Below are 72,089 nucleotides of genomic sequence, written 5' to 3'. Positions count from 1 at the left end.
ACAATCCTATCTACCTAGCTGATGTTTTAAAGGTGTCACCAGATCCCTTCATTTACATTGCCAGTGAATAAAGAGTAGTGACAGAAAACCTATTTTTGCAGACTTGAGTCTGACCCTGCTGGTCTCTGATTCTGTCTTCTGTTTTCCCTCTGTCCTGCACAATATCTCTGAGGTAAAGGATGAGCAGACTTCAGTCCACCACAATCACTACCTGATCCAGCTGTGGGTCCTTCACTCACATCCTAACGGGAGCACCAAATCATAAGATGCTTGTAGGGATGCAAAGTTCCTCACAGCTGCTTGCTGTCATGTAAAGCTCTGCACACACTGGAGGCACACAATGAACCTGCCATTATTTTACTTCAATTCTTTTTTTGCACCTCTTATTGTGATTGCTGTATTATCCTGGCAAGTTTCTCTTAAAAATTTTGGTGTTGCAACCACACTCAGTGTCTTTCAGCCCAGTCCCAAAGCCCATTGCACGCTGTTAAATACATGTTTGAGTGGGACCTGTTACTGAGGTGAGCCCATCTCTCAGTGCCATATCAATAGAGGCACAAGCTTCCTACCACCCTGGATATTGACACAGCTCCTCTCTTTTGTTTTGGTCATAGCTTGGGTTTCTCAGGCTGCTGCATCTGGGAGACCTTTCCAGCAAAATGGCTGATTCCTCACCACCTTCCCGCTGGGCTCCAGAGAAAGTGTGGCTCATTTCCCTGTAACCTGTGTCTGCCAGGGAACACCAGCTCTGGCTTCTGCTTCAGAATCTCACTGTCCATAGTTCCCACCCGAAAATCACAGCATCACCTCCACAGAGCATTTACAGCTTTAGGACCCCCTGGTCCATTCAAGGACTTTTATTTCCCTATTTTCTTATGCACCTGCAAGTCCTCAGAGGCCCTGTTATAACTTTTTTCCACAGCCTAGGGTTTTTTTCAGGGGTTACTTTAGCACTGCAGCTGCTTTCATACCTCTGCACTGTACAGAAATGAATGTAATTTCCATTCACATTCATGCTGACTTGGCCCATCTCCTGCTGCAGCTTTGTTCACTGCTCTTGTGAAGAGCACGTCTGAGCTCCCAGGCTTTTGCCTTCTCCTCTTCCCATGCCAGGTGTCCTCTCTTGGTGCTTGCAGACTCCAATTTCATGATATAAATACATGGTTGGCTGCTGCTTCTATAGTTCACTCATTGTGCCTGGCACTCCTATAGCTTCTCATGTTTTTCATGATACACACAGCTCAGCAGACTGATTTTGTGAAGCTAAAGGCAGGTTTTCTTCATGCCACTCTGCCTTAGCTTTCAGGTTTCCCATTGTTTTGATTCTTCTGTCATAGGCACCACACCAGATCACTACCCTGCCCACATCTAAGATTCTATGCTTGGTGAATGCCCTGTTAATTCTGGATTGTTCAATAGCATCCCTGAGTGATTTGTCCCAGATCTGAGTCAGGATTTAGTCTTTTAGTCCAGTTAACCAACCCCTTCTGGCTTGGATCTTAAACTCATCTGTGTATTTGCAATTTGTATATTTGCTATTTGTATATTTGCTATTTGTATAGCAATGCTAAACATATGCTATTTGTGCTCTTCACTCAAAGCCATATCCCTCATGTATTTAATAAGCAATGTAGAGGTATTCCTCCAGTCTCTTCTGTGCAGTTTCACAAAGACTTAACTCCACCAGCATTGCCTGTCACCTATTGCAAATATCAGCTGCACTAGAACCAGCTATTCTTTGTAGGGTGTGGTTGTGAAGTTGCAATTTTTTGCCAGGCAAGACTCATGGAATTTCTTTCATCTGTAAACTAAAAGTTAAATTGAGACTTATCTGTAGTGGGAGACAGAAGCATGTGTCAGCTTTGAAAGAGGGAAATATCTCCAGTAAGGATGCCTCATTTTCTTTAAATGTCTCTGGATATTCGAGGAAAAATAACAGAGATATATCCCTGCACATTAGGGAGACAAAACCTTGAGAATGCTCCAAATCAAGGGCACTGCATTGGTTTTCTTGGCAGCCAGGTGGAAAATTGTGGAAGACGTGGAGCAGAGTCAGATGCTCCTCCCCTTGAGTTAATCTCCTCAAATTGTGTCTTGTACTTCATTGTGAGCCTGAGACTCTAAATTAGTACACTTGACTGCTCCCTCTGCAAAAAAGAAATCTTTACCATCACAAAGGGCTGTAAGAATGTTCATGATGCACACACTGAGATCACTCTAGCCCAGAGCCCAGTCATTAGAGGGAATGTAAGAGCATGCTCCAAAAAGAAGGATAGGAATAACCATAGAGGGACATTCTCTCTACCTTCCCAGCATTCAGCACAACTCTCTCAGGAATAATTTGATTTCTAAACATATCACTGATGAATTAGATGTTAGCTCAACTCATACTGATGTTCTGTTAAATCAAAAAGGGCATTATGTTAATTACAAACTGTTGAAGTAGTGAAGCAATTAATTTTCTTATATATGTTATACTTTGTCCCTTCTCTTTCTGTCTGTGTAGTAGTATTTCATGCTTGCAGTTCATCTCCTGCCATCCACCAGACAGCCATGGGGAGCTGGCCCAGGCAAAATGAACTCATTTAGGTCAAGCTGATCCTAAACTGGTCAGTCACGTCATCAGTCAGTTTGGAGTTGTGTAGCTAAAAGTTAATTGTGCAGGTTTACACAGGCCTGGCCCAGAGCCTGGCTAAACTTAAAAGCTCCCCACCTGACCTGGTTGAGTTTGGGCCAAGCTCTGCACAATGGGGGAGGGACTGAACAGCAAAGATCATTGTCTAAGCCAATGGCCTAATTAGGAGCCAAGGTTGCAGCTCTGGTTTAGTTGATCAATAATTCTATGATGGATCAGATACCAGCACTAATTCCACACACAAGAGAATAATTTAAAATATCTGTATGCATTTCAATGCCCAAGATACATAAGAAGTTCTAAATTAGTCTCTTGTGGAATCGTGTGACCTTTAATGCTTCCTCAGACACATGCTGTGTAGAACACTGCATCACTGGCCTTTAAGCATCAGATCTGGTGTCACAGTGACAGATAAATGAAAGTGATAAGGCAATAGCCAGAAAGACACTTAGTATTTTATATATTTTAAAAACTGAGCTTTCTAAGAAAGAGAAAAATCAGCAGTGCTTATGTATTAGAAGAGGTTTGGCATATAAGACATCTCTCCCTCCAGCTGCTTCTACTTAATTCATCAGCCAAGCTGAGAAGTATCAGCCTTGGGTCTCTCCCCTTTCAACCTGAGAATGGCTGTGCAGCTTTGGCCACCACTGGCCTGACTGTAGCTAGCAGACACAGCCACATCCTGAGCAGCTGACACTTGCAAGGGATCTTGCTTTTCAAAGCAAAGCCATCTCTTTTGAAAGTCTCACCCTTCTGTGGTAGCTGAACAGCAATGGAGCATTTTGGGAAGACAGCCAAGGGAGTGAAGGGAGACACCCAGGTCTCGGCATAAGCGTTGTCCCAGCTCTGCTCGCATCCTCTGAGGCACAGTCCAGAGGTGCTGGGGTGCCAGTGGGAGCCAGTGCCCACTGGAGACTTCTCAGAAATGCCACGGACGCAGCGAGTGAGCAGCTCACATCAAGTGAAGACACCAATCGTCGTTTCCTTCCTCTTTTCCAGAGAGAGAAACAACCACAGCACCACACACAGCCCGTGCCCTGCTGCTCCGCCCTCTATGAATCACACCAGGCTGAGAGGAGCAACGACAGAAATGCCCCTGCCAGCCTGTGTAGGGTGGTTGTAAAAGGCCTGACACAGGCATGTCACTCATTCACTTCATAACCAGAAAGGCAGCAATAGCTGTTCTTTTGCTTGCTAATAACTCACAGCTCATGCAAGGCTGGAGGCCAGCTTCCCACACTCAGGAAGGGATATGCCACAGGGTTTAGTGCTTTGAGACATCTCAGTGCTTTGAGACATCTCAGTGCTTTGAGACATCCCCTCTCCTCCCACTTCCAAAATACAGCAGCTAGAGCCCAGCTACCAGTACAACAGCGACTGCAGAAGCCAGGCCTTGGCAATGACTTGGATACTGACACTGATTTTAGAAATGGCACACAAAATAAATGTGTCACTGCAAGGCCATCTGCAAGTGACAGAAGTCTGACTGAGGCAGGGCCAGCTCTGTTTGCAGAGTAGGGCAGTTGGGCAGTTGCCTATGATGCAGGTAAGAGGAGTCCCGAGGAGCATCTCCCTGTCCTGCTGAATACACAGGGCAGATTCATCATGATGCTCTTCTGCCCGAGTGACAGGGACCCCGCTGACACACAGAGGCTGCAGTGTCACATCTCAATGCAGCAAGAGGTCCAGGCCAGGGGAAAGGCCGCCACAGCTGTAGTTAAGCAGCTATATAATATAAACACCTAGATATACACCAAAGTTGTTTTCCCCCTGAATTTTGTTTTCAATAACTGGCTGCTCAGAACACAAGGTGAAGGGCACGCAGGTCTGCTATGAGAGGTACATGCTGATAACTGGTCAGCTCTTACCATTGTGAAGGAAATCTCTGAGAGGTAAAATACATTTCCTTATATTCAGGGACATAAATTCATTATTGTCATTTCAGAACAAGGGAATTTGGCTAACCCTGTTGTGGTCATATCTGGCTTGTTTAAGCAGAACTGACTTGTAATTAAGTTATGGTAGTTAACTTGCTCACAAAGGCAAGAGCAGACAAGCATTCTGATGTTCTGAAATGAAGCTTTTTATTCCCTTTCTATTAACCTGAGCTATGTGCAACCAAAGCACTAGGAGAAAGTGCTAAAAAGACATGGATTGCCCCATTTGTTGGAAATTATTCTATGTGGCTGCATTCACTCAAATGCTATAGTAATACAGGAAAGGCTCAGATGTAAAGAGTGCTGACATTTCTTTTTCCTTCATGTCTGATCCCTCTGGCGACTTCTTTTATAAAGGTGCCATATATAAAGTCCCTTAAACACATTTTCTTTATTAACCCAAGTATCAGCTAGTTTGTTTTCACAGACTTTAGTAAACACAGAGTACCCACAAAAACTGCACAAAAATTTGCAAACTGTTAATTGCAAATATCAGGCAAAACAGTACCAATTATATCTGACAACCTTGAATAATTTTCTGTATGAAAAATCAGGGGGGACAAGAGTGATGATTTGAAACATATTTTTACTATTTACTTGTAGAAAATATTTCTATTGTGCGCTACATATCAAGTAAGTGTAAAAGCCTGGGAAATCTGTATTCAAAATAATTATTTTTTAAATAAAACTGTTAACCTGTTTTCATAACAAGCAAAAAGAAGATAGGCAACAGAACAACAAATGGAAAGGCATCTGTTTGAGAAGACAGAAGGAGAATACTTGGGCAAGGTCTCTTCTCTCAGCTGAAAGCTTGACCCAACTGAGGCAGGGCTGCACATTTTTTCTGTTTTGCTGTTTTTCAGAGCAAAAAAAATTGAAAATCCACATGTGTCATTTTAATGTATTTTAAATACCAGAGCCAGATTTTAACCTCTAAACAGTACCCAGGGACCCTGTTACGCAAATAAACACAAGCAAAATCCCCCTGGAAGGTTTTTACAGGAGACCTCAGCAGTCCCTCGTTGTTCTCACCACAGAGAACAGGGCTGCACTTGTGCAAGCAGCAAACCCCAATATACCACTGGGCCAAATCTTCAGCTGAGTTCTGCTGTGTCCACATTTCAACCTCTGTTTGGGGCTGCCAGACTCTTTGAGCATATCAGTTCTATAACTCAGGGAAAACTGCATAATTACAGGCACTAAAATATATGTGCTTCACAGTTTGCTCCCAGTGAAAAGTGCCTTTTAGCTTTGAGAGTCCGAAAATAACCAGGCCGTGAAAATTTGAACTGGTTTTTTTTTCCACAGAGCATGAAACCAAAATCCCCATTACTTTATACTCTTTCCAAATTGATTTTAAAAATGAGCTGGCTTCCAGGGGCCTCACACTTTGCACTAGCTCTAGAATGCACAATCAAGGGTATATCAAGCCATCCCTACACTTCCTGTGTACCCTGTATCGTCAGTTCGGACATCTCAAAGAAGCCTATACACCTGGCTTCGCTGAATTGCAACAGACATCGATTTCTTAATTTTGTAACACACCATAACAAGTTTTGTGAAGCTGATACAGATGAGATTTTCAGTTACATCTTTGTCTGGCTTAGTCTGTGGTAACAACTCTGTGGAGACTTTTGGTGCCTGAATGTGGCACTTTGCGGTAGATACCACAACACAGCATTCTCACCTGGTGATTACTGCTCTTCAGCACATAAAAACTGCATGAACTGTTGTAAACAGACTTTAACCCACTGAGGGAAAAAATAAAAGACAATTGAATAGAGCATTCTGGAAGAAATATGTCTTAAAAATAGTTGAAACCTGGTATTCAATCCATTAGTGGAGTAGGGAACATAACAAAAGTGTCCCCAGTTGTAACAGATTTGAAAATTCATAACACAACATTTTTCATGCAATCTTTAATGTTCAAACTGTAACAAGGGCTACTTTTAAATTAGAGTTACAAAACCTAGACTTCCAGTGGAGAGGTGTTGCAAGAGTTGACATGTAGAAGAATATTTCTCCCAAAAGCTAAAAGATTTTTAACCGAGGACCGCAAATACTTGGCCACTTGCGTAACTCTACACAAGCACAATGCCATTCAGATTCTTTTACAAATATGTCAGTTTTAGTGTTTTAGGAACAAATCAACACTTGAGAAGAAAGAGAAGTAGGAAAGAGAGGAATTCAGGGAAGACGGGTGGTGACAGAAGTCCGTGTCTTGTGTGCTCAGACGCAGAAGTTAGTAAAGATTTAAGGCTGATATAAAAACCTCAGATGAGACAAGGATATTTTTATGATCAGAAGCCTCCCTCACAATCAGGTTGATGAGCAGTAAATATTCAACAGTCTAGAAGCTGGTGGGACAATCACAACACTAGGTGTTCTGTGTCCCACTGGTAATCAAGGTGCCCACAGTGTAAATACTTGCTCACCTACATCACAGGTGAGGTAATCCTACCTTTTATGGCACCATGCTATAAGTCCCTCAAAGGTTAGTTCCTAGCTAGCTGAAGGACAGGAAAAGGGACAAAGAAAATCTTGCTGCAGTAAGAAATTCTCTTAGGATGAGACAGATCTGCAAGACCTGAGAGGGGGTGCAGGACAGAGGGGACAGATAATATGAGGAGGGGACCACTACAGTTCACAAGGAATGTACAGCATTGTGGCTTGGGCCCACTTCATCTTCTAGCAGAGTTCTCTTACACACCTGAAGTTTCCATTTCCTTAGCCTGTCCTGCTGTGTAGGAGGGTAACTTGGCCCCACTACATCCACCAGGATTTGGCTCCTAGACTTGACAGGCTCCCCAGGATGTAAAGCCTGGTTCAGTCTAATTTGGATATAACCTAGGCAATTATACTTAGCATGCAAACTCAAAAAAAAAAAAAAAGGTCTTTTAGCCATTCTAAAGTCAACCTTGCTTTGTACTCAATCTTTTACTAATATTGGTGACTGTTCCAGTAAAACCACTGCTTTGAAACAAAGTGTACTAAAAATATATGAGAATTTAAGTGTTCATGAAAAAATATCTTCTATCTCTGGAGACTGAAATCTTTTGCCTCCAGAATTACAGCAGGGACAACAGAGGTGATGGTAGCACAGATTCATGCCTGCCAGTCCAACCATATGTCTAAACCAACCCTGTCTGCAAGCCCTGACGTTGTAAGCCAGTGAAATCTAGGAAGAACCAGATTAGTTCCCCACCTTTGACCACATTGTTGAGGAAAAATATTAAGGTAACAAAACTGCAGGAGACAGCTGTCAAATGTCACTAAGTTTTGATTATTCCTATGCTGGAAATACTGATGACTGTTATGCAATGACTCAGGCAAGTCTAAGGCTTGCCTGCAGGCCATTTATTACATGGATAGGACAGTTCATTTCTGTGGTTATCTAAAGGGAGAACCACCAAAATATTTAAACAAACTTTTGTGATTTTCAACTATATATCCAAGAGTCCTCCAAATAAAATACACATTGGTCAGGTTTTATATACTACATTCTTAAGTAAAAAAAAAAATCCACAAGGACAGAGGTGGGGGCTGATCCAGGCAGAATTTTGTCATTAAATAAATGCAGATGCAGACAAACCAACAACTGAGGAACACTGACAGAAACAAAACCAAAATCAGTACTGCTGTTATCTGCAGATCTGCAGGCTAGGCCTGCCTGCAGTTTAGGCTTGCAAAGTCCAAACACAGGCTTGTGAATAAGGGTATGCACCTTTAATTTTTCAAGATAACACACGTGTTTTGGAGGGAAGAGGCTCAGATAAAGAGCACACCTGTCTCACAAGAGACACCTGCACTGTGGTCCTGCCAGGAGCCCTCCTTCGATTCACCTCTGATTCCCTCTGCTGCAGCGTCTTTGTGAGAAAACAGAAAGAACAAACGTGAGCAAAACCACTGCTGACAGTCCTCAAAAGATCTTGCACTCATTAATGGAGAAGAGCTTCCGCCTGTTCTGCCTTTTGGCTTGATTGACCGCTGTCCTCACAGCATACTCAAACACCTGCTGCACGCCTCTGTTGCTGAGGGCAGAGCACTCCAAATAGCCCTTGGCTCGCACATCCTGGGCGAGCCGCTTTCCGTCTATAGGGCTGATGCAGGAGGAGCTGTAGGGACCCATGTCTCGCTGGTCAGTCTGAGTGGCCACCACCAAAACGGGGATGCGGGGCAAATGGCTGCGGATCTCGCTGATCCATTTGTTCCTCAGGTTCAGAAAGGAATTATGGTTTGCCACTGAGTAGCACATTAATACCACATCTGCCTGTTGGTAGGAGAGGGGGCGAATGCCTTTAAAGGCATCGCTGCCAGATGTGTCCCAAAGACCTAAGCTGATCTGTACGCCATCCATGAAGACGTCCACTCCGGTATTTTCATATACAGTTGGTCTGTAGTCATCTGGGAAAGTCTCAGAGGTGAAACGTACCAGGAGAGATGTTTTCCCAACGGCAGAGTCTCCCACCAGAACACACTTGACTGAATCCAACATTTTATTAATGTCCAAGGCCAAGAGTGCAGTTTCTGTGCAGCAGGAGCAGGATGGAGAGATGCAGTGGTCTTAGAAGCCTTCTATATAATTTCCATTTAGTGAGACACCATCCAAATCTCTTTACTTCTTATGACTCGATTCCGCCACTTGAGACTAAAATTTCATTTTCTCCCACATGACTCTGTCGGTTTTATATCTTCAATGAGTCAAATGACGTTTCTGGAAAGTAAAAATAAAATGTAACATTTATAACCCACAGAGAACAAACCATTCCTCATTAAGATGAAGATGCCTGGACACATCTTTGGACCAGCATGGCAAGCATCCCTCACTGAGGATGATGAACTTTTCCATTTCCTCCCAGCCAGCTGTGCGTGCAACAGCCATTCGCATAAATAACCTTCTTGCTGCTCCACAGGGGCTAACAGTCTTAGCACTATTACCATTTTCCACTGACACAAGCTATTTTTTCCTTCCAATTGTCTAGAGACTAATAAAACTAATTTAACTTTTATATAACTGCTACTAATATGCTGTGAGACATTCCCTGCCTCTGACTTTCACCAAGACTGACAGAATCCTGAATCCCTAAATGATCAGTTCAGATTCCCTTGAAAATGTAGCCACGCTCTCTAGAGGTAGTCAGGAGAAAAAAAAAAGCTCTTTGCTAACCAATTTGACTATTTAAACAATCCCATATGAAACAGTAACACAGAACCACTTGTGACAATGAGGAAGCAAAGACTTCAGGAGTGAATCTCAAGTCACATGAACCTGAACAATTTTTAAAAGCAAAGATTCACAGCAAAAAAAAAATCAAAAAACAAAAAGAGATTAATTTTTTTCTTACAAATCACTTTCAACAATCAAGAAGCACAAGCCAAAGGAAGCCCCATGACCGATGCTTGCCCCAGTAAAAATTTCATTTGAAGGGAATTTAACTGTCCTGGCATTTACTCTCTTGTAAAATTGAACTAAGAGTACTCCTCAGAGTATGCAATTGCTTTTGAGCTCCTGCCAGCATTCAGTCAAATTTTCCTATTTTGAAAGCATTTGTTTCTTCCCTACTAACTGTGTGCAAGATTCACTGTTCATGCAGGGTGACGTGCAAGATGCTCCGAAAATCACTAACAGCAAAACTGAAGACAAATTAGTTCTGATGAACAAGAGTAATTAAAAAGAAAGTATCACTGCATAATTTCAAAATGTCATGTGTTTGTTGTACAAATAATATATTTCTGTTTCCTTCATATATGTAACGAGAGACATCCCAGCAGAAGGCTATTTGCACAGAAATAAATGATGGCCACAAAGGGTATATACTGTATTTTACTGTAACACTCTCCACTTTCCGTACCCTAACACACCACCCCTTTCCCTTTATTTCTAGAACACTCCAAGCTTTGGCTTACTCCACAAAGGGGGGAACACAAAGGGAAAGTGCTAAATGAGCTTAGAGAGAACATTTTACAGGTACTGACAACTGCTATTGCCCTGCTTTCATTTTGTGCGGGGGCTATGCCCTACCTCCTCTGGTGCTGCTGGCACACCTGCATCTCTCCCACCTCATGGACCGGCTACAGGCAGATGTGTGGCCGGAGCCCGCTGCTTTATAGAGGTGGCCGCAGGTCCGCGGGCTGTCCCTGTGCGTGCTCGGGTTACCGTATCTCCAGGAGCCATTGCAACACACGGCGCTTCCGGGCCTGCCAGCCACCCCGCGGCTCAGGCTGCCGCTCGCTTCTAGGAACTGGGATGGAGGCTGAGGCTGCTTCACGGCATTCCTGGCTGCCGGGAAACAGGCTGCACTGTGAATTTAAGTTTTAGTGGCAGCAGATGAAAATTTGCTTTTAAAGATTCATTAGATCTAACTCCACTCTCGCGCCTTCTCTGTTCTCCAAACAAGCTCTCAAGGGAACTAAACAAGACCTGTACAAAACACATCTATGAAAAATTCAAAAAGCATATGTACGATAAACATTCAAATTGCTTATATGAATCATAATCTCTCTTTCAGAGTATTCTATTTCAAAATTGGGTCAGCAGTATAATTTGAAAACACCTCAATTTCACCACAAGACAGTAATGTCCTCTTCAGACAAAGCTGCTTATTCTCAGGAGAAAGTTTCCATGTACCAAGTATGCTTTTCAGAACAAACATTTCTTTGGTGCGAGTAGTCCTCAGTGCCTTCAGGTTCATTATTATGTGCACATTGGAATGCAGGGGAAAATAAGGATGTCCAGAGCATGACTTTTGAAATTTCATAAATGCCAAAACGGAGAAAGACAGAAAGGAGGATTGTTCTGACACTCAACTTGTTGATTACCAGGTCAAAATATGCTGGTTATTCTGAAAGTATAAAAATTATTAAAGATTGAAAGTGATATTAAGGACTAGTGAATATGGCTAGTTGACAGACAATACAAGATGCTGAAATATTCCACTGTGACAGTGCAGAATTGTTTTCAAAGCAAATTATATTGTTCTACATTCTATCAGTGAATAATTTAAAACCCTGGTATATAACAAGTCCATATTGTGATCCTCTGGACAAATTGCCTTCAATGGCCCTGATCTTGCATTTGTTCACAACAATTCATGTGCCTCCATATATAATTGGGACTACATACGTCCATATTGAAGCATTATCTGTAGTTAGGCACATAGCTGGTCTTTGTTGAAGCCTCAGAGTAAGAGCAGCATTAGTGTATTAAAATAATTACACAAGTTCACTTCACTGGATGGAAAATGCTTGATTAAGCATCAACAAAAAGCAGTGTCCTTTAAAGAGCAGTACTTCAAAGTGTTCTTTAAAGACAGTACTGGGCACTTCTGTGCCTCAGTATACAACCGGTTTCATAAATATTTGCAAAAGTTTTTGTCCCTTTCTCTCATATTCTGTCTTGGTCCGACAGCACAGAGTGCTACAACCATTACAAGATTGCAGAAAACCTTCTGATCACAAATCAGAGATGGAGTCTAAGCTGCTCCAACAATTTGATTTTCAAAAATTTATCGACTTTATTAAGATAATTTTGTATATGGAATTCAATGTATAAACCTGTATCTTCTTTTATGCTTTTTTTGGTTTATGCTTTCATCATTCATAACAATAGAAGATATTGAATAGTAAGGTAAGACTTTTATAAAATCACTAGGTGTAAGAATGCATGTCTTATTCATGTGTGGTCATGCTGAGTAGTGATCTTTAGTAAACTCCAGGCTTTGTTCCCTCTCTCTTTGGAATACAGGCACTAGTGTGTGGTTACAGAGGTCTCGGACTTCACTGGTGATGTGAGCACAAGAAGCCCTACAACAGTCGCTCTTTGGCAGTGTCTGACCTGCACCTCAGCAATCTCATGCAAGTAAAATGCCTCGCACTTCATCATGGCTGGGTACCATATGGAGAAGGTGAGTGGGGTTGCCAACCTGCAATGGGATGGGATGAAAAGCAGAGCACAGCAGCACTGAGCTCTTTGCAGGCAGAGGATTCAAGTGAATATATATCCCATGAAAAACTAATCTAGTATTTCTTGAAAGAGCTCTACCAACAAAGGCAAGCAGGACTACTATATCAAAAGGGGTAAGTTTATGTGCTGAACCAAATGGGATTTTCATTTATGCCAAGAATATCTCTGGCATCTACTATAAGATCACTGTGAGCATGACTCGCTATGGCTAAGCATCTCCAGGGGATGGACAGCATCTTATGATAGGGGAAAATTAAAACAGTCAGGAACTTCCAATTTCAAAACCTCTCTTAGATCCTGATAGTGCACACTCAGGTAGGCTGGAATTTCAATGGAATTAGCTCATACATAAACAAAGCATGCAGGCAAATAACCAGCTTTTTGGACCAGTCACAAAATGCTTCAGAGAGTTAAAGCAGTTAACATGCTAACTATTATTGCCATTATCCACTCCCTACCTCAATTACATCTCAGCAGAGTTCCTGTTTATGTCAGGATAACAGCAGATTAATTTTTCAGTTTGAACACTGTGTATGCTAATTCTTGAAGAGACTTGACATGGCAAGGAAATTAAAATATTTAGACTAATAGAAGAGGTTGAAACCACAGGAGATACTTCCACTAGCTGTGCAATACTTGAATGTACATACCGTCTTTGCCTACCTACTCTACTCTTCTAAGTCCCACCTCACACAGAGGTGGGGTCTGCAAAACAGTGCCTACAGTTCTTCTCCAATGTGCTGACTGCAACCACTGCCTTTTGCAATTGCACCACAGATATGTAAGAACTCTCCTCATATCCCTTAGCTAAATGCCCTCAAGGAGAGGGAGGAGGCACAAAGACTACCCTCACTGACCAGAAGAGTGTGCAGCTTTACACTCTCACCTCCATGGGCACAGTGGGCACTGCAGGGCAGTGAGAAAACTCCTGCAGGCCTGAGAAAACTCCTGCAAGTAGAAGGAGAAGGAGGAGGAGGAAAGCTGGCAGGAATCAACACAGGGCAGAGATGCTGCTGCCTGGTTAGTGACAGCACCCAGAAGATGCAGTCCCTTGTGACACAGAAACTGTGGCTGCTGTGACTCCAGTTTGGACACTGCTAGATCACCAGGTTGTCAAGGTCACACTACCTAGTTTTCAGCTCTGTGGATGAGGTATACTTGCTCCATTCAGATACAAACCTCCAGACGGCTTTCACAGCACAGGTCTCCTGAAAACTAATCCATCAGCTGCAGTCCATCTGGAGACTGTAAGCAAGCAGCTCCTTGCTGCACTGTCATGCATTCACTCAGCTGATTCGCTGACACCTGCATTAGCTGCCTCCTGTTTTCTTAACTCCTTTCAAGACAATTTTGATCTCTAGCCCTGTCTTGCCAATCAGCCTCCCTCCACCTCAGAGAGTGTCAGCATTTCAGTCCATAGTGGCATTCAGTGGTGGCACCACTGGCTCACAGCCTGTACCTTTGCAAGGTGCTGCATCTTTTCCCCAAACTACTCCACAAAAAAATCTGAACTTACTGAACCCATTCACTTCCTAAGGTGGCTACCACAGGGGTCATCACTATTCTTTGGCCCAAGAGCAAGGTGGCAGGTCACTCATTGGCAGAATAATTCAGCTATCTGATATATTTGTAATACTGACAGATTAATTGCCAGATTATCTTTCAAGGTGCTTTTATATTTTAAAGAATTGAAAGGATGCTTAGAAGCTTGGATGAGATCTTTTATACAGATATTTTATCCTTAAGTACAATAATTTCTTCAATGCCTTTCTAAAGTTAGAAAAGCAAGAAACATGCAATGACCCCATATTTTCGAAGCCAGGATGTCTTGCCATCTCAAAAACAATCTCTTTACAGAATTAAAAAAATTTGCAGACATAAAAACTTGGAAATTTTTCTTTCACTCCCTTGTTCACAAAACTGAAATCTGTTCCTGTTTTCAAATGTCAGTATTTTATTTGTAAAAAAAAAAAAACAAAACTAAATTTGGGGTTTAATTTCTAAATTATGAAATTTCGAGAAACTAGAGAACCACTATTTTAGAAAGCTTTGCAAAAAATCTCTTCTGGATCAAGACAATGCCTGAAAATACCTCCGTTTCTTTCTCTGGCAGTTTTAACCACTGCAGATGAAGAGAAAGATTTATGACCAAATATTCAGTAATCTTGACAACTTTATTATTAGCAAGGGAACTCAAGTTATCAGATTTAAAGCAAATTCCCTCATATTGAGAATGTGAAATCTTGATATAAAACAACAACGAACACAGACCGATGTTATTTACAGGATTAAATGAGATGTGAGTCCTAGTAAAGGGATAAAAGCTTTTTGCGTAACAAAATATATCTATTGAAATACATGCTTACACATTGCACATACATATAAAACCGCTTAATGAGCTATCTTGTATTTTATAAAATTTAATTTAATTTCTTTAGTAATAGTACCTATAAAAATATATAAACAATGGATAACAACACATCTAAAGATCTATTCAATTCACTATAGTTGCTGAGAAAAACAATTTAACTCTCATTCTAATTATAGAATTAGACAAAAGAAATATTTCTTTTATCTTCAAGAACTCTCTTTCTGTGGCTAATCACACCTTGATTCAGCAATTTACAAATTACACAGGAACACAGACTATTAGAACTACTCCAAAAATTAACAAAAAGCCTGTAGGACTCATGTACTGATCTGAGATCATAAATCTCTGAATAGAACTCAATGAGATCTGGCAGCGCTAAGTACCCACTTAAAGATTCAAGCCATTAGTCTGAAGTAGTTTATGTCCGTGTTTATGGCATGACATGGTAAATTACAAACTATGTGGCATTCATGGTATTATGAGTCATTTTCAAAAGGGATCCATTTTCAGTACAGATGTTCTCTACAAATTAAAATTGGGGTCAATCAAGTGTAGGAAAGTAATCCCTTCAGAGAGGACCAGCTCATAATCCATTCTCAGTCTGATCCAATACCCTCAAAGTCACCAAAAATGGAGCAGCATGTCATGCCTGAGGTTAGGTAAGCCTAGCCTTCTCCTTCTGCAGGATACTGGATATGTCACCTCTCTTTCCCACCCTCCTCTGTGTTAATTTTTCTCCTCTGTGCTTAAACAGAATAAATTTTTGATTTTCACTACAGATGCAGCTGTACATGGAGCAACTGGTGTGCAAATGTCACACACGTGTACATTCGAGCACAGAAGTTCATCAACCATCTGTCTGTCTGCTGTCCCTCACAGTTGCTGTTTCTGTACCTACACACACACACACACACACACATAAAAAAATATATATATTTATGTACATATATATCCACACTGACACAGAACTGCTCCTGGGTCCAGATGGAGATATGGACACACTTGTAGATGACTATGGATAAAGCGCTGCGCGCTGACTCCAGTGCTATCACACATACCTATGAATAGTTTTCTACCTGAATGACTTACAGGTCAAAAGCAAATTTTCAGCAACTCTAACTGCAGTTTGTAGTCAAACTGAAGCCTTGATAATATGAAACACATTACATCTAAGTAATTGACCTTAATCAGACTACTGTATGTGTAGAATTATTGACATGTAGGAATGTTTGCAACCTTGGGCCTCAAACCACTTCAAATTTTTCATGCCACATCCTCTTTTAACAGAGTTAAATTTCTTGAAGTTAGAGACAAATAAAAAAGGCATATTTTTGATTTGTCAATATATTTTGATAACACATCTTTGTAGGATTTTTTTTTTACAGATTTAACTCTTCAAAATCTCCCCACATTTTTATGGCTGTTGAAGTATTCTTTGGCTGTTGAAGTACTCTTTTATTTACAACTTCAACAATTATTGTGTTTTCTTTCCCTTGAGCCTGACCCTACCCCTATTTCTCCTTGTTCTTTTTTTTTTACCATCTGCAGACACAGGTATCAATTTCTCTTTCATACACAACTAACATTTTTTACTTTTAAATAATCATTCATAATTTCTCAAAGAATGATGTATTATTTGCTAGACTGGATGCATAGAAGTCTATATGCACATATATAGGTACACAAAAATATTGAAAATAAATTTGTGCATATTTAAAATCTAAGTATTTCAGTGATGAATCAATACAGTCGTGCACAAAAAATCACATCCATATGCACATGCATATGTGTATGTCCATATACATATATATATATATATATATATATATATGGACACTTTGATATTAATTCATTGCAAAAGACATTGCTACAGATTGCTGTAGGAAACAATGTGTTCTGGGCAAGATATCTTACCATCATTTGAAAATCTACGTACATATTTTGTATCAAATGGATGCATTATTGAAATGACCATGGTCTACATACAGGTACATATGTATTTGTATGCACATGAGCAGAGATTACTGCTGTGCTAAATGGGGATTTGCAATAACCTAGGTATCTAATCGACAGAGTTTTACTTATAAAATTACATAGCCACCCATTGTAAACTGTTATATTTCTGCTATGTATGCAGCCATTACATTTATTAGACACATCTTTACAATATGTTACAAAGACTTGTTGTTAAGGAGATGCATGGATTTATATTAAACCCCCGCAGATGTGTGACATGATAAATTGTTAAAACAAACTGGCATCTCCATAGACACACTTGCATTTGCAGTCAAAAGGGCTTTCCCTCTTTCAGAGCCTGTGCCAAGTCCACTGCAGTGGAGAAGGCTGACTTCTGTGTGTTTTGGCTCTAACCTGTGGTAGGACAGCACTCCTCTCCCTTGTTTGTACACTACTTGATCTTCTTGACTGGCTCCCTTAAATGCTACGAAGTAATCAACAGTAACAGTATAACTAAAAGCTAATACATGAATGCTACAAGTGATATAACATGCTCCTCAATGTTAAAACTTCTTTAAAAATTGCCCTACCATTTCTCCATTTTCCTCAATGGATCCCTTGCAAGATCTCCAACTTTACTTTCAGAAGTCTCTTCAAGTTTAACTTTGCTCTGATTTTATAAAATATCTATCACAAAAAAAGGAGATTCTCAAGCCTAGATCTTCTCCCCCTAATATCAGTGGGAGAAGAAGGAGGTTCTCCATGTTCATTAAGTTATGTATTTGCACAGGTTTGATTTCAGTGGGAGGCAAAGACGGAGAAGGAAAATGTTAGAACAGAATTAGCCAGTGTTGCATGGAAGATTATTTTTGTATATTTTGTGAGAAGAATAAAGTGTTAGATGTACAAGCGTTTTGAGTAGTAATAATGTTGATCAAACAATACACAATAATGACCTCTTGCTAAAACATAATGATATGTTTTTAATTCAGGAAGAACTCATATTTACTGCATATCACCATTCCTTTTGCTGTGATGAACATCAAACTTCGGACGTTCATGAGCAAAGCTAGTAAAAGAAGCAACAATCATTTGGTTGGGTATTTATTTTATAAAACAGAAACTCCCTGATAATTTTAGCTTTTTCCTCTTAGGATTGCAAGCAACAAAAACCTTTTTCTTGTCTCTGTATACATCAGAGTGTTTAAAATCATAGTCCAGATTTCACATAGCGGGGAAACTGCCATCTTTAATATCGTTCTTAAATTTTGTGTGCACAAACATGTACATAAAAATGTTAAAAATTTGAAGGCCTTGCTTTGAAATAATTTCAATTACTTTTCAAGTATTAGGTGTGATATAAAACATACAATTATCATAACTTGTCCTGCATTTATTGATTTATGATTTTTATATTTTTGATTTTTTCAATACACTTTTAAAAAGGAGTTGTCTTCCACAATCTATGCCATGACTTAGTATTCATGCACTATATCCAGCACACAGATAAAATAAAAAATAATACATATCCATTATACAAGCAGGATTTTTTTTCTTACCATTCAGCCTCTCTAGAATTCCTTAATTGAAGCAGATAAAATTAGATTTAAAAAATAGGCATGCATATGTGCCTTCATCAAACTGCCTACGTTCTATGCATAGTTATGATTAAAGCCCAATTTCAAAGGAACAAGCTTTCTTTTCTTTTTTAATCTTTTTTTTCTGGAATTAGCACAAGTTATACCTGGTAGCTCAGATTTTATACTGATTTATATCTTACACCAACCATATGCCAGAGCAGAATATATATTTTAGTGCCTGCTTTCCTTTACTTTCCTCTGATTCCATTATAATCTTGTTCTCTTGCCACCTTTATATAAAACATATGATACTGCAGACAGCAGCGGGTCATATGGAATAGGGTAAGAGGAGAAAAGACTCTACAACCAAATCTAATACATAAATCCTTCTCACTCATTCTTCAGCTGAGTATTTTGAGAAGTCATTTCATATATTTATAGCTGACATCCACTTGGCTTTCAGTTGGTTTAAAGATCATGCAAATCCCCATGCTATGGTAAATCTTAATGCAGAGTTCTTCAGTGGGAAGCATAGAAAGTTTTCCTTGATTTCCTTGATTTTTACATATTTTGAATAAAAATGATCACACATATGAAAAGAGAGATATTTTAGGAGAGAGATGTTTGAACATTATGAGAACATTTCCCATGCTTCATTTTTGAATTCTGATGGACTTGATTCAAACTCAGAGATACTTTACTCAACAGCTTTAAATCAATCATCCAGAACTAAACCTCCACTGAAAGAGATGGGAATTTAAAAACTCCCATTTAAATTGATGAAGAATAAGGAAATTACGTGAAGGGGTTTTACAACAGCTGTTTCATAATATATTTTTATAGTGAGAAAAACAAAAGCTCACAGATCATTAGATAGATAATTAATAGATAGGTTAATTGATAGATATTTGGGTATATCAGTAGCTCAGTGACTTCAAACTCCAAAGATTTACCGGTTTTTAAGCACAGTCTTTTGATGGCAATAAAAGAGGCAAGCTGAAGACTGTGTGTCCACTGGCATGCCTATCAATGAAAGGAAAGAAAGTTTTCTTGCAAGTTTGAAAGGTTTCATATTCTTTCAATGACCATGGCACAGGAAAAAACTAAAAGAGACCCCCAGCTACACAGGGGTCTTAGTCTCACACTTTTATATTAGGAGAGCCAATTATACCTATATTTTGACATAAATCAGTCTAATCTTCAAAAGCAACACACTGTCACTCATGAGGAGAAGTGGTATCACCAGATGGTACAACAACCTCAAGCTGGCAAGTGTCAGTTACTGGTACTCACGCTTGTGTGTGAGAAGCGGCATCATGCACAGTATGTAACCACAGCCCACTGTGCCAGCTTCTGCCAGGAGAGGTGTTTGCTCCTTTTCCAGCACATGCTGAGTTTTTCCTACATGACAGGTCACTATGGCTCCCCGTAGAGAAATCCCCAAACCATAGCAGAATCCTGGTGTGGTTTCCAGCAGGTTCGTATATTTTGTCAGGTAAAGAGAAGCATGCCAAGTTCAGCCCCACCCTCATCCCTTAGAAATTTACACTTCTTCTTGTGTGAGCCAAAGAGCAAATGCAATTGCTCATGCAAAAGCAACACAGTGCAGACACATCAGCAGGCAACTGTGCAGGGGGGAGTGATAAAGGGTCTGTGATAAACACAGGGCATGGCCACAAGCCAGGCTGGGTACAAGCCACTCCCGTACCCACTCTGCAGGAAATGCATGTGTGCACAAAGTGCTCAGACCATGCTCCCCCATCCTTCAGCCACCCTGTCAGAAGTGACAGACTGGGACTGCTGGGACTATTGCTCCCTGCCACTTTGCCAGCTGCTCACATTAGACCTGATACACCACGGTTTGTAGCCATGACTTCCAGTACTCACACTCTGCATTACAGAGGTTTCACAGGCTCCAAAAATCTCCCCTTCCACTGATCCTTCTGGTGGATTGGAATGGTTTTCCAGTTCTTCACTGACATAAAAATTGAAGGACAACTAAATCCTGCTAAGCAAATAGGAAACTCTACTTGGTTTTGTGGAGAAGAGGTAACGGTACACTACAGCCCACAAATTTTGTTGTTACATTTCTTTGTTGTCTTTGTGTGATCCTGCCCAGCATCTTAAGGCTATAATGCTTTAATAGTGGGCTTGAGACAGCAGCAGCCAACTTCCTTTCTTAATTGTTGTGCTGGGGTTATCTCAAAATATTTTTCAGCTGTAAGTTGTGTCATAGCATGGAAACATTTGAAAGATGCAGTTTTAATAAAATCACACACCACTAGCCAAAAATATGAGAACCTAATTTGGGAATGATGTTAAGCTGTGTGGTTTGATGTCTAAAATGTTACACCAAGACTTTGAAAAAGACAAGTTTTACAGTTACTTATTTTATCTCTTTCCACATAATAATCAAAAGCACTATAGAAAAATCTCAAATTTTTCATTTTATGGTCAATGTCAATCAAATTAATCTCATGAATTGTGCATTCAGTAACATTCTACTGTTTCTTAGGGAAAACTATAGAATCACAGCACCAAAATTTTACAAAGAAAATGGGGGGTTAAGAGGTAATTTTCACAGAAAATCTTTTACATTAAAGTGCCTAACTCATGCGCTGCTATAAATTTAGAACTGCACAGTGAAAGCAAGAGGAGAAACAGCAGAATTTCATCTCCCTGCCTGGGTGTCCTCCTGGCTGGTTATCAGAAAGCGTCACTGAGAAAAGCTCCTTGGGAGCTTCCGCTGGTACAGACCCACTGCTCTACAAAACAGGCCAGCCCATGAGACCGCCACCACGCTGGCTGCTCACTTCCTGTGTGCTCTGGGTGTGCTGCAGATCACCCCCTCACCTCTCTCAGGATTTATATGGCTTGCCCCTCACTGTACAAGAGATTACTTCCCCAACATCACTGGCACTAGCAGTTGTTTACCAGCAATGTGACTTCAGTACCAGTCTCTCCATTTTGAGGCCTGATGCTCTTCTGCTATGAGATGATTTCACACTGCTTTGGCACAGTAAAATCACCCAAAATTGGGATTAAATTACAGTAATTTACAGCCATGCTGCCCTGCTGATGGCCTATGAATCTTGCTATACATGAAAATCAAACCCATTTTTAAATTTAATTCTTTGCTCTGGAACTTAGTAAGTACAGATTACTTATAAAAACACCGATTCTCTGTAAGTACAAACCTACAGATTTTCCTGGTTTGCAGCACCTAATCTGGGGAATGTAAAACTTGGTATTATGCCTCACTAAGACCTAATCTCTAAACTTAGCAGGAAGCAAGTGCACATGTGGCTTTTTGACCCTGCAGTTACTGCCCAAATCTCAAACATGGTATCCACATGAAGTCTGTACCCACTTTCCATGGATAATTTGACTCCATTTGTATGATAGATCTTCAGACCAGTCTCAGAAAAACTACATCAAACCCCATTCTAAAGTCAAGTATACACATATGGTCCTTCCTACTGGAAAACCACAAACACACCATACACTGACATAAATGGTGGGGTTGAAAATGTGGAATATGAAGCAGCACAATCCCACCTTATTCCAACAGCAACAAACACCAAAATTTGCTGACAGATGTGCCTGTTAACAACTAACTTATCTCATTTACTCTACCTTTTTCTTCTGCAAGTATTTTATTCAGGATAAATCCCACGTTAAAGCTGGCTTCTGCCAGATGCCGCAGTTCAACTCCTGCCCCATCCAAAGGTGGAAACACAGCTGAAATGAGAAGTTAGAAAATCTTAAATCCGCATTCAGATTTTTTGTGGGGACTTGTGTCAGAGAGATGGTTCTAGCCTCAATGTGCTTTAACCTCATTCACCTGTCAGAGTAACTGCATCTCATTGGCAATGTGACAAGACCATTCCATCACACTAGAGCATCAGAAGATGCAGGGTTTGTGAGGAGAATCTGGAAATGGGTGTGCACAGATGTGCACATATGCACATACACACATACTGCTCTGTAAGGGGACTCCACACCCTAAGCATGCCACAGCCAGATCAGAAAGCAGAGAAGAAGCCATGGAAGTGACCTGAACACAGAGTTACAGATGTGGCCATTTAGATGGAAATCCTCCATCTCAGAAGGTGGCACAGATATTTGTTAGACCCAGCAGGGCCAAGCAGCGGCTGGAGCCAGAGCCAACCACAGATATTCTGTCAAATTAAAAATACTTTGAATCTCGCTCCGCTCCTAAGAACGTGTTTCTCAAATTCTCACAATAAAATCTTCACCCAAATTTGTTTGGGAATATTTAAGATGAAGCAGAACAGTTTCCTCACAAGCATGATGTACTTCTCAAACGGGGAAGAAGACCATCATTTGAAATGTTGCAGATTTATACACGTCTATCACTCCTGAATTCATAGTTTATACAACAGGAAAGAGCGTCAGAATCAGATCCACTATCTTGAGAGTAACTTCCATTTTTCCTTTTTTCTTATATCAGTTAACATGGAAGAAACTTTTCACACCCCTTTTTCTACTTCATATAAGGCCTTTTTATGCTGAGGTGGAAAAATACTCTGGAACAAATGAAAATACAGAAAATGCAAGATGTAGGCCAGTGTGTAATTGTATATCTCAACACCAAGCATTTAACAGATGGTATTTAGCGGGAAAATAAAACTGATTATGTGAGCCAATTTCACAAACTTATTAATAAAAGTAATTAACAAAAGTAAACCAAAATATATTGAATTTGATTCAGAATATCAATTCACATTAAGACTCCTAGGAAAAAAAAATTGCAATGAACTTACCAGAGGCAGGAAGCTGAAAGAGGCTGTTGAAAATGAACGTTAAAGAAGTCAACTATCCTAGACGAGATAAGGGAAGAAAAAAAGAAGAGTGGTGTTCTGTTTTCCTGTCTTTTTCAGACAGACTTCTTTTTTAGCAAATTAGAACAATTATATAATTGAGAAGACAAAAAATCCAAAAGCTTTAAAGGTAACCAGAGACACCTGCACATACAGGCCAAAGTAGTCCTGGCAACTGGGTCTAGTTCATCTGGAGGCAGCAGTCCCAGCAGACCCAGATGCAGTGTGACAAGAAGGAGTGGAGAGGTTTAGCGTAAGTCAGCTTTCTGGGGAGAGCTTCACAGCTCTGCCTCTGTGGGTTTGTTGTGGGTTGCTATATCTTTCTGTCTTTGGTGACTATGGGAGCAGATGTAAAAACCTTGTAGGTGGGGGAGGGAGGCAAACCCTCCAGGCTGCAGAAAGCTTTCTCTTTGTACTCTGCTGCTCCTGCAGCTGCCTCCTCCCTGCTGCAGGGGCTAATGTCACAGCACAGCCCAGCAGCTCAATACGTGTGACGAGAAAAGGAGCAGATCAACAACTGCCCAGCATGGCTATGTGCTATTCACACTCCAGTAGCAGAATGACTTTTGGGATTTTTCCACAACCTGGAATACGGCCCTGACTGGAATATGGCCCTGCCTTTCTAGAGGACAGTGTGCATGTCTAACTGACTTTGTGCAAAAACCCAAGGCAGGCACTTTGGGCTGATTCAACATTGGTGTGCATGGTTCTGTTGTAATTCAGTGAGGATCCTGCTGAAGTTCTGGTCAGAATTGATCAGTAGTATCATTTTATCAGCATATATGTCCTCTCTTCTACCTGCAAAAGGAGGCTGAGCAGGTGGAGGCACCACAGACATAGAGACTCCCACCTTTCCCAGCACAGACAAATTGAGCTGGCCAGATCTGCATCACTTCCTGACTTCCAGCTACCACCACAACTACCACAACACTGAAAGCAAAACTGTGATGGTAGTTTCAGGATTTCAAGTGTCTATGGTCTACACTTTAGGATCCATCAGCACAAGAGGTTGTCCCATTTTGTCTGATCAGGCAATCAGACTGCAGGGAGGGCACTCCTGTCCCATTCTCCTGAAGCAGCCCAAGTGCAGTGGCACAGCAGGAGAGCTGCCCCTGAGCTGAAGGCAAAGGGCTCGGATGACCAGTGCAGTGGAATGTCTGGTCCTCAGGCAGAGGCACGAGCACCCAAGCAGCCTTGAAACCCAGAGACACAGGAGTGGAAAGCAAGTCCTTTTCAGCGAGTATTTTGGGCTCAGTGAAATCATCTCTAACCATGTCTAACCATGAAACAGTAGCAACAGACTGCCTGATCCAGATCTAACACCATGCATTTTATGTTCATTGCAGGATGGAAACTTTCTGAAGACATGAATGAATTGGTCCACAATAACATTATGACAGTACAATGCATTCCAAGTCATACTGCTTCCAAAAGAGATTAAAAACCAACAGAATCATTTACAAGATAAAGCAAAAAGGAATCAAAAAGACAATTTATGTGTAGATGAAAGGCAGTTTGTGCTGAAAAAATAAAAATAATATAGCCTATGTAAACATGCTGTCAACCTGCTGATGCAAAGCTTGTAGAGCAGTGCTGCCCAGTTAGGCTGGAGAATCAATTTGTTTCTTTTCCCTACAAAATGAAATTAATTCAGTTGATTATCAACAGTGATGACGTTAAGGAAGGCTCACAGAAGGCATTTTGGGAATCCTATCTTCTTAAAATCTTCAATCTTCCTTTTAGTTTGAGACAAGATTTTGAATAAGGGGCTTCAGCGCTTCACCAGTTTATGTGAGAACTTGTATTTCCTCATTTTCACATTAAACATCTATTCATTTGTTTTTAACTAGGTTTGGGTTTCCCAATACCAGCCTAAGCAATCAGGCAGTAAGTTTCCATTGCAATTGTGATAAAGCAAATCAGACACCCAAACATTCTGAAATGTTTCCATCAGAAATATTCAGAACTGTCAGAAGTAGAGAAATAAATACTATTTGCAAATTATACTGATATAAATGTTTTTGGTGATCATCACCAATTTTAGGTCTGCTACAGACAGAGAGCAGATACTTAAAAATGCAACTACTCTTCTCTGTTTCATGCTGAGATTAATCCAGATGTGAAGCCATCTGGCTAAGTAGTTTGCATTTCGGAAAGAGTGCATCCATCTATAAAATACTTCATAAACACTTTTGAACTGAGTGAACTCAGCAAAAAAACAAAACTGTAGAGTAAGAGACACGTTCTAACATGTCTTGATTTCCACCCATTTCTCTCCACTACATTTCCTGAATTATCTTGACCCAATAACTTCCCCAAAATAGTTGAATTTTATTTATTTGAGACCTTTCTCAGTAATACACATGCTTCATGCATTTGATCCATTATTTCACTTCCAAAAGACCTAGAACTCCAGCCAAAGAGCCTCAGCTCCATGCACATGTAGGTAATTCCAAAGTTAGATGTAAAATTGATACCTGACCTGTTTCTCTTGATCCTTGGTTGTTTTTTGGATTGGCTTTTGGCAGTTTTTTTGTCTTTCTTACCACAGTTTATCAGCTCCTTTCCACCTCTTCATGCTGTGCAATGAAGGGGAACATCTGGCTGTGAGAGAATAGTGAATACATTAAAAAATACATTGCTTCTCCCTTTTAAAAAACTCATTATGAATCATTATCTGTAACTTTCAGAAACAAACACCTTGTTGCAGAAAATATTTATGAGGGCGGAGCAAAGGCTTGCAATTTATTTTCGCATTGAGAAGTAGGCTGACAGCAAAAATAAAGTCTTAAACCACAAGTTACTGAGGGTTTATAAGAAATTATGTAAAATAACATTACCCAGGGTATTGACATGGGTCAGTCTACAAGAAAAGTCACATTTCTTCTTAATCCACTGCTTTTTGTCGTTCTTGGAGAAAAAAGAAAGCTGCTGGCGGTAGGAAGGGGGTTGAGATTAAGGAAGGATGCTGTTCCTGTCCCCCCTGCCCGGGACTGATAGCTGACTTGGCTGTGGTAAGATTTTTGAAATTTATATTTTTGTCATTTTATCTAATAAATTTTTGTTAATTTTTTTATCAGTTGGCTACGGATTTGATCATTTATAACACTCACGACATGGCAGAGAGCATTGTTCAGGGAGTCTCTGAAGCAGAGCAGGCACAGTGACTTCTGCATCACGCATTGCGAGAGCACTCAATCCGAAAGAGGAAATGAAAACGCAGTCTCACAAGCACTTCCTATGCGGATTTTGGTAAAAGTCTCACACATTATTTACTACACCTTCATGAGCTTAGGCTTTGGCTCCTCAGGAACCTAACATTGTGGGTTGGTTAGATACCCCTCAGCTTTGGTAGCGAGGGGGCACAAACTGAAGCCTGATAAAGCAGAACCCAAAATCTAGCATAAGGCAGGCTCCTGACACACTGTGTGGGCAGGACTAGAGGCCTTCAGAAAGTGAGTCAAAGCCCTCCAGAGAAGCCAAAATGAAGGAACATGCTTGAAATGCCACCCCCACCCTGTGGACTCTCTTGCCTCCTTCCTGAGTTACAAAGTTCAACTTTCAACTCAGCTCAGCTCCTGAGCCCCTTCCCATGCCATTCATTGCCTCTTCCTCTTCAGTGACAGGCTTGCCCTATGCTTCAGGGGCCACAGAGCAGCCCTCCAGCTACTCCCGCTCTGCAGGATTTGGCCCTGAGCTTCCCAGTTTCTGGGTGCAGTGCTGAGATGGGTACAAGGGGCAAAACAACTCAGACCTGGGCATGCCTGAGGAGCACAGACCTCTAAGGACCAAAACAGAAAACTCTGAGTTGTGCAAACAATGATCAAACTTGGGTTTGGCACCAAGATTTGGGCACGGTCATCTCCATTCATCCAGCCTCTTTTCAAGACTGATGCAGCTCCATGGATTAAACCCATACACTTCTGAGGGAAGGCAGGCAGAGATTTCCCCGCTTTCTGAGACCACAGCTTTCTGCTCTCTCAACTACAGAACTATTCTTTATTACTTTCATGTTTCCCTACTGTGTAGAGGTTACTAATTAGTTATTTCACTGGGATAGTTCTCTTGAGATCGGGTTGTCAGCAACATGGGCTATGTGACAAAACTAACATTTACAGACTAAATGTTTTCTTGGAATACACAGAATCTGGTGTCCTAACTTCCTAGCACAATTCCTCCTGTGACACCAGCGTGGAACTGGTGGGCAATATACGGGAAGTGATTTCCTCCAGAGTGACATGAAAACCTACATCCCCTTTCTTGAAAGTGAAGCGTGCTTAGGAACTGCACTGAGGGTTACTTAACTCCCCCGTCTCTCATTATGAGAAAGCCTAGCATAAAAGCAGTCACATCATATAATCACACGATGTTTAAGGGTTGGAATGGACCTTAAAGGTCATGCAGTCCCAGCCTCCCAGGCCACGGGCAGGGACACCTCCCACTAGACCAGCTTGCCCCAGGCCTTATCCAACCTGGCTTTGAACAATGCCAGTGTTGGGGTGTCCAACAGCCTCCCTGGCAACCTGTTCCAGTGTCCAATAACTAATTCAATCTTCTTCCTCCAAATCAGGTCCTATTTCCAAAATACCCATCTGCCCTATTGAAGGAACAAGATTCTTTCTGTGTTTGCCTGGTTGTGGGTTTTTTTGCTGGCACTCTGGGAGGACATTTGCCACCTCATGGGGCAGACATGGGGCTAAGAGCAGACCTCTGTGACTGGCAGAAGCTGCTCCTGTCCCCCCTGCCTGATTTCGATTTTGTTCTCAGATTTGCTCAGCTCTGATTTTGGTCTGCCTCAGAGGGTATGGTGTGTGCAACGCTGTGGAAATAAATCTTGATACCAGCTGTATTTAACCCTACAAGCCTTTCTCTTGTTCTAGATGATCATTATTTAAAAAACCTAATTATTGCTTATGTCTAGCACCAGAGATATAAACAACACAAAAAAATGTGTGCTTGTTTTCTTTTAAAAGAGCCTAATTTTTAAATTTTTTTTCTTAAATTTTCAAAGGGAGAACGTGCAGAACGTGCAAACCCACATCTGTTTCTCTAAACTCTCTGACTTTTGCCATTTTCTCTCTCCCGGGGGGACATTCACACTTCCTTCCCCCACCTGGATCTAATGCAAAACTAACGCCAGTGGCTTTGCTGTAAGTGTGGAGGAGGCCCCGGTTTCTTCTCTGCGAAACCACCCCTCACCTGGGGCTGTCCTGAGGCCCAGGCCTCAGAGCCGCCGAGACGCTCCCGGCGCGGCTGCCCGGCCCAGCAGAGGCCGGAGCCGGGAGCCAGCGCCGAGGGAAAGGCTGGCTCCTCCTTTGGCTCCGCCCGGAAGACGCCGGGCTGCGCCGGTCACAGCACGGAGGTGGCGGCGGGAGCCTGTTCCCTCAGGAGCCCCGCTGCAGCCGCCCCGGGGCTCCCCCTTCCCTGCTCCCGCAGCCCCGGGCGGCGCCGGTGGCTCCGCACCCGGGCAGCGGCGGCTCCGGGCGGCTCCCGGCTCAGGGCCCGGCGGGATCGCCAAGCACACAGGGCACCCACGGAGGGAGCAGACACCCTGATCCCTGCTCCACAGTGCCTGCTCCAGCCCCAGCCCCACACCCGCGGCCTTGCCATGCCCCGTCGGTGCTGCTGACTACATTCGTCTCGTCAGGAAAGAAAACAAACCAGGCCTCTTGCCCCAGCTATGGGAGAGGCCACTGGGGCTCCCCTTGGGAAACAGCAATCTGAAGGCAGCAGCTGGTTTTGTCTTGAATGTGCTTTTCCCACTTGCTCCTGCCTCGAAGGACGCAGGGATAGTTACTCTGCTCAGTCTCAGGCTCTCTGCCTCACCAGCTAGTTTCTCCTTTCTAGTCCATAAACATGGAGATGTTACCCCAAAAGAAGACTCAGAACAAAAGCCTGACATAGGTGCCCTGACCTGCTCCAAAGGGAAGCCCCCTGCCAGCCAGAGTGCATCATCCCTCCAAGGTTGTTCTGCTGTCTACAGCATATCAAAGTAGCTACTTTACATGGCTACCCTGATAAATGCTCAAACCTGTCTATATGGCACTGCAAGACAGTAAAAGGAGATAATCTGGAAAAGCAAGAAGGGCACATAGGTGAAGAAGCCTACTTTTACTCTGATTTCGAGACAGGAATCCAAGGCAATGCCTTGTGAGTTAGCTGACATAGAGCAAACACTATTATGGAGAGCTCCTACACATCAACTTCACAGGGCTGCCATTTCTCCATTTACAGACCAAACTGATTAAATTTGTGGCTCTGGCAGAGGATTTCCACTGCTTGCTCTCCTGGCCAGTGTGTATGAGTAGCCACAGATGTCTATAAAGGAGAGTGCTGTTTCTCAAGATAATACAAAAATAACACTGATCCATGCTTACCAATTAGTGGCAACTAATGAGAAGCCACTGCTAGCCCAGCCAGGCCCCATGATGCAAAGTCAAGCAACATCAAGGGAGACCTTCCCTATCATGGTATTCAAGACTGTGACACCAGTAATATCCACAGTGACACAGAACTTCAAACAGCACAATGCCTTTATGTTGGTTTCCAAACAGACTGATCTGTCCAAGCATCCAACCTGCAAAACTAACCCATGGTAGGTGATGGAGAAACCCTGACAACTACCATCTTCAAACCTGTACACAAAAATGAACTTGTCTTGCCCATCTCTAGCCCAGAGCAGCAAGTATATTTTGAAAACCAACTCTACCCCACCCATCTGTAAAGAGGAAAAAAATTCACCAAAATAATACTCCAAATACAGTATTTCCCTCTAACGAAGCAATGAACAGCACGTGATGTGTAATAACATCCTTTAGCACCTGTCAGACAGAGAAACAACTCTGCTCTGGTAGGGGCCCAGCAAGAACTGCTGCCACCATCACTCTATGCCATTGGCAAGGGCACCACCTATTGTCAGGCTACCTGACACGTTCCACCACCAGACACATTTAATTATGCTTTAATAATTTAAGTTGACAAACTGTTTGTCTCAAGCAATATATTTATTTTACCACAGTACAGTTTTCAGTCCTAAAGTTCAAATCATTTTCCTAAGTAAGGACAGACTACAATACCCTATTACTCTCATTTAAATAGGGAGACAGACTCAGAAGTGCACAGGGTTGTTTTGGAAGAAGAAACTCCCATCTGGAAGCAGAGAGGTGCTCAAGACTATCCCAGCACTCAGGAAAAAAAGGGCAAAGGGCATGAACTGAAACAGAAACTGGTGAGTCAGGAAGGAATGTTTAAGCAAGAGTAGGAGTTAAGCCTGCCTCAAGATAGGCAAGTCCAGCAGCAGTACCTCCACTTTAAAACATCAATTTGAGAGACTAGTGCCCAAGCTGGACCTTCAGCCACACGGCCAGAGCAGGGAGTCCTGTAAGTAAAGAGCACACAACCAACAAGACCTTTACCAATGCTGTGGTCTAATAACCATGGCTCAGGATCAGCCACGTCACATTTAAACCAGCATCTGCCAAGCTTCCACATCTTCCCAAAACCTGTTTTCCCTGCTCTCTTGAACAGCTTATGAGTTAGGGCTTTGCTGTGGAAATGCACAAGCCTGACTTGTTCCTGCAGTCAACCAAGATGCAAGGCAGTGAAGCCATAGGAATGATTCTGCAGGAGTCATCTTGGGTCACAGCAAGTTGTCCTCAAACTGAGCTAATAAAATAGGTTAGACTCCAGTCAGCACTTTGGTGTCATTCCACACTTCCAGGACAATACACAGGGCAATACCTGCACCTGACCAGAACGGGGCAGCCTTGGGAAAAGCCAGGCTTACTAGCTCCGTATCCAGCACGGTACAGCGCTGGGCTCCCTCGGGATCTGGCCTCTCACTGCCCCTGACCCACGGGCTCCTGCTAAATGAAGTCTCAGCAGAGCACTTCCCTCCCCCAAAGCCCCGCTGCTGCATTGGTCAGATTGCCCCTCCCCTTGGTGTACACTGCTACTCTCACTCTCCCATGAGTAAGTCAGCCTGGAATAGCATCTCTTCAGCTACTTCAGGTCAAAAAAAATCTGAAACCATGACCCTCGTTTTCAGTAATTTGAGCATTCAGCTCGCACTCACAGCACTGAAATTCAGGCCACAAATCTGTTCCTTTTTATGCCTGCAGATGGTTGCTTCATCTCCCTACAGATGGTATCCTGAAGCCAAGCAAGTGGCTTTCATGCAGAACTCCAAGACTACTATTTGAAAAAATTTTATACAAGCTGCAACATAGTTTTCCAAGGAAAGACAGAAGGCTATACTTGTGACAAAAATCCTTTATTAAACTATATTCTGTAAATTCCATTTCATATTAGAAATTTTAAATGCAAATTACAAAACCATTTCAGTAAAAAACAAAATTATAGTTAACAGCAAAAGTACAACTTTATACAAATAAAAAAATCATTTGTTGTTTTAATTTAAAAATAGAAATTTGTATCTTCCAATGTACTGGTCCTAACAGCTTTTACAATTGGCAGCTGCAATACTAGGTGTTTTCACATGCATATTCACATCTACTCATTTAATCCTCTGCAAAGTTTATTTAGCTGAAACAGCATGAACAGTTGGGCTTTGGTTGGGTTTTGAGGGGGGATGTACCACATGATATTAAAAGCAAAAGCCAAAGTCATTAAGTATTGTCAAGGTATCCTGAAATATTTTTGCCCTACTACTTTCACAATCAACTGAAATGGTTTTCAGCAGTCACACTACTTCAGACAACTTTCTTCATTGCATCTCTGGCCTTTTTTTTTTTACTTTAAGATCATTCATCAATGTTAGCACAAGTATTAATTTTGTATATTAAAAAATGGTAATTTCCCTAAATTAAAACTTGGGATAACTATTAAAATGTTTTGTAAAAGAAGACACAAAAAGTCACACATTAAAGGTTACCATTCATCACCATCACATGCTGTTGAAGAACAGAATAGAAAGTGCTACACAAACAGTTGTACATTATTTCAGAGTGCTGGTGGCAATACTGCTATTTTAATTTTAAGATTATACAGAATTTACATGATACCTCAGGTTTCTCATGGATTCTCACTGCAAGAGACATCAGAATGGTTGGAACTTCTAAAATATAACCTACTTTGAAATACCATTTTGAAATAATTATATTTCAAAGAATTCATCCCAGAATACATTATAAAATCATTCAGAGAAATACAAGAACTTCAGTGTTGTTTTTCTGGAATATTGGCAAGTAGCTGAAGGCATGGAGATCCTTACTGATAAAACTCTACTTACTTTTACTCTGTGCACTGATCTTCAGACCTATTCTGTATCCAGCTCAGCACAGCTTTTAAGCAAGTGCTTGAGATCCTTCAGAGGATCATTACATTTTCTCTGAGTCAGAACTGCAATGCCTCATTTTGAGCTGCTGAAGCTGATAGAGGCAAGATTGGTTTTGCCAGTGTTATGATTTTTAGCCATCATCTCCATCAAAGTTCAGCTGGTGGTCAAACAACACATGCTAGGTGAATGACCAATCTACCCCAGGCAGGGCATTCAGAGTATGTTCATGAACCTCAACCTGTACCCAATTAAAGCCAGTGAAGAGAGGAACAGAGAAGAGTATTCAAAACTGCTCTTGAGCTGTGTATTTCTCTGCTGATTTTGACAGACTGAAGAAAAATTCTCCTAGCCCTGGGTAGAGCTGATTTTACCCTGAACATTTTTAATGTATTTATCCAAATAGGACTAAAGGATGAAAAAATAGTCTGAAAGGACACTGAAGCTCACCAGGAACAGTACCTTTCTTGAAAGTCTTAGCCCACTCCCAGAGACTGTTTATGCACTTTTAATTCTTTAATATCTTCTGTCCCCTTAAGCTTGCACTTTTTGCGTGCAGTGGTAATTTTGAAAGAGGCTCAGGAAGTGGCAACTTCAAAAATATTCCTGAGCATGTTGGTCAGAGCATGTTCTGGGGAAGTGAGAGTCAAGTGCAATCATTATCATCCACTTGCTAAGCCAGAAGAAGGCAAAAAGCTGTGTTTCTCATCTCCAGGGTAAAGCTGTCAACTAGATTATGATGAACAGATGGGCAAGACGACAACTTTTTCTGCTTGTCTTTTGAACTAAAAACTAAGCTGTCTTTGTCCATGTCAGGAATGGTGTGAATATGCTGAGTGAATCAGGCTGCCTCCCAAAACAACCAGAAGTGTTGGCACTTCCTTATTTACAGGCACATCTCTGTAGGTCTTGGGCACCCAAGCAGCTCAACACACAACAGCCACCCAGGCCAACCAACAGGGACTGTACTGCAAAGAGCTGTCCCAGAGAGCTGCAATTCCATTTGGTATAAACAGCAGCACTAAGGAAAACCTGTTCAGGAACAGAAGGAAGTCCCTTGGTCCAAAACAAAGATTCTGCTGAGATAATTCTAGCATTTGCAACTCTGTACAGCTGAACTGCTGTCTTGAGGCCAAGTGCCTAAACAGCATCTCAGTCCGTTTTAGGCACTGTCACAGAGGATGGAGTGTGGACTTCACACAGGACATCATGCAGTGGCAGAAAAAGCTCTGTTAGTGCTGTATGGGGACCACAGATCTTTTGTATTTCATTCACTGATTACCAGAGCAGGGCAGAGAGAAGGAAACAGAGAAAGGACATAATTCAGATGACCTAAGTACCCACAAAAAATATAAAACTTATTATGGCAGTCTATTATTATAGAAAGAATCCCTTTGATTAAGCATTACTCAAGCTATTCTTCCACTTGAAATCACCAGGAAAAGATTACTGTATCTGTTGAAGCATGACAAACTCATTTTTAAGTCTACCATGCATCATAGTCACTGTGTATGTATTAGAGTAAATACAGATATATTCAGGAAACATCATGTCTTTCAGCTTGTCAGCAACTTACACAGGCACGTTTTCAAGTGAAACCTATTTCTGTGGACAGCTTTTCTCACAGAAGTTCTTTGTTTATTAGTACTCATGTATGCAAATTGCAGAACTTGCACACACATATGGATTCATATACAAACTCTATGTGCATGTAGTTCCTCGATAAAATTTACTGCAAAGTGGTTAAAGATTTAAAAATTCCTCACATTAATCCTTAATCTATTAATATTATTCCTAATACACAACTCACACCTGTTCTGAAAAAGCCGTACAACAAAAATTCATATGCCCTTCAGGAGGCAAAGATATAAATAAAAATAGTGATGTATTCTACAAGATATTTCTATTAAAAAAGTGTTCTGATTGTTTACTGGAAACACTTGCATAAGTAGAGACATTTATATTTCACTTTTGAAGGGTTTTGTTTGGGGTCTTTTTATGTTGTTTTAGTGTTTTACACAGATATTTCTAGATGCTGATGCAATGCCATCAAAATCAGAGTAACTTTTGTACTCCCAGATTTTCCAGTTAGGCAATTACTTCTGTAATGTTAGTATTCACTTTGATGTTAAAATACATTTAAAATGTCTCATAATCGTATTTTCTAAAAGGAAATCACCAAACAATACACAGAGAATGAAGACATCATTATTAGACACTTGTAAAGTAAAACAGTACTGCATTTGCTGAATTTAAAAAGCCACAAAGAAAGAAACAATTTTAATCCAGTAGGTGGATCTCCAAAAGAGACTGAATAACAGCATTGTGGTTTTCCTTTAAGAGATCACACTAAATCTGCCAAATTACCAAACACACAGCTGGCCTTAATGCACAGGCCTTATATGCAACCTCCTTCAGTATTTGGAGAAGTTTTGAGTGAAGTAAGGATAATAGAATGGTCAACTCAACATAACCACTAAAACGATAAAAGATTTTTAAAGAAACCTGGAAATACTCAGCACTCAGATGTAACTGGATTTGAAATACCAGTAGTTGCTCAGTTTCCGCCTCTCCTTTGCTATTCTGAAGGGTTTAGCACAAAGTTCTGAATTACAAAATAACTTTGTATAAGATAATATGTTTTAGAATTACAGAAGCCACAGCAATCAAGACGTGCAAGGGTCAAAAGGCAGATTAGGTATGCTAAGAAGATAGTTATGTTAAAAATTGTACCTTAACTTCTGTTAAAAACATCATATATTTCTCAGCAAAATTCTTAATCTGCATTTCTGAGACTTCAAATCCTTTTAAGTATCTTCCTTTTTCAGGTTCAAAAAAGTTCTATTCCACAGAAAAAAATTATTGGAAACATACTGACAAATCCACTTGCTGTAAATTGAGACCAGTTTAATAAAATATCATCCTTTAAAACAGACTGAAAAATACCAATGCAGTTGTTCAAAACATGGGGTTTTTTTCTGTTACCCAGCGGTCATCTGACACCTCAGTTTCTATATTCCTCTTTCCACAACTCCTCAATTCAGCATGACTTTCAGGCAGCCTGGTTTTATTTCTGTGAACCTATGAAACAAGAAAAAAAGAAGCTTCAACATGTATATGCAATGCCATCACCTTCAATTCTCATCAAACATATGGAAGGTGCTAAGGTCCTCAGTCAAGTATATGTGCATGTGAGAGTCAGGAAATCAGCATTATGTGATCAGCAGATGTGACACTGAAGAAGGGTTTTTCAGTGTCTGGAGATATGAAGACCTGGAAAAAGCAGAAACTAAGATGAAGATCCGAGCAAAGAAAAAGCTGCCCAGTATTCCTGGTTATATTAATTCTGTTCCTCTATTCCTGTTCCCCTTTCATTCCCTCTTCTTTTGAAACAGATTTTCATCCTTCTATTTTGTGGAAGCCAAGAAAGAAATGGGAAGTCATTGCTGGTTTTGAGTCTCACCTTCCTACACTGCTCTATATAAAAATCAGCCAACACATTGATGCCAGCCCAGACTTACTAAATTGCTATCCCTCATAAACTGAATACAAATGCAAGTATTGCAACAAATAAAAAGCAGGATTAACAACTTTTCACAGTAAAACTAGCAATCTTGAATGGAAATATGGAATTAAACTATCTCAGAGGAAAGGAATTAACATTTAACAGGTACTACACAACTGCATCAGATTTGTGAAACAACTGAGTTAATTTAATCTGAAACAGCAGACCTGCCCTAATCTGTGCAGTAGTTTAACAGCATTCTAAAACTAAACTTCAATTTTCAGTTATTTAAATGTGGTTCAAGAAAAAAAATTTATCAGTAACAAAAATCTAAACTCACCTGAAGTTGTGGCTTGTGAGGTATCGGATAGCTGCTGGTCTGATGCGAGCAACTCCTCCCTGACTATGGCTTCCTCTTCCCGTGATAACACTGAGATATGGTTTACCACCACTCTGCTGGTACTCTGCAACAGCAGGAATTGCAACAGTTAAAGTTCTCCTCAGCAGAGACTTGGCATGCGGTGTAAGCCGTCCATGCATTCCTCTGAAAACTCTCACTACTCATTTGGAGCTTTGTTTTCCCATGATGATATGCATATTTTAGATACAAATAGCAATTTTCTCCCATTTTGAAAAAGTCAAACTTTTGAAATCTAGATTGCTTGCAAAATGCATATTGTAATCATCACAAAATCCCTCCAGTTTCATAAAAGCTTTACTGTTTCTGTCATCTAATATTCAACTGGAATTTACATTCTGTGATATAAATTTAAATTACAAAATTAAAAGAGGTAGGTGCCATTCACTGAATTTTTAAGTGGTGCTTCTGTATTGTTTCATATTTTATCTTAAATTAATGTGAATAAAGAATTAACATTTTATTGAATAAAGAAATTAAGAAGAAAGAAAATATAAATCCAGCTTTTGACACTTATGCCACATTATTTCGACTATCTTCTGCTATGCTGGAGCATGGAATTCAACAGATCAACACATTCCATGAGTTTTATTAGGGCACTTAGCCATGATAACAAAAGAAATCGCTCTCTTCCCAGAAATAACAGCAACCTAAATTGATGAAGAGTTTGAAAAAGAGGAAAAAAAATTAAACTGGATTCTCACAACTAGATTTGCCAGTTTGGAATTATCAGTTCACATGATGTGTTTTTTCAACTACTCTCCCCCACACAGTAACTTTATCTAGGTTTTATATTTATTTACTGTTAATTCTGGCAGCAAAAGGAAGTTCCCAGTATTGATCCTTTTCCCATGTACATACAGTGAAATTAACTTTTTTTTTTCAGACTTAGGTAAATAGACGGAACAGAGAGCCCCTACTATCGATTTCAGCATTGCTGATTTAAGTACAGTTCTGGAAATTTAGTTCTAAAAAGCATTAGGTTACAGTTTAAATTGCACAAATGTCATTGCAGGAGTTGCACCAGATAATGGAATTTAATTATCTCTAGTGCATATTGAAAGACAAGAGTTATCTAAAGCCCCACTGAACACTTTTATTTATACTCTGTGGAGTAGCTGCTTCAAAAAATCCGGTTTGTGTGGCAGTACCTTGCGTAAGAAATATTTGTTACAGAAGCATTCCCAGTGTGCTTAAATTTAGAGGGTAAACTGGTAATGCAGAAAATTGATCTTTTTACAGCATGGACACTCATGAAGTACTTGAACTCTCCACTACGAGAAAAAATGAGCTCTCAAGCAAAACTGCATAAAATGACATTTCTGGAAGCAGCAGCATTCTGATCTCAAGCGATGCTGCCAACAAACTGATATAAGTTTCTGAAAGGTAGCTCAAATCTCACACTTTCATGTAGAAGTTGAAGACAATATCATCACTGTTGTTACAATTACAACACAGTAATTTTTCTTTTGCGATTATAAAAGCAACATAGTTGTGACAAAGCAATGCAATGGGGACACATATGGTTGCATCATCATCTCAGTAAAAAATGTCATGAAGGACAGACCAAGTATTCAATAATAGTAATAAAAAGGGATAAAACACAAGGAAGAAGATTTACAAAGAAGCAGGGGGAGGGAGGCGAGACAGAAAGCAACAAAAATCATTGTCATGTTAAAGAAAAACAATTCCACTGGGGTACTTTGAAAACAGACAACACAAAGCCTAGTTGTTTTTAACATACATGTTATTAAAGCACATTCATTCCCTCTAATATTGCCATGTATCATGATTTCTTCTCATCATGAGAAAAATTTTTAGGGGTAAGAATTATTACCTAAACCCTACCTTCACTTTTTTCCTGGAGTACTCTGGACAATTGATTCACAGCTTCATCCACATGGAGACCATGCAAATCCAACACATTCATAGGCAGCAAGGAAGTATTTACTCTCTCAAAGATTTGCACAGCAGCAGCATGGTTAGCTTCTTTCATCTTCTGCTCATGAAGGCGACCCTTTATTCATAAGCACAGCGACTATTACACACCAAGAAATAATTCTAGCTCCACACTGCTCAGTGGTTTCAAAATGACAGCACTGGCAGGGTGCTTTTAGTTCAACTTTGAACTAGTAAAATTTATAATTCTAGCAGAACTTCTGCACGATGCTCAGTGAGACCTGCTCACAAGAAGATTTCTGTTTGTGAGAAACTACACAAAGCTGGCACAAAGAAGACATAATAACAAAAGCCTTACAAAGAGGAAAAAAAAGGCAGAAAAGGCACAAAATCATAAGGTCTGTACATGAGCTAACAAGTTACACTCCATAATGAGCTGCAAATTTATTTTCCTAACAATAGATTTGTTATTTCCTGCGAGTATTTTGCTAAAATTATGATGAAACAGTGTCAGAGAAACTCCCCAACAGGTTAGGAAAAGCCTGCTGACTGTTGTAGTTGAGGTTAATTCTTCCAAATGCATTCCCAAAATTTCAGACAAGCCAGGGGTAAATAATTATAATTGTAATAATAATAATAGTAGTACTATCTATCATCTCTCCCAGTACTTTTTGACATATTTTATGACTGACAAGGTCAGTAAGTCTCTTCTGGAATGAGGGCAAGGAGCAGTACAGTTAGTCACCTTACTACAGAGTGAACAAGTACCAACTCCTTGCCACGAACCTTGCAATGGTAGTATCTGAGAGGTCAAAGCATCAAATTATGTCCTTGAAGATCTGTAGGCACAGTCTAAAAAAGAATGGAAGGAACTCCAGGTATTGGACTGACAAAGGCTCAAGAGAACAAAAGTGAAAACCTGTCTTACACTTTCTTAAAATGGATCACCTGAAGTGTGTTAGTGTCAGACCCAAGACAGCAGCTCTGTAACCCACTTGCAAAGGATTCCCAAGACAAAGGCCACCAAGAATAAAGTATTTTTTATTAACAAAGATAGATTAGTTTGCCTTTTTATTACCTAAAGGAAAGTATATAATAAATAAATTTCAATAGATTTACAATAGATTGTATTTGTTCTTATGGATAAGAACCAAAGTAAGGACTTGAAATTACATTTCTATTTAAAATCCTGCACATCTTTGTCTCAAAACTTCAAGAATATATGAAATAGGATAAAACACATAAAAACCATAAAAAGTTCATTATAAAAATTGATAATCTGTACTTCCTACATGCACAGTAATGACCTAAACATTTAGAGTTACAGCACTTGCATGAAAGGTTTTTGAATAAGCAAATTCAAGTGATTTATTATTACATTTTTGTTCTGTCATAATACAATTCAAAGTTTAGAATTAAATGCTTCTATACTGTGAATTCTTGCTGAATTTTTATATACTATTAGATCAGGGGAAAACTACAGCCTTTGAAGATACCTGTAACACATTTTTTAAGCATGATGTCAAGGGACATGCTTAGTGCCTGTGAAGGCACTAAGAAGCCAATGTTGAGGAACTTTGATTACAAGAAGAGATGAGACTTAAAAGCAAGAATAGGATCAACAGCACTGATCAGCAGTACTCAAACTGGTGCATACTAAGAAATGTGCCTGAATCAAGACCAAAGAGCTTGTGCTCCAAGGCCAGAGCATGCAAGACTGATCAGCAGCAGATCTACAGTCCATAACCAGATGTATCATGAAAAGCATGACATACACACCTCATTTATCCCAACCCAAGACAGACTGTAGCCATAAAGATAGTCAGAATGAAGAAGCGAAGACAGCAGGCAGCAATCTTGCCCAAGATTTATGGAGGATGAAGCAAACAAGATTCTGTGGCAAAAGATGACATCTTAACACCTGTCTGACTCCTATAAAGTACAGAAGATGTGTCTAAGAACAGTTCAGCACCAACATATACAGAGGATTCAAAAAAATTATGTTTGTTGCAGTCCATGTCACACTCCAGTGAACCTAGCCAGATCACTTGGACACAAATCTTGGTGTTTACAAGGATGTGAAAGAGATCTAAGACAAAGGAGCATGTGTGACTAAGCACTAGATAGCACCTTTCATGAGGTCTCACACCAGATTTGGTTAGATTAGCTTCCTGTGCCAGTATCATTACTAGTGGAAGCAAATTTACTTGTGATTGTCAATATAATACAGAGGGAACAGTGACCAAATTCATCAGCTCTAGCAGGCATGATGTTTTCCTTATCACTTCCAACTCAGGGTTTAAATACCTCACTAAGTTCAGACAAAAAGCACAATGTTTTTGTTTACCTGATGTGCATAAAATGCCGCCACAGGCTTCATACCCATGCGATAGGCCTCTCCAGCCTTTTTCAAACATTCCTGTCTCTTTTGCTGGTGACAAAAAGCTTCTGCTCTTAAATCATCATATTGTGGATACTCAAAGTCTTGAAACATTTCACATAAAGGATCATCCTCTTCCTTACTTTTTTTTGCCTGTAGGAATTCATATTGTTGAAGTTACAGGTGCATTTTAGGGCATTTTCATTTGCATCGTTTTGGCTATGTTTGTAACTATGGTTAAAAAAATATAAATACCTTCTTGTCACGGTTCTTTGCAGCACTGTAGGAAGAAACAATTTCATTTTGCTGAGCAGTTTCTTGAGCTATAACTGTTTGTACAGGATCTGCCTCCAGAACACAGTTCAGAAACTGTTCAGTTTGCTCTAAAGAGTAGCTGTAAAGGATAAATAAAGTGTGTGACTTTACAAATATATATTAATAGCTGCTATAGTTATCTAAATTCATTATAACAAACATCGATATTGTTACAGAACTGGATTACAATGAAAATAAACACTGGAATGGAATATTCCAGCTTATTAAAGAAAGGCTTGCAAACTCCTTGTAGGGCATTACTGGCATCAACACACATGCATTCTTGGTCAACTGAAACATAACTGAGGGGCACTTGAACATTAAAAGGAAAATTACATAACTGAAATAAATTGCATCCTACCTTAATCAAAGAGATATTAATAAACGCTGCTCTTTGGGCTGCGTAAGATAGTTCATCTTAAATCTTCTCTGGTCAGGGTTAGATAGTTCAAACTAATTTAAAACTAGCTCAGTTTTCTGAAACCCTAATGAGGGAAGATCCTTGTATTTTTAGTCAAACTTTGTTATCAAATTTAATTAAGACATTAGTTGCCAACAGCTTTCTAATAAGCCGGTTTTCTTCTTTATTCTTGCTCTTTAGTAAGCTAACAAGAACAGACTGATTAAAAGTAAAGACAGATTTGGGGAAAGGCAACACTATGAGGACAATTTTGAATGTGAAAAATGAGATGGTGAAATGTTTGAATTATAAAAATGGATGAAGGATATATTTTAAGCAGGAAAGATTTTTATAACAACCTGGACACGCAGCATGACTGACAAGTAGGTATGCAAACCCATATGTAGAGACAGACATTCAAATGGCCAAGGATGAAAAAAGATGTTTCTCTTGAAAAAAAAGTTCACTTCACAGAAACTTGGATTTAAGAAGGAAGACATATATCCCAGAAACATAATGCAGAAGGGAGAAAGAGAATGTCAGCAGGAAGGCATAGAGAGATGGTTCATTCCCTCAGAGCAGCTGCAGTAACCAGCAAAGTACTCACAGGTAACACCAGGTAATGGTCGTGTTTTCCTCTTGGGCAGATGTCATTTCCTGCAATCCTACTATTACCACACGCACTCATTTCTCCCACTAGATTTAAACCCCAGCTCTCAAGAAAATATGCAGTTCCACTGACAGTCAGGCAGTGGTCAATAGCAAGAGACATTCTTCTCCCAGTGAAAGAAACTGTCTATTCTGTCCTAAAAAGAAATGTGTCTAAACTGAGTTTTATACCCTTTTTGCCTTTAAACCAGCTAGCTTTTATTTAGAGTAACAAAAAGCACTACTTTGCAAAAAGCCATTCTTTAGTAGCATCTTAACTCTCAATATTTATGACTGTAACTGAGTACCATTTTTACAAAAAAGTAATAGGATTTCTTACTTGTTGTCCCTGAAGACATCCATTAAGAAATTTTGATTAATAGTTGGAAACATCTCAAAAAGTTGCTTCTCCTTTAGTTTAGCAGCACAGTCTTTTCTGGCTGTAGAAGGAACACGATTCTACCCAGAAGAAAAAAGAAATATATTAAAAGTTCTTCATTAGAAAAAAAATACAGTAAAGGTGGAGCCAATCCAACTTTGCCATTATTTGTTACAATTTAAAAAGTATCTTCTCAGTTGGTATGCACCCACAGCAATGACAATGTGGCATACCAGCCTGCCACACTGATCAGCATAAAGTAAGGACAGGTGAGTTGTATCATACACCACTGCAGTACTCTGCAGTCTTTTGAAGTAATGCAGCTGAAGGTCCCCCATAATTTGGACAAAGTAAAATGAGGATTTTTAGGAGGGATTTAGGTTTTGGAATTTATTCCCCGCCAGTCCATTCAGTCCAGTGCTAAACTTGTGCAAAGTCCATCTCTTCTCTATACTGAGGGCCTGGGGTTGAAAAAATACCTTATTATTAAGCAGCATAAACAATTTTGGTTTGATGTATCAGAAGCTGTGTCTATAATAAATATTCTTAATTGTCATCTGAGAAGGTGACATAATTATAACCTAGAATCAATTGGACTGATCGTCCAGTGTTCAGATTTAAAAAAAAAAAGAAAAAAAGTGATCAAAATAAAGCCAAGATCCATGAATTCAAACTGAAAGTAAAGCTGTGAACGTGGCATTTGTTGTTATCAGTAGGGCACATACATGCAGTTCAAAGAAAGAATCCACGAGCCATTTTCCAAGTACAGGCTAATTCATACAACTTTCTACACCAGTTCAGAGCTTCTCTACTTTAGGACAGCTGCTTATCAGAGACCATTACAAATAAGAATCCCTGTTCTGAACATCAGTGGGGCAGTAGAGGGCAGTATCAGGCACAAGCCAAACAGGCAGGGTACAGGAATTCTGTGCGGAAAACAAAGAACTAGTCAAAATCTATTAAAGAGTTATTTTAGAAGTGGGTACACAACCTTGTTGAAGATTAACCTCAATTACTTATTTTAATGTCTCATCTGTTAGGAATATTGTGGGTTCTCCTAACAAAAAAATACATTACAGCCAATTCAGTACACTTCTAGACAAGGCATGAAGCCAACTAAGAACTTTTTTTTTATATTGCTGTCACAATGAAAAGCATGGAAGATCACATTGATCTTTGGTTTTAGCTGAGCAACCAAAAAATAATTCAACCAAACACAAATGCTAGCCTGGATAGTGAAATGCAGCATGATCTATGTGAAACAACCAAAATATTATATTCTAAATGAGACTGTATTTTTCAAACAGAAGCATCTACCTCAAGCAAACTTCTGTATCACAGTTATCAAGAATACTAATTGGCATGCATTTGTCTCACAAATTCAAGCTGTAATCAGCAACACAGGGATAAGTCACCAAATAAGACATACTCTATTTCACTGTAAGTAATTAATCTAAACCACATTAAAAAATGGTGCTATCCATACCAGGTCCTCTCTCTCCTGCATCGCTATTTCTTCAGAAATTATTTGCCTGAGAGAAACTTTCTGAATCTGAGCATTCCAGTGATCCATAAATGGAAAAACGTCTGATGTTGCTGGGGTTTTTGTCTGTATATCATTAGATGTGTCTGCAGCCAAGCTCGATTTTTTCTTCTGTATTTTGCTGTCTGCATTCTGAGATAACAGCACTTCTGAGTCATCTGTATCTATCTGCTGAAACACTGTAGGACATTCAAAAGCAATAAAAGTAGGGTGACAAAACACTTATTAGGTTATATATACATGCAATGCCAAAATAATTAAGACAAGTTTTTCAATCTATACAGTTTGAGTTTTGTTAAAACAAGATTATTAATGCTAAAACAAAACCCAACACATTGCTTTCACCTTCTCCACTTCCATTTTCCAAAGACTGATCATCTTTATCTATTTTGTGAAACAAAAGAAAATCATCAGACTTGCTCACCAAATTTTCAAGTGCTAAGACATACCTTACAGCTGTAAATCACCTTGCACATACATTAAGTGGGGGCTTGTTTGCTTTTATAAAAGAATCACTGACTCCTATGTTTACCTGCCTTTCTTCTAGAACTTAAGGACAGATGCTTAATAATCTCGTTTTCCACTTCTACAACTTAATGGCAACAGCATTGTTTGGTCACTAGTTTGCACCCACATTGCAGTCCAAGTCTGCAGTGGGGTTCTGCCATAGAGGGACACTTCTTCTGGGAGCTGAATGAAAACTGGACTGCAAGAGATGTTAACACTTTTTGAACAAGGCATCCATCTTCCTGCTAAAATCACCTCTGATGAACAATGTGTCACTGTTCTATTCCTGACCTCCCTTCGTCACCTGCAGAAATCTTACTCTGCAAGTAATTTTCTGGCTGTTCTTTTTCTTGCCACAGAGAATTCCTACCAAACAACTGTCTGCTTCAACCAGAGCTTCTCCAAGTTTTCTGAATGACACAAAATTATAGGCTTTATCTGGAACTAGTGATTCTGCTTATAATCAACTCCTCTCCCCTCCCCCACACATCATAAGAGATTGGTAAATGGATCCAAAGGCAATAAAATTTAGTCTAATAAAAAAGTCATCATTTTTCAACGGATGGAGTATTTTCAATCTAAAATTTCAAATAATTAAATGCTTTTATAATGAACATTAAGTATTTGTACAATTAAAAGAAATACATGACATACCTTCTGCAGATGACTTACATGATTCATCTCTCCTCTGACGCTTCTAAATAAAAATAGTAAAATCATGAATGTTGTAAGTTATGAATTTTGCAGGAAAACTTTGCAAGTGTTAGCTTCTAATTAAAGCAGTTTCAAAATAAGGTCTCACAATATTTCTCAAAGATTCAGTATTTTAAAAAAATATATTTAGGAAAAATAATTCTGAAGTGAAATTTGTAAGCTGAAATTATCTTTCTAAAAACACATCAAACCAGAGAAACATGCCCCACTGCTAAGACTTCACAGCCTTAATTACATAAACCAAACAAAAATTTAGCCAAAAGGCATTCCAGAGCTGTAAAGGAACATAAGTAGAGAACTCATTGCAATTATTGCACATGGAGATGTTTTATATAGAGAATAATTAATCAAACAATTGTTTTTACAGGTCAAAAAACCAATAAGGATTTTTGGCCAGCAGAATTCCTCATCAATCTTGTAGTGAAATTGTGCACTATGATCCTTCTTTTTAAGAATCTTGTTTTCATGATGAGGCACTCATAACATCCCTTAAAGCATCTTTCAGTAGCTCCAATGATTATGACATACTGATACACTCCACACATTTTACAAACTACTATTACATTTTATCATTGTTCTTGCAAAGATAACACCTTTAGACCAAGACACATGTAGACAAATGGTCTGACAAAATACAGGCATGCCAGAATGCATCATAAACAAGAAATCTACTGACCAGAATAGATTCTTTCCATTTTTCATGAATCACTTTTGCCAAATTCAGATCAATATGAACAACACAATCCTCAACAGTTAGTGATCCTTGAGGAACAAAGAGAATATATTCATTAAAAGCATTCTATAAAAACTTATGTAAGCAATTAAAGTACAGTATCCTAGACTTATTAACTTTGGATATTCTACATAAACTGGTCATGCCTAAAAAAAACTTCTAAACAAAAAAGCACATTCCACAGAAATTGTTTTCAGGTGTTCAAAAACTCTGAAAGGCTAGGAAAGAAACAAGTTAACATTAACTGTATATTGTTGAAACATGACTACCTGGACAACGGTATTTTTCCTTCTCTTTTCAGTTTTTCTAGCAGACTCTTCTTTTACAAAGCCATTGTTAATTGAAAACAACAGTTTCATCCACGAAACTGTGATTCCCCCCGTTCCATTGCAATCCACATGGCAAGTGCTTTTCTGTAAAACATACCCACCACAGCCCAACAGCAGTCACATCCCTCCTTTCCAACACAAACTCAGAGAGACAAACACCAAGCATTCCCCCAAAATCTAAAGGAAACAGCAGAAATTATCATGGTATCATAGCAAATGATATAAAAAAATCAAAACCTTTTTCCTAAAAAGGGTATTTCTCACCCTTTCAAAAATAAAAAAAAACACAAGAAGTATGTATACGTCAAATAAAAATTTTGGGCATACTTCAGACACAATAAAACACTTTTCTGCTATAAAAAACAAACTTTTTTTTTTAAGGAGGTAGGCATATAAGGCAAAGAGGCCAGTAATCAAACCCACCAATAAATCAGGTATCCAGGGTTTCACATAAAGCAATCTTCAAGATGAAAGATGGAAATGAGAGAAAAAAGGAAAAAGTGTGGATAAAAAAGAGAGAAAAACATCAAGCTTATATTCCTCCTATTTTCTTTTTTTCCTTTTTCTATCACTCTTTAACTTTTGAGATGCATGTTCAAGCTGCTTATGGCTTCCTAAACCATAATCTGCCAGCAGACAGGTCTGTTGTCATCTTTTAAGTACACAACCAAGTTCATCTCCCTTAACCATCCATCTTCTTGTTCATCAACTTATGTGATGCCTAAAGTTTTTTTTTTCCCTTTCTTCTTTCCTAATCAGCCACAATTTGCATATTCCTTATCATCTAAATATCTCTTCAGAGTTTGAATATAACCTCAAAGGCCTGTTGCTCAGAATGCAAATAAGCCAATATATTTTCTTTTTACTTTGAAGTTTGTGCATGCAAAAAGACAAAGGCAGAAGGTAGCACTACTGCACTTATATTTTATGCCATGCTTAGTTCAGTTTCATTTTTGCATTAACATGAACTGCCAGTATCATGAGGAGTTACAGGAATCTACTCCCTAAAAATCAAGCATGAAGGGAAAAAAGGACAGGCAAAAAAAGAAAGGTTTACTACCCAAATAATTTTTTTTTCATAAAAACATATATATAATTACACCATACCTGCATCAATGCCAACAGGTCCAAATATCTCTTTCAGCTGGAGTGCCAATTCAGGAGGCAACGTTAGTTCTAGGCAATCTATACTGAAGGCTGCATGTGATGCTGGTATAGGGCTTTGTCTCTTGGCTTTAGTTGCAGCCCAGCTTGGAGTGTCAATTTCTTCTTTACCACATATCTCCCTGGAATTCTCCTGAGTTTCTTTATCCATCTCCAGTTCTTTACTGCTGCTAGGACCAACCAGAGGTGCACGATCCATTTCCAGTAACAAACCAGTCCCTTTGGAATTTTTGGCATTGCTTTCTGAAGGGTTACTGTCACTTTCATTGTTTAATTCAGATTTCAAATTGGTAGAAGTTGTGTTAGGATCATGAGGCAAAGCTGCATCAAGTTGTAAAAGTGATAGCTTATTTACAGTTTCTTCAAGAGGACTCTCACTCCCTCCCTTCTGCCTTCCTGGAACAGACAGCTCAATGACACCTGCTGCTGAGCTGCTTGTGTTAGTTCTAGGGGCTGAATCCACAGAATTTTTCACTTCCACTGAATTATCCGATGAGGTAGCAGTGAATGAGTCAGAAACATCAGCACTTGTCACAGCTGTCTTGGTAGCCCTGCTTTCTGCAATGCTGAGTGGTGAGTCCTTGCTTTCTGAAGTCTCAAAGGTATCACCAGCCCCAAGTACTTGTGGGGCTTGTTTGCAGTCTTTGAGATTCTCATCACAGTTTATACTTGCCTTGAAATCAAGGTCTGTGGCCACTGGCTCAGCTTTGCCTACCTGAAAGCTCTCAGTATCAACAGCTTTACGTAACTTTTCATCAGAGTCTAACAGCAGACCTGTGGCCCAGTCTATGTCTTTGTTACATCTTTCATACAGATCTTTCAGAGCTTCAAATGAAACAGACTCAAAGAGCTTACAGAGTGTATCTAGTTTTTCAGACTCATCAATATTGATAAGCTCACTTTCCTCCACAAAAGTACTTTTATCATATGTAACTCGATAGGGTATTTTTTCCTGACAATCTGAGACATTGCCTACGTCTTTGGGTTTGAAGCCATCTAACCTCCCATGAAGTATTTTTGTTGTCTCAGGAAAAAGCATTTTCTTTTCTAATCTCCACAGGAGAGCAAAGTCCTGTGATTCAGTCTGTGAATAGCTACTTTTTTGCCTACATAAGTCTGTTTCCTGTTTCTCTTCTGCCAGGTTAAGTTTAGACAAGTGGTCCTCTTCTCTGGGATGTTGCAAGCTGCTGTTTCTAAAAGTGAGGGCTAATTTGTGATGTTTCCTTGTTCTCTTACTTTGCTGGGATTTTTCCTCACTTACTGTTTCACTACCTACTATTTCCTCTTGGTGTACAGGCAAACTCCTTGTATCTGGTTGCTCTTCAGTGTTCACAGGTGACCCATGAATCACATGTACAGTTTCAAGAGCATTCATATTAGTGTCGTCTTCAGTATTTTTGTCTTCATCACACTGATTTAAATTTGTCTTTCTCATTCTCCTTGACCTTTGCTGTCTCTGTTCTAATGAGGCTGAGACAGGCCAATATTCTAACATTTGCAATTCTGGTGTAACTTTATCTGAACTAACAGAGTAACAGCTACAGGGCAGACTTTCATCCTCATGCCCTTTCTCAACAGTACATGTCTCAGGCAGGCCCACTTGCTCTTCACCTATCTCAGAATACTGCTGACTGGGAGCTTCACCTTCCTTAACACTCTTCAGAGGAGATTTTTCTAGTCTTCTAGATCTTTTGACTCTCTGTCCCATTGTTTGTTCCATGGGCCAGTCACCCAGAAAGTTTAGTAGTCCTGGTTTTCCTGATGTGCCAAAAGCCAAAGCGCTTGGTTCCACCCTGTTACTCGTTTGTGTTGATTTTGGTTCCATACACATTCTGCCCAATTGTTCAACTGCAGTTTGAACTTTGAGACTGTTGTTATCACTGTGTTCCTCAGCTCCACCTGTGTGTAAGTTCACAGTCTCTTCAGCTGGAATTACATCAACCTCATCCATTTCTGCTTCAGTATTTTCTTCTGCTTTTAATCCCATTTCTTCTTTCTTCTCCAAGGGCAGCTCTCTTTTGATGCAATCTGATAAATTAATTTCCAAGTCATCTTGAACAGTGCTGTTCTCAGAATTGTGTTCCACAGAGATATTTTCCATTTCTTTTTCCTCTTTCTGAAAATGCTTGGGGTCACAACTACTTTCTAATGTTAGAGAAATACTGGGAGAAGTTTTATCAACTTCAGCTAATTCAATAGGCTCCACCTCAGAAGCAAAACATTCTTCTTCCTTTACATCAGAATGTGCCTCTCTCTTTCTGAAAGACAAATTGGAATGAAATATAAACCCATTTCAAACCTTCTTAAAATATTTGTCTACATTTTTAACTCCAGTTAGAGATAGCATAGAGAGTTTAACCTAGTTAGACTTCTAGTAGAAGGAAAACAAATTTATAACTAGCTGTAACTCCAACACTCCTCAACAAAAAAGGAGCTAAGTAAAGATGAACTTTAGTAAGTACTTTCTTAAGTAACTTTCTTTTGTGCTCTTCTTACTAGAGCACAGGGCTAAGAACACTTTCTCAGGTGTCTCCCCCCCATCCCATTTCCAGCATTCAGTTTTGTACCAAAGTACTTTGCTGCCAGAAACTTCCTCACTCAGACCAGCAAGTCTGGTAAATATACTTTTATCTAGTGACTGTTGCTCTCTCCTCTTGGCTTAATGCTAAAGACAGTCTAGACATTAACTAGGAGAGAACGTGCCATTTCTTGTCAAACCATTTTTTACAATCAACTACATTCCATTATAATTTCAAATACATCACACATGCAAAACCTAAGTGAAATAACAACTGAAATAAAACCTGATTTCCTGTGTGTGTCCTAGTTTTGGCCAGAACATGGAGGTTATTTTATACCACCTCACATCATTGCTGGAGCAGGAATGGGAAGAGGAAGGGGGAGCAAACGAGCAGTGAGTGTGTGGTTTGGGAGTCTCAGGGGGCACTGAGCTGGGGTTTGCCATTCCTGAGCAGGACACTGTGCGCTACAATACACAGCACAATCCAGACTGGCAACTACAGAACAGTCCTGGATACAGCCAATGGAAACCTGGGCAAGTTTAAACCAAGTATACTGAAGAGCAAGTAAAACCTGTTACTACTGCACAGAGAATACAACTTCTACCACCAAGATATAATCTAATATCAACATACAAACTTGGAAATTGTCATTTGCTCTTATTTGGGACAACATTCTTATAAAAAACAATTTAGAGATTTTAAGTGCTTTTTATCTATAGCATACATCCAACAACACATTTCTAAGATAACAGCAAGTCAGGAAAGACTGGCTTCTTGAAAAGTAACACTGCCATAATGGGAGGCTTTCAAAAGCATTGGAAAGTTGACTAGATCCCTTGACTACTCATTTCTGACAATCCTGAAATTCTTAAAAATTAAAAATCTATGCAGGGATTTTTTGTGTTACTTAACTGGCTTTTTTAATGCATTCACCATTCGACATTATTACCCAGGTTTTGTTGCTAAGAAGCTAAAAGACTACATTTTTAGTCTTTTATTTGATGCTATAAAGCTAGTGAAAGAATCTAACCTCTGGCTTTCCTCCTGACAAGGATCTTCGCTCCAACCAGCAGCTTCTGATTTGTCTGGAACTGAAGAATCCAATATTGATCTCACAGTAAGGCAGCGTTCATACCGTTCCAACATTCTTTTAATCTTTTCTTTAGATACACCATGAATGTTTCTCCTATGAATTGAAAATAAACAAATATAAAGCCATTTCAAATTTCTGTATTACAATGACAAAGGAGAATAATTTAATAGATTTACAGTAAGACTAACCAAAGAATTCAGGGAGCCAGATGAAAAGCTGTGAGACAGCAATTCTTTCTGTATCAGCGCACTAAGGCATTGCAAACAGGGCACATCAGACAAATTGCTGCTCCACTTTTCTACCCCATCTGGTCTCCCTGTACTGCAGTTAGTTGGATGTTTTGCATAACACCAAAATCTAAAACTGTACTAATGATGCATCTTCCTCAAATAAGTTTCAGAAAACACACTATATCAGATCCTGACAGTGATGCAGGATACCAAACTGGGCACAGAAGACTTCTGAATTCAGTCTTCTTTCCTTGATTTTGCTAAACAAAGAACTCGTTGAGCCTCGAAGAAGACCTATTCACCTATTATTCTGGACACCCTTTGGCCAGAAATTTTCACTCACTCTGTTAAGCACCAATTAGCACTGTGTTCTGCTGCAGCGCCACCTAGAACAAGTGAATCTTGCCAAGGATAGTAAAAGAGAAATTGACAATACAGAAGAAAAAGTTTAACTTTTATTTTAAAAAGGAAAATAATCTACCTTACCTCACTTTAAAAGCAGCCAACCTTAAGCTAATCATGCAAATTCAGATGACAACAGATAGTATAAAATCAGAAAAGAACTTCTGTTGGAAGGGACCTCTGGAAGTCCCATACTTCAGTCTCCTACTCAGAGGAAGTACAGCTAGGTCAGGTTGTCCAGAGCTTTTTGGCTGATTTTGAATATCTGAAATGACTGAAAGTCTATAAACTCTATGGGCAAACTCTTTCAGTACCTAACCACCTTTAAAGTAAATGTTGGGCTTTTTTTAAATGTAGTCTAGAGTTCGAACTTGATGATGTTTGGTTTGTCCTATCCCTGCACAACTCTTTTTAGTCTTCTCTATAATGTTTCAAAAGGTAGCTGAAAACAACACAATTATTCTTCTTCAATTATCTCTGCTTAAGGCTGAATAAACTACTATTGCTCAGTTCCATATCACCTGCTTATTTGCTAAGAGTGCACTCTGTCCCCACATCCAAGTCATAAAAAGGACATTAAAGAGCTGCAGTCCCTCCCCAGAGGGACACAGGCCTTCACTTTGCTCACACAACATTTGAACCTGGCATCTAGCCAATTTTCTCATCATATTTTCTTATGTTTTATTATTCACTTACATAGGGTTTATGTCTTGCTGATTTCAGCCCTAAGTAATAGAGTGTCCTGCTAAAGAAGAGGTAAGCAACAATGATGATGCACGTAAGAGGTTTGTCCCTCTTAGGCCACGAGGTGCTGACTGCCCTAAATTCAATGACAGTAGAAACACTTCAACTAAAGCAACAGACCAGGATGCAAAAACAGACCCAACCTGACATAATTTTTGCAACCTCACTGACCCAAAGGAACAGCCACTATACCTTACATGCCAAGAACTCTAATAATGAAAACATCAGTGTCTATTGCTAATAGTACCTTTTGCATGTAACTGAAGTGACAGAAGATCTTATAATACATACATTGAAAATTCCACAAAATATCATTAAAAAGCTACTTATTATCACAAAAATTTTGACAGATACCTTGCTACTTCACTAGCCATTGTACTAAATGACATCTTTTTTAAAATCATAGCTTGTACTGTCCAGTATGTTATTTTCCTTTACATTCTTACCTTTCAAGTTCTTTTGGTTTAAACTTCCACCAAGTGTCTGGTTCTCGGAACATTACTTTGTATTTGAACTGCTGAGCCTGAATAAAGAGATATAATATAAAACAGAACATGCCACATCACCCATTTCTTATTTCTATGACAAAGCACACTATATGCATAGCTTGCATACCTATGGAATAAAATATTTGGAATAAACGTTTTTGTTCAGTGTTGCACTTCTGTTTATATAAACTGAGACTTTTAAAAAACCGTTTATGTATCTCTTACCATGAAATTAAATGTGTGCCAAGATGTGTCTTCTGAGACAACGCTGCAAAACATCATCTCTTTCCAGATACAGCATACACATTTCTACACAGCCTCTCCAAGACAGAGGAAACTGCACAGCTTACATTCAGAGCTGACCAGATGTGAACCAGCTCCAAAACAAGCAAATCAGTTATATTAGCACAGCTGTTGTGGACAGCCTTCCTGCCACATGGGAAACTTGACCAAACTGCAAGTAAATGGTTTCTATACAGTTCAGTCTCATCATGACAGAAAAGGAGCCTAAAGTCTATTCAGGAGAAACACTGCAAGTACTGTGCTGTTTCTCCCCATTCCTGTTTTCAGAAAAAATTCTTATCACTGTACCAAACACTGCACTTCTGTGAGAACTCTTGTTGCATCTTGATTTCAGCAAACAGCAAAATGAAAGACATAACTTCCAAAAGAACTGCTAATCTGATAGATGCTAATAAATGCAAGGATAATAAAATAAACATTTTATTAACAAAAATTATGTTTGTCAAAGTCTCACTGTTCATTAATCCATTAGCACATGCAGCGTATGTAAGGTACCTGCCCAAAAGCTGTCAATTATATGTACTACACTCTCTGCTGTGTTTCTGTAACAGGCAAGGAGAAATCCCAGACCTACATTATAATACTTTTTTGCACTCTATTATTTCAGTTAATCAGAACCAATTTGATAAAATAATGTTGTTCTAACTACCAACCAATATGGTTAACGATCAATTGCAAAATACACTCTAGACTCTAAAAGTGTTGATATCCATTTAAAAACTATTACGTGAAAAGGTGGGATCACTTCAACAAAAAGTATTAAGTAAATCTGCATAACTACAAGCAAGCTAGCAGTACTTGGTAACTCCAGCCTCCAACTGGTATCTGCCTCTATGTTAGATTTAGGATGGAACTGAGTTTTCAAGTTTTACAAAGCATGACACATCACTCATTCATTACTGTTGACTGCATTTCTAAAGCAGCTTCTAATTTTACTGATCATATAAAAGAGGAACAAAATCCAGTTTCTTCAACAACATTTGCTTTTGGCCCCAAGAACAAAGCACTTCACTTTGGCTTTTGGTAACTGGGCCAGGTTAATGCTCATATACCACATGACACTGAGTCATGCAACACAACATGACACTGAGCAATGAGTCCATGCAACACCGGTTTGTTTACTCCAGACTTCCTTGTGGAATAGAAGCTAGACTGTGAAAGACACTCCCATTTTAAAACATACGTTGTTGCCATGCTAGACAACAATCTCTTTTCACATTGGTCAATTGTAATACTAACCAAAGCAACATAAGGCTTCATCTCCCATGCTTGTATGTTTGTGTTGTCAATTATTATAGGAGAGATTCGCATTTCAAACGCTTCTTTGGCTGAAAAATACACATGTACAAAACAAGGTAATACAGTTAATTTCATTACAATAGGGTGAACATATTAATACTCATTCTCTAAGTTTGTTCTATTTTTATGTAGATAATCCATAATGATTAACCACTGTGTAAAGAACTCTTGCCATAGCTTGATCTGTTTCAAGGCCCTTTATTTCAGAAATCCCCCCTCACGTGTAAAACTACTGAGATATGGCATTAGCTTTTGAATTAATATATGTATGATAATCAAGGAATGAAAATGTAGATGTAAAATGCATCAAGATGACTAATCAATCAGTAAATTAAACTAAAAGAACTACATGATCACCTTAAAGTGGACTTCTTTGTTGCATACAAAATTCTTGGCTTTATAACAGTCTTAAGATTAGTCCACTCTGTAAACTGTATAAAATATGAAAAACCAAAAGAATTATTGTAATTTAAATACACATCAATGAAATGTATAGAACCACTAACTTTGAGACACAGCACCATGTTTCTGTAGGCATGTTACAACATGTCTGAACAATCACCGTTCTTGCTGAATCCACATTTATTACTTAATTTCTCCACTAGTAGAAATTTGACAGCAGAAAAGGGATCATGGTTCAAATTTAGCAAGTAAAAGCTTAAAAAGACTTGTTCTATGGTGAGTTTAGCACAGGTCACTGTCAAAAAAAACCCACCCAATTATGAAATGGGGAAAAAATAATTTATTCTGTCTTGCTCTTATAATTTAGTTTAAAATTGACAACAATTTTGTGTACAAGAGAAAAAAAAGATAACTAAGAGCAGGAAGATATCTGTGTATTATTTGTGTATTCATTACGTACTGCATACGTATATTATGGATCATCTCAGAAGAAAGAGTTCTGGGAGATGGTGTAGGTAACCACTCTAGAAAAGGGACACCACCCAAAATATATACCGTTATAAAATCTGAGGACAAAACATACTCTTGACAAAGACAGTGGCATTTCTAATTGCAAAACACACAATGAGCAGATGTCTTCTGAATTTGTGCTCATACTCTTTTTCCACACATATTAAAAAATACTTCTACAATGGGGTAAATGCTTGTCACATAACAAGCCAGGCAGATTTTTAGACAGCACACAAGCTCTGAACTATGAGCAAGCTAATCCCTTATTTATGTCTCACCTCTTTTCCTGTTCCACTCATGTGCCTCCCCTAAGCAATCAGGATCATAATGGTATTGTCCATGTTTGTAAAAGTAATCATCAGTACTAAGAATGATTCCACCTGGGTTATCCTCAAGCAAATTCCTGTGAAAGATCAAGAAATAAATAGCTTTTCCCCCCTTCTCCTCCCAAGCTGCAATGTCTACTACCATACATACTTTTTTTAAGACTCTCACACAAAACTAAAATTATTTGGAATGGAAGCAGCAAATGTAGGTAAGAGGAGGAAAAGAATCAACCTTCAAGCAAATATGATCTATAATAATTTCCCTCTCTTGTTTTTTCCAAAGGCTGAGGATTATCATGGGGAGAGAGCTGATACAGTTTCCCTACATGTCTCTCATTTCAAAACATCAAGGGAGGTATTTTTCCATCTACAGCTAGTGACATACTTTCACACTGACAAATATCCTATCTTAATTGCATCACATGTTTCAGGCGTCAGTCAAAAGGAGTCTTAGTTCAATCTAGGCTTTCAGAAAGTAACAAAAGGAATCAAAAATTCCCCCCAAGAAGCTTAACATATACTACTTATACAATAAAAGTTACACAGTGAAAGGGGAATTTCTGCCTGTAAAGAGCTGGCATATTTCTATCAGTGTTATTCGATGAAAACACTCCAAATAAACTGGGCCTGTAAGAATACAGCAGATCTAACACTACTGCAATGATGCTCTGCTGACAAACTCCTTTGCTCAGTGATAGAAGTTAAAGCTCATCATTCCTATTTCAATTTCCACTAGGAAAGGACCTGCAAGCAACTCTGCTTTCAGCAATTATTATTACCCACCACACTGCATGTACTGTGTAGCTTACAATTAGGGTTTACACATTACTAATTACAAGTGTCAGAAAACTGTCTCTGCCTATGCCAAATCCTGTACATGATAAAGCAATTTTTTTAGAAGCTCACAATATAAATGTTCTACCTTGCCAAATATGATTTTCCTGATCCTGGAACACCTCTGAGAAGAACAAGTACTTGACCTATTAGTTGCATCTTTTTTCTCATCATGTGACAAACACGTGGCTGCTGTGCTTGCGGGAGGTTCAATTTTGAGTTTCTATCTTGATTTCCCCATACCTTCAGAGAAGAGCTGCCATCCCAGGCATTTGAAACCACTGGGGAGGAAAGAAAAGGTCCTTTTTCCGAAGTTCTACAGTCAGAAATAGGTTTCCACTGCCCTGGACTGGCAGCCACAGGAATTACAAAACTGTGACTTCCACTGGATGGATAAAACACAGGAGCCATGAGATTCCAGTGCTGTTGAGATTGACCTGATGGTGTAGGAAAATTTAAGTTATAACCCTGCTGAATTTGCTGAGCATTTGCAGGTTTTTGTGTTTTGAAACTGGATCTTTCAGGAGAGATACACGCCTCTGGAAGAGAAGCACTCTGGTAGCTGCTAAAGGCAGTCACTGCATCTTCATGTTGTTCTAGGCACCTTGAATTAGGATCTCCAGAAACAGCTACTCCAAGTTCCATAGGTCTTTGGGAGGACCCACAAGAAGCAGCACTCACACTACTTTGATCCAAAACAGTATCTTGTGTCTGATCAGAATTTTCACACGGTATCTCTCCATTTGATAGTTCATATACTTCTGAAGCCACAGCATGTTGAACATGTATTTCCAATATATCAGAATCTTCCAGTATCTCTGCAAAACTGTCTGATGCAGATGGTGAGCTGGTCTGGATGCTCAGCTGACTCACTGGTGGCTGGGAACAGCAGCAGTTTTCTAAAACCTCATTATTTGTCTCTGCTTGCTCTGGAAAAAGTAGGACATTGCAAACCGAATCAGGTTTTTCCCACTCAGGAAATTTGGTAAAACCACCCTGTTCCAGAGGGTGCTCATGTACTATTTGGTCATTTGCAGAATTAGGCAATTCCTCACTCAAGCTGTAACTTTGAAAGGCATTTTCTAGTAGGGAATCCAGTTCTCCAGTCAGTTGCACACCAGGTGACAGGACCTTTTCTATTGCTGCTCCAGAATAACTATGTGCTGCAGTACCTTCCCCCATTCCTTCATTTGCAGCAGATCTTTGCTGATTAACAAGAGGTAATGATGATGCTGCTAAATCAAAACTCAAGGTTTTTGAGGATGCTACTCCTTTGGCATGGGTGGACAGCTCTAGAAGATGATCCATAGCATCTTCTACTGTTGGGTAAGATAAACAGAATAAAGCATGGTCAACTAAACAAACCCAAGCTGATGCACATGCAGTTTTTTATTTGAGGAAGCATTTATTCCAACTAAAGAAACAACCAAAAGACAGTTCAGCAATTCACCTTTAAACATAGCTTCTGAAATTCCCTTGACCCATTTCTCATTAGAAGTAAAGGCAGAATTCAATACAGATATACTGAAAAATAACAACCTAATAAACTTAAAAATTACTATGGAAATATGTCTAAAAATTACAAATTTTAACTGGAAAAAATCAGAGCTGGATGTTTAAATGGATACTTATTTCTAATCTATCTCATATAGCTCAAATAGTGTAAAATGAACAAAAAACTCTACAAAGGATGAAAGAGCTAGAAGTATGCAAAGTACATTCACTATGGCCCACTTTAAAATGTCCTATCTAATATACCCTGAAAAATCCAGTATCTGCATTAATTCTTTGTAAAGCCACTAAATTGAGTAGAGGGTACCAGTGATCAACATGAACAAAATGAAAAGCAGGCACAAGTATCATCTGAGCCCTAAAGCTAAGCTGCTGTTTTCCTGAAAGTGCAGCAAAAACTTTAAGCTCATTTAAGTATGACTCTGTCTGCACTCATTAAACAAAATCTTTGTCATCCTTCCAGCTTCTGTACTGTATGAAAACAACTTATTAGCACTCAAATATGCCAATGTTTCCATTTTTAAACTACTGTTTACAGTACAAGGCTATGAATTCTACATGTTTACTGCATTCTCCAATAAGCTTTAGATAAAACTGAATAAGATTCAACCTTTACCGTAATAAAGAGTTTGAAGCATGAATCAGTAATTCCATCAAATTTAATTTTTAAATGGACAACAATTATAACAGCACTCTCCCATTTGTTCTTAAGTTTTAAACTCTGTACAATTTAGGTAATAAAACCAGTCCTTTTAATGGTTACCTAGCTTTCATACATACAAAAAAATGTCCAAATCTGCTTTCTTTGCACATATTCTTACAATAATCTCAGTTAATCACATCTGATCATATGCATGCAAATTGATTAAATGCTCCATATGTGGCTGATTCCCCTGCACCTGATGCAGTACTTTTATCACAAGCAAATGACCTTGCATATAGAGGAATTTTAAAACCACAGAAGAATGGGAGGGACTGGGCATAAATATGAAAACAGTCTGTCAGGAGACTTGGGTATGTAGGTCAGCAGAATGTAGGGAAAGAAACCAGTTCCTGGCTTTAGTTCCAGCAAGGCCGCAGAGAACTAAACATGGCAAACAGAATTTGTCCTGCAGAAACTAATCCTCAGTGGACACGACAAGATGACAGTGCAAAATAAATGTAAAACAAAAGCTCAGTTCAAGTATTTAAGGAAAAGCAAATGCTTTCCAGGACCACATATGGCACACCATCAAAAAATTGTGATCTAGAACATCAAACACCCCTAGTACAGAAACAGCTTAAGCATTTTGCAGAATATGGCACAGAAACTAATTGGAAAAACCAGATTCTCCTCACAATTCCACCAGTGCCTGCTCTGTGTCACAGAACAATCCACTCCAAACAGTACCTCCATTTATGGAGCACACTGCTCCATTTATCAGGCTCACAGAAACACTGTTAAAATTGGAGAATCTTACATGGTTGTAAAATTTCAAAACATTATTACTCACCTACTTATAAAAAGTTAAACTCACAAATATGATTGCACCACCCACACCAACTTTTCTGGAGTTGCACCACTTAAGAGCTATCTGCACATGAAACAAAACTGTAATGGCAGCTGTATATTATTTACCTTTAAAGTCACATTCAGACAGAACCATATAAACCACACTAGGATCTAGGTCAGAAAACATCTCTGACATGTTGTTGAAGAGCTCTTCCTTATTGACACAACGCATTGCTTGTGCCACTAAGTGGCTTGGGTCCCCCTGGGATACAGCAACAGCAGTTCTGTCAGAATTGCCATTCCTCTGAGAAGGACTCCCACCAGTTTTCCTCTTCCGTGGCATTTTGTTTTCTAATACCCAGCGTGCTTTTTGTTCTGGTTTGTTCACACAGGGCTGACAGCACCAAGCTTAAAAATCACAAAAAAAGCTCTCCTAACTGGGATAGACTGAACAGAAGTTGCAGACCTGGAATTTAAAAAAAAAAACCAGAAAAACTTTAATAAAATACATAATCACATTTCCATGTCTTCTATTAAAGTAGCTAAAAGATTAAAAATATACATAAGCATACAGGAAAGCATTTTCTAGATGTCTGCCTTTTTTCTTTTCAAATGGCTGACAGCTAGAGCAGCCTTATTTTCCAGTTAACTAGACACGCAATCTGCATCTGGAAGAAAGAAAAAATAGAATGTAGCTTAAAAGAGAAATCCAGAAAAGTAAAGTTTGCAATGCCAGGCGGACAGTTCACAAATACTCCTCTGCTACTGAGGATCAGTTAACATTATGGAACATCTACATTCAGTTAACATTCAGAAACTACTCCTCTTATGAAAGTACTGGAAGATGTAACATGTTATCAAATCTTTCAAGTCTTTCTTGACTTGCCCCCACCCATAACATTTTAAGAAAGAACAGGAATTCTTCAGCGTTCAAACACCGGCAGAGAGGTTGGGGAGTCTGCAACCCCACCATATTCTCAAAACCTGACCAAACAGCCCTGCTTGAACCAGGCTGTTTCAGGGCTTGGGTAACGTGCTTTAGGCACTCCTGCTTAATGTGATTACTGGGTTGAACCAAGTGATATCCAGAAGTGCCTCAGCCTGGATGGAGTTTTTTTTAATTTTTAAAAACACTTTACAACTGTATAAACCATAAAGCAAGAAGAGGCTTCTGTCCACCCCCTACACTTCTGCCATGAAGCCTTTGAACACATCTAGTTACATTACAGCATCTGTAATAACTGCAATTACTGCATTAATCTTGTATAGAAAAGGAAAGCATTTATTAATAGAAATGCAAGCACGAAGTACAGCATGGTCTCCTCTTCTTATTTATATCAGTATCAAAGCTCTGTTGAGTTCTTGTGATGATCATAATAAACTAATTTATATTTTTTAAAAATAATTATTCAGAAGCAAACCTTAGTAAGGCTCAGAAATCTGAAATTACAGCAAAGACTCACTATTTACCAATAACAATTACTGAGTAGGCCATAAAATACCTGTTTTTATATAAAACAGGTATTTTGCCAGCGATGACCAATCAATTCAACATGTGCAGATAAACAGACGGCAGCACTTCCATTTTCACTTAGTCCTTCCCTCCCTGGATCACTGGCACACAAATGACAATGCCAAATTAGTGCCAGATTCAAACAGCACTGATCCATTATCCTCTATCAATCTCTTCCAACAACCAAGAGATTGAACATTTAGCAGAATGTTGACTGTTATGTTCTCAAGTCATAGAAAGTTATGAAAGCAAAACAGACAACTCTAGGACTCCAGGAGTTTCTATTATGTCTATATGGACTTTAGACAGACAAACCAGACGGATGTCTGAAACAATAACAAGGTCAAGGAAGTCTGAAATGCAGGACAAGGAAAACAATACACAGGAAAAGGAAGAAGCAGACTTCCAAAAATAAAGGAGAAACCATAGAAAATACTAGTTGTATTAATTGGCCAGACTGAGCTGGGACAACTGCAGCTGGTTTTTTCATCACACTTTTTTTGGTTCACCTCTCTGATTAGCCATCCTTACACCATTCTTCACTGTCATGAAGAAGTATTCAACAATCACAAAAAAAGTTACAGCAGCCTTGTTTTTCAAACTTCTGTATCTAACTGATTAATCCTCTAGCCAGTAGAAAAGGTTGTCCTAACTTAAACAATGTTGCCCGTGCTAAAAAATGTGATTGTTCCTCAGTCAAAGAGGTTCACTGACAAAGGAAAGATCCTGCAAGGGAGAAAGTTATTCATGCACCTTGACATTACTGTGCAGCAACAGACTTTAAACAGAACACTTCAAGTGTTGCCAGTGTTTGAATACAGCTCTTTTATAATGATCAATCCTGTAAGGACATGCTGCTGAAAAACATACTCTGACTGCAATTCCTATTACACATAACATCTGAAGTACAGGAAAAGAAGCAAACAAGGAGTATTCAAGGGCAGGCAGAACACATGGAATAGAGGAAGAAAAATACTAAACTACTTTTTGAATCAAAAAGATTGCATTAGGAAACCATCAGCAGTAAAGAAAGCATTTTGAGGCCATTACAAGGCCTTATTTTTAAGCAAACAGATCAGAGAAGTATTCTAACTACTACTGAAGGTTTACTAAAAGCATTAAGCAGCTTTGAGAAACTTCTGGTTTAAATGTGACCAAGTTCAAATGGCAAATAATTTATCAGTATTACTTCTCTTCATTTTTAAGGACAGAGGAAGTCTGTCTCCTTGACACAAGGCAAGAGTCAAACAATATGAACAAAGCTGCCCAATTTGTATATATTTTTAAATTTCTCTGAATACTTTAAGGTAGTTAACTCCATACATATAAAAGAGATTGGTTTGGTTTTGGTTGGGTGGTGGTGACAGCTTTTTAGTCTGCCTTACTTTTGGGGTTTTTTAATAATTTCTTAATTTCAAACTATATAAAATATTTATCATGCAATGTCCATGTGAACCTTCTGGCTTTTTAAAAAAAACAAACACATGCACATATATACTTACAAGCGGGGACTGGAAAAAAATTCCTATTTGTAATACATATAAAATAGCAATGGCACAGGACTTACATCTTTAGCTTCACTGAGTTGCCCCATAGTGGCTCCTTTCTCATCTTTCCAAAACCACCACTGATGGCACATTTAATAAAGATCTGCTGTTAAAAACTATAATGCACTCTTCTGTCAGGAAACCATACTTTCTAATATATAAATCAGATGTCAGCAGAAGTGGCTGCTTCCTCCTGACAAAGGAATAATCAGAATACAAATTAAGATTTGTACTTTGCTCACTTTAAGCAGTTTTAACACTGAGCAATAGGTTTGAGTAGATTACGCACAGCTAATATCTTAAATAAGTACCCAACAGTTCAAGCTGAGCTCAACTGTAAGTTTTCCTAAGGATAAGAACAGATACCCAATTTCAGTTTTTAGATGACTTCTTATTTTTAAAAAGCTGACTTACATCAGATAATGAAATAACATAGCAGAAGAATTAGCTAGAAATAAATGTAAGTTTCCTCACTTGCCATTCCACTTGGTTCTTCGCCATAGTTCTTAACCATCTTGAAAAGGTTTACATATCCATGCTGGTGAAGACTAGATTCATTCCACCATGTGGGAAATTAGGCAAGTAAAATCTGGCACATTAAAATAAGATTATGTTACTTACACAGCTTATTTGTAAAGTCTTAGTAATGCTAAAGAACTGCACTTGGGTTCATCAAAGCGTCTGCCAACTCCTAATCCATTGTGTACGTACCAAAGATGTTAGGTCTACTCAAAGTCTGACAATTCCAGTTTACATATTAGCCTAGAGCTTACTCCTCACAAGTCTTGTGCTTCCAAACAAACTTTAAAAAAACCCAATCAGCAATAAAACCACCAAACAAAATAAAATAAAGAATAAACACCAACAACAAAAGCCCAAACACACAAAAAACCACCAAAACCAAACTGAACATGTACACCTAAATTAAGTAAACAATTAGAAATAACTATTCTGTCCCATTCCTAACATGACAAGTTGATGGCCTAAATACTCTTCACAAGAAATGGAGATACCCATCTCACATTTTACATCTAACTCCATTCCACTGCTCCAAAGAATTAAAAACTGCTATCAAAACACACAAACTTGTGTGTTCACTTAAGCACAAACTTGATGAGAATCCAAATTTACAAAACAAAGGACATGTTGCAGACATAGAAAGTTATTCACCTCAACAAAGTGGCTTCAGAAAGACCATACCAGGAAAAGCTGAAAAGCCATTCAATTATTTTACAGAACATCCTTTCAACAAAGGTAATTTCCACATTTGTTCATTTGCACTTTGAGGTTTCCTGAGTGGAGAAAAACTATTAAGTATTTAAATACAAGTACAAGAGGAAAAGCAGCCAATGAAATCAAACTGACAGCAATTCATTTTGCTTTCTAGTATTTATAAAATAAGATGATTTTCTGTTTTGGACAAAAGCCACCCCTCTAAAAACCAGAAGGTAAAAAGGAAAGAAAAAACCAGGAAATGCCTTCCAGCAGATTTTTCTCAGTGAGTGTAGGAGTAGCAAAGATGGTTTGGGAGTCTTTTGCTGTCTTCCATTTCTGCCAGCAGTCAGCAAGGGAATAGGTCACTTCATTATTGAATGTGAAAATCCATACCCAGCTCAAGACAGTGCTTCTGGAAACACTTCAAGGATCTGTTCTGCTCTCTCCTTCTTCCACTCTGTGTTATTCCTACTGGTTGTTCCAAGGTCCTGTTCCACAGTTTTAACAAAGGTCCTCTTTTGTCATATCAAGTTCTGTCAAAGTGCAATACACCGACAAATAGGTCTAATTCCTAACTAACTTACACACACCTGCTTTATGCAATCTGTTCTGCTAGGATCTTTTTCCACTTCTGTGATTTTTAAGTCTGTCCCAGGTCAGACAGATTCTTTTGAAGCTGCTGCAAAATAAGTATTCCTTTGAGAAAAAACAAAAGCTTCATCCAACTACACACAAAGTTCAAGAGTACAAAACCAGCACAAACTCATCTGAAGTAGATGCTTATGAAGCAAACACAGCCTGCAGGAAGAACAGAGCCATGTTTCCTAGGAAGGACTCAAAAACTCTTCTGAACATGCCATGTCATGAGAAGTCAACCTGCAGTGGAAGTCACCAAATGTTTCACAGGGGACAGAAGCTGTGGAACCCCACATTGTGCAGTTTCCTTTCAAGACACAAAGCTGCTCTTGCTGGAGCCCTTCCATGGAGCTCCCAGAAAGGGACAGTCAAATCTGCAGGATGTACATGATTAAAGCAGTGATGTAGGAGGAGGAAAGCCATCAGTGAGTGTGTTCTTCACCACCAGGCCTGCTTGAAAGGAACTTCCTTTTGCTGTGTGTTGAAGGACAAAACTTGGATTTGGGCAAAAAAATGCAAGTGGCCCTGGTATTATGAAGAGTGCAGATATGCAGCATGACAAACTAAAAAAAAACAAAAACAACCAGTTATTCTCCTTGTTTAGGAGGAGAAGGTTGTTGCTTGGGGTTTTTTTTGGTTTTGAGTTTGTGGAGTTTTTTTCAGAAAATAGTAAAGAGTATCTGCAAAATGTCTTTCCACTTCTGGGGACATTTAGAGATATTTGATCCTTTTATAGCTTCCCCTCTATGTCCTTCTCCCATACAGCTCACAGCCCTCTAAAGCATGCTGAAGAAAGGGTTTCCCATGGCAAATTTGGCTTTGAGGGGAGACCTTCCAGGATGCTGAGCTATTGGGCTACCTGGGCTGTCCCCAGCGCACACTCCACACTCCCCAGCTGTGTTACTGTGGCCTATGCGCAGTCTCTGAAGCGATGCTGCAGGCTCAAAGAGGAATCTTGTGGTAATGTCGGTGCTTCTGGAATTCCACACCTGACATCAGTACTACTGCTTAAGATTTTATTCCAACTCCCCAGTACAAGTTACAGAGAGGTATTTGGAAAGAGGAAAGAGAACTCCAGAAGTCCTGGAGCTGCAACTTGCCCACATCGTGCTTCCAGAGACTATTCAAAACTCAGCCTTACTCAGTTCTGACAGGCAATATAACTGACAGCTAATTAATGCCCTACTGGCATTCTTACAGTAGCAGAGCCTCTATGAGAAAAACTAAGGCAGCAACCTCTTAAAAGTCAAGGATTATTTTTTTAATGGAGTTGTTCTGCATGTAAATTTAGCTCTATAAACACTCCTGAAATAGTAATTTGACTCTGTCAGCCACTTAGCATAGATTACAAAGTACACAGGCAGGAGTAAAAGACAAGAGACTGCACAACACCTGAGACCTAAAATCCCCCAAAGCCCCATATGTAACATTTTTATATTCCCTCTGTATCAGTGGCTTCCCCAGATGAAATGCATTAACACTAATACAAAAGAGGAAGAGGATTAAAGAAAAAAAGTGTAAACAAGGCAACAAGAAATAGAGACCAACTCCATAGCAAAAGCAAAACAAAAACCAAGAGACAGTAAGAAAAAGCCTGTATTTATTGAAAAATAAAATACAGGATTTTAACACGTGCTTTGATGCTGTTAAATTTTCCTCACCAGTTCTTCACACAGTCTACAGGAACCCGAACTGCACACACGTGGTGCAAGCATGTGACACAAGCAAGCCCTGTCCCAGTCAGGGTGACTGTGCCGGGAAGAATGAGGGTTAAAACTTTCAACCTTACAAACGCATACCATGCTTAATTTTTTCTGCCTTTCTTTAATTTTCTCCGTTTGTATTTCAGCCTTTGGCTCTCAAATCTCAACTAGAGACGGGTTATCTAAAACTTTCACTCTTTTTGGAGTTCTTTGGAGTTCTAAAGAAGTTACTCTCAACTTTTCACTGTAAGGTTCTCCTACAGGACTAAGATGCAGACTAAACTTTGCCAATGCACTGTATAAAACAGCATATAAGTCTCTCTTAACAGTCACGCTGTCCTCAGTCTTCCAGTACATGAGTTAAGAGAAGTACTGGTAAATATGGGGAGGGGGGTTCTCGCTTTTGAAGCCAGGCTCCTCCAAAGTCCCAGTGACCTTATGGTACTTGACCAGCAAAACTGCAAATCCTGTCCCAAGCACGGAGGGATACTGTGCTACAAAGGTCACGAGCAATCTCACGATGAACACGTTTCAGTGGTTCTCGACTGTAAGAGCGAACATGCCCTTAGAGTACTCAGAATCCTCTGATTTCATTTTGAACGGGGTGAATTTATCTTCGCGACACTAAGTCCACCAGCACCCCGCACTGCTTGCTGCGGGGCAGGCGGCCGAAGCCTCCCTACCGGCTCGCCGGCCCTGACCCTTCCTGCAGCGGCCACAGCTGCCTGCAGGGCACCAGTCGGGATTATGCAGAAGGCCGGGCAATTCGGTGACGGGCGGAGGGGGGCAGGCCGCCGGCATCGCGGCGCCCATCACAGCGGCGGGGAGCGCCGAGGCCGCACGAAGGCCCCAGGGAGAGCAGGCCCGAGCGGCGGCCCCAGCCCGGCGGCGAAAGGGCCGCCCGCGACCACACGGCCACTGCCTCTGCCGCTTCTCGCCGGCGACGACCCGCGCCCACAGCCCGGCCGCGGGCGGGCGGTCAAGCTGCGCCGCCCCCGCCCCACTGCCTCCCCTCCCACCCGCAGGCAACTCCTCTGCCGTGACGCCGGGGACGGGTCCCCCGGGCCCTCCGCCATACGGGACGCGTCGCGGGGGCCGCCCGCTTCCCGCCCCCGAGAGACCGCGGCGAACAGCTCCGCGCCCTATCGGGAGCGGGGGGAGGGCAAAGCTCCTCCCCGGTCCCGCCGCCAGACCCCGCCGGCCGTTACCTCGCTCGGCTCAGCTCAACTCGGCTCAGCTCGCTCGCTGCCGCCGGCGGCGGGCGCGGGGCTGCGGCCGCGGGAAGGGCAGGCTCGGGCGGGGCGTGCGCCGCGGGGACACAGCGCCGCTCCCCGGCCGCCCGGGGAAGCGCAACCCGGGAGGAGGCGCCGCGCTGCCCCCGCCCCTTCCCCTGCGCGCCCGGGCCCGCGGTGCCGCCCGGCCGGCTGAGGGCCGAGGACAGTGGGCTGAGGGCCGAGAGCCGCTCCGCGCCGCGCCGCAAGGCGGCTGGGAAACATGCGTGGGAGGGACCGCAGAGCTGCGTGGTGAGAGCCGCGCTGCTGGGTACGGTGCTACGGGGCTGAGTTCAGCAACGGCGGGGGATCGCCGGCAGCTAGCGCGGTGACATCTCTCAACCGTGTAGTGACAGGTTTCACACTTGTAACAAAAAGCGTGAGTGTTTAGTTTCTGCTGCTGCTGCCCAGTTTTACTAAAATTTTTAATGTTGAGGATATCTCCCACAGTCTGGAATGACGCCGTGGGTCTGCAGGCTCATACTGAAGGGGAAATGGCAGAGGAGAATGAGTTTTTAAGGAAGCTGAGGAGTGTCGGGTGGGGTCTGGCATCGGTGATTGCTGTGGAAGCTACGAGCTGCAACAGAATAGAGAAACAGCTGATTAGGAGAGAGCTTCATTGTCTACAGCAAGCAATGGACACTTGATGGAGATGGACAGTGGAGGATTATGGAAGGATGAAAGAAAAGAGATGTGCTCTTGATGGACTGAAATGATTATAAGTAGCCCTAAATTAGAGCTGTTGTGAAGTCACCATGAAAGAAACTAAGTAAACAAGAGTTTTGAATTTATCAACACGTGTTCATATGAAAGGTGCAAAAGGGTTTTAGGGGCAGAGCTCCTCAAATAAAATTATTTTTAAAACAAAACAAACGGGGTGTCACAACCCACTTGGTAGGGTGCTTGATGTTCTTTAGAACTTCTCATCACGCTGAACAAATACACCAATCCAGGTGTAAAAAAAGTCAGGGAACTTTTATGTCATATTGTATCATCATCTTAACTCCAGCAAGACAGCTATTTAGTCTCAAAAGTGTTGATTAACAAGCCCTTAACTTTTACAACTAAGTTCAACAAGCTCCCAACTCACACAACAAACTTCAAATCTTGGAAGTGTTGGCTAACAAGCTCACAATTTAATATGCTCCCAATCCTAACAACATTTCAGATTCCCTAGTGGTTTGGATCAGGGGTAAGAGAGGAGGAAGAGACAGACCAATCCACTTTCTTTTACAATTTATCTGGTGTACATGTGTTGTATAAAACAGATTTTTGCACTCTTTTGTCCATGCATGCAATACTAAGCCCTTTAGAGCCCTCCAGGAAATGAGGTCTGTGGGGATCCTGGAGCCCCTTGTAGTGAGGTGCCTTGCAGTGGGGGACTCAACCCCTGCCTTGATGCAGGCGCACTGAGCACGAGTCTCAAGGCAGCAAAGAAAGCTGGCTTCATACAGCACTGCCCCAGCTCCACAGGACCCTCTTACAGTCACAACTTTCCTGTCACAACAGTCAGAACATGCTTATGTGCTTATGCCTGGTTCTCCATGACGGAGGTAAGGTCGTCTCCCAAGCTGCAGATCAATCCCTCATGGTGTGATTCATCCCATTCAAAGGAAGTGGCATCCCTGAGCCTCATTTGTCCTTTATTTCCCTTCAAACAGGGAAACATGGAAGATGTGGCCTTCAGAAGACTACTAAAGGTCTGCTTATTTACCACCTATTCTTAGATGCTTCACAATAAAGACCAAGTAGTCACAGCCAGCTTTGTGTCTCAATCACATGTACTCCCACTTCTGATTCCTTCACGGCCCCTGCTGGAGAGCCTCCTTCTGCCACCAGCACCCCAACTGTTTCCACTATAGATGTAACTTTTAATTTTAATGCAAATAATGAATAAGTAAGTGCCAAAGATAATATTTGGTTTTAGGGTGAACTGTGTACACATGGGTAGCTCAACACAGTTGTCCTGTGAAAACTGCAGAAGGCTGCTTGGGGTAATTTGTCTAAAGCTTGTAGGGATCACAATCTCAAAGTGCTGGCTATTTAGTAGCACAACAACAGAGAGACAAATAAGGTTTTTTATGTAGTATTTCTCAATATATGTATTTCTCAATAAAAGTAATGTAAGAAAATTTGAAATTCATATTCAAAATATTTAATATTTTGGGAAATAAATTTATTTAGGCATTGCTAGTTTGCCTGTGACTTTGCCATTTCAGTACTTATCTTGTAGATACATAGTGTGCAATATTTAAATAAACAAGGACAAACATTTACACTTCTAATACAATACATAAAGCCTATGTCATCCAGAGGATGTGCTCATAAATCTCAAAAAGGCTGTCTCTTGCCATGAATCACAAAAGCAAAATAAATAATTATTCAATACGCTGCCATTGTACGTGTCAAAAAATCTGGAGGAAAATTTGCCTTGATTGGAACTTGTGTGTGTGTGTGTGTGTGTGTGTGTGTGTGTGTGTGTGTGTGTGTGATGTCAAGTGACAGTTTCATGCATGTCCTGGGAACTGTTTCCTTACTTCATGTGTTCAGTGTCTGGACAAGTATCAGAAACAAAATCGTTTTTCTTCAAGGGCGTGATGCTGGTAATGTGTTAATCATACGTTTGGAAAAATAGGTCATGTAAATTCCAGTGTAATGACTGCGTCTTTATATTTTTAAGGTTGCCAAAAAAAGAGGGAGAGAGGTTTGCAGTATGCTCTAGTCTGATAGCCTCCATTAAACTGCACTGCTAGAGGGGTGTTGCTGCTGGCACTTGATGCATGAAACTATGTTGTTCTTTGCCAGTTGTACATATTACAGTATTTGACACCATGAAAATACCAGACTAATTTGGGCACTGGCAGATTTCTCACTGTAACAGTTAACACTGTAAATAGGAGGGATTTGATTTAAATAGGAAGGATTTTTTATTAGAAAATTACAATCACATAATAGAGGCTCTTTCAAGTTTTGTGTCCTTCAAATTTTCACACAACTTTTTCAAACAACACCATAATCACCTATTATATATGCTGTTGGTTTGGGTTGGGGTTTTTTTTTCCATTCCTTTGCCTCTCCTTATGTCTGCACTTGGCTTGTTTTTTCTTGGAGCGGCTTGAACATACAGCATGTAATCTGTGCTGTTTGGCTAAAGTGTTTAGTCTGGTCTTCACTGAATACTTTAGCAACAGATTTCCATTTTAGTTTCTTTAGTGCTGCCTTCTTAAAGTAAAAATACTTTAGTATGTTTTTGCTTTTGTTATAAATCACATTAAAGTAGTAATATTACCAGAGTGGAGCCATAGAACAAGGAAATGTCAGTCCCTTATAATGTTTCTGATTATATACAGTCTACATCTACTCAGCAAATTGTGATTTCCTTTCTTCTACATTCAAAATGTCTTTATACTCAAAAAAAAAATTAGGTTTTGATTTGCAAGAACAATTTGCAGCTGAACTTTTGGCTTGAAGAACGTACTGGTGTGGCAAGAAAGACATGTTTAACTTTGCCAGTTTTAAAGACTTGTTTTTACTTACAGTAACATGTTAAATATACAATAAAAAATACTGTAGGAAAAGGCCTGAGGAATAAGTGTGCATTAATAATTAATGCCTGCTGCGATAAATCTGAAATAAGTTATCTTTCCAGGAGCTTAAGGTACAGTTTTTATCATTATTCAGAACTTTGCTTTGGACCATTAATATATCAAAGCCCTGAACTATCACAGGTTTTTCCTTCCTTCAGAAAGGAGAGATGAAAAGAGTCTTCATCTAGTTCCTGCAGAAACCATTTTCATAAAAGTTGATCCAGTCCCACAATGCTGTAATCCTCTTCCTAAGGAACCTTCCACATTCCATTGCCAGCTTTAGGTTTCATTTACCATTGCAGAAACTAAAGAGTGTTAAAATTAAAGCTATCCTTCCCTGGTTTTTTTTTAATTGATTTACCTTAATGCTGATTTAAGATGTTTAACTTGGCTTCTTGGAATGTCTCTGTCTCCTGTTAATATTACTTTGTCCATGATCTTGGACTTTGTGTTCCTACAAAAGATAACTCTTCCCCTTTGCCAGAATGTGATTTCCAAAGTAGAAATGTAATTCTTTAAGGAAAAAAAAAAAAGAGGGAGAAATTTTATAAAAAGAAATGTGTGCAGAGTACCTCACATACCTGTCTCTTCTTCTCCACCCATCTCTAGATTTAAGTCAAATGCATAGTGAATGTTGGTGTTTTATCTCCATTAAGAAATTCCATATCTGGCTTCTATACTTGCAGGATATTGATCTTCTGTTCCATATAGCAATCGATTGCACAGTTAACTGAAGAAACAGGGAGGTATCACTGCAGTAATGTTAGTTATTTCACACATTATTTTTTTAATTCCAAATAGTGCAGATTTATTATATCTATATTAAAATAATGCCTCAATTTGCTCTATACAGGATTCTATTTCAGCATTATTTTAAACAGGAAAAAACAGTATTTAGAAGCAGCAGAAATCTAGATCATTAAGGCAGTTTTTGCCCCACTGAAG

The 72,089-nt window shown here is 39.8% G+C and overlaps 2 protein-coding genes across 4 annotated transcripts; both read right to left on the bottom strand.

Annotated features, from left to right (window-relative positions):
- Positions 1-8,491: 8,491 nt before the first annotated feature.
- RHOH (ras homolog family member H) lies at positions 8,492-9,067 on the bottom strand. Its single transcript, XM_030948006.1, has one exon. The coding sequence runs from the start codon at positions 9,065-9,067 to the stop codon at positions 8,492-8,494; it is 576 nt and encodes a 191-aa protein (XP_030803866.1).
- Positions 9,068-31,532: 22,465 nt separating this feature from the next.
- On the bottom strand, positions 31,533-67,557 carry N4BP2 (NEDD4 binding protein 2). 3 transcript variants are annotated; one of them, XM_030947264.1, is made up of 20 exons: positions 67,495-67,514; positions 63,903-65,146; positions 63,207-63,321; positions 62,753-62,925; positions 59,799-60,138; positions 56,757-57,987; positions 55,787-55,911; positions 54,537-54,625; positions 52,953-53,029; positions 51,068-51,223; positions 47,459-49,773; positions 45,966-46,051; positions 45,230-45,272; positions 44,012-44,247; positions 42,487-42,605; positions 41,039-41,177; positions 40,751-40,936; positions 38,353-38,521; positions 36,427-36,550; positions 31,533-35,662 (listed from the first exon to the last, which is right to left on the bottom strand). In XM_030947264.1, the coding sequence occupies exons 5-20, from the start codon at positions 60,013-60,015 to the stop codon at positions 35,617-35,619; spliced, it is 5,358 nt and encodes a 1,785-aa protein (XP_030803124.1). In that variant the 5' UTR covers positions 60,016-60,138; positions 62,753-62,925; positions 63,207-63,321; positions 63,903-65,146; positions 67,495-67,514; the 3' UTR covers positions 31,533-35,616. The 3 variants fall into 3 exon arrangements, with proteins under 3 accessions (XP_030803124.1, XP_030803125.1, XP_030803123.1); XM_030947265.1 differs by having other exon boundaries at positions 35,414-35,662; positions 56,757-57,984; XM_030947263.1 differs by lacking the exon at positions 63,903-65,146 and having other exon boundaries at positions 35,414-35,662; positions 67,495-67,557.
- Between the last annotated feature and the right edge of the window lie 4,532 nt (positions 67,558-72,089).

This window comes from Camarhynchus parvulus, chromosome 4 (genome assembly GCF_901933205.1).
Source record: "Camarhynchus parvulus chromosome 4, STF_HiC, whole genome shotgun sequence".
In the NCBI taxonomy this organism is placed as follows: domain Eukaryota; kingdom Metazoa; phylum Chordata; class Aves; order Passeriformes; family Thraupidae; genus Camarhynchus; species Camarhynchus parvulus.
The sequence above is the reverse complement of the archived record's forward strand: the minus strand, read 5'-3'. Positions and strand labels throughout refer to the sequence as shown.

What these genes read in the sequence shown, in the direction of transcription:
- RHOH (XM_030948006.1), bottom strand. Translation starts at nt 9,067, where the DNA reads ATGTTGGATTCAGTCAAGTGTGTTCTGGTGGGAGACTCTGCCGTTGGG.
- N4BP2 (XM_030947263.1), bottom strand. Translation starts at nt 60,015, where the DNA reads ATGCCACGGAAGAGGAAAACTGGTGGGAGTCCTTCTCAGAGGAATGGC. An exon ending in TGAGTGGAACAGGAAAAGAG is followed by an intron (nt 54,626 to 55,786) that starts GTGAGACATAAA and finishes TGTATTTTTCAG; the next exon opens with CCAAAGAAGCGTTTGAAATG. An exon ending in ACTCCAGGAAAAAAGTGAAG is followed by an intron (nt 36,551 to 38,352) that starts GTAGGGTTTAGG and finishes CTGCTGTTGCAG; the next exon opens with AGTACCAGCAGAGTGGTGGT.